The 71,861-nt window shown below is 35.1% G+C and overlaps 5 protein-coding genes and 1 long non-coding RNA gene across 8 annotated transcripts in view; 1 reads left to right on the plus strand and 5 right to left on the minus strand.

Annotated features, from left to right (window-relative positions):
• The first annotated feature begins 8,596 nt into the window (after positions 1-8,596).
• Positions 8,597-9,627, plus strand: LOC136820710 (bublin coiled-coil protein-like). Its single transcript, XM_067076926.1, has 2 exons — positions 8,597-8,720; positions 9,074-9,627. Exons 1-2 carry the CDS (start codon positions 8,639-8,641, stop codon positions 9,349-9,351), a joined length of 360 nt encoding a protein of 119 aa, XP_066933027.1. The 5' UTR covers positions 8,597-8,638; the 3' UTR covers positions 9,352-9,627.
• Positions 9,628-11,549: 1,922 nt separating this feature from the next.
• On the minus strand, positions 11,550-16,186 carry LOC136820743 (glutamate receptor ionotropic, NMDA 1-like). The gene is made up of 5 exons (XM_067076967.1): positions 15,674-16,186; positions 14,431-14,972; positions 13,763-13,989; positions 12,155-12,960; positions 11,550-11,717 (listed from the first exon to the last, which is right to left on the minus strand). Exons 1-5 carry the CDS (start codon positions 16,001-16,003, stop codon positions 11,550-11,552), a joined length of 2,073 nt encoding a protein of 690 aa, XP_066933068.1. The 5' UTR covers positions 16,004-16,186.
• Positions 16,187-19,690: 3,504 nt separating this feature from the next.
• LOC136820742 (glutamate receptor ionotropic, NMDA 2B-like) lies at positions 19,691-25,883 on the minus strand. Its single transcript, XM_067076966.1, has 7 exons — positions 25,582-25,883; positions 24,219-24,769; positions 23,369-23,589; positions 22,216-22,851; positions 21,631-21,809; positions 21,126-21,289; positions 19,691-20,668 (listed from the first exon to the last, which is right to left on the minus strand). The coding sequence occupies exons 1-7, from the start codon at positions 25,873-25,875 to the stop codon at positions 20,221-20,223; spliced, it is 2,493 nt and encodes an 830-aa protein (XP_066933067.1). The 5' UTR covers positions 25,876-25,883; the 3' UTR covers positions 19,691-20,220.
• A 2,615-nt stretch (positions 25,884-28,498) lies between these two features.
• LOC136820716 (EH domain-binding protein 1-like) lies at positions 28,499-53,132 on the minus strand. Of its 3 annotated transcripts, none has more exons than XM_067076933.1 (26): positions 52,944-53,132; positions 52,523-52,679; positions 52,151-52,207; positions 51,504-51,682; positions 49,795-49,925; positions 48,726-48,831; positions 47,915-47,969; positions 47,624-47,660; positions 47,030-47,147; positions 45,319-45,367; positions 40,438-41,040; positions 38,278-38,482; positions 37,463-37,672; positions 37,011-37,102; positions 36,517-36,591; positions 36,096-36,197; positions 34,912-35,221; positions 34,176-34,286; positions 33,543-33,739; positions 33,191-33,226; positions 32,212-32,332; positions 31,720-31,816; positions 31,205-31,278; positions 30,247-30,364; positions 29,860-29,971; positions 28,499-29,010 (listed from the first exon to the last, which is right to left on the minus strand). In XM_067076933.1, the coding sequence occupies exons 1-26, from the start codon at positions 53,051-53,053 to the stop codon at positions 29,002-29,004; spliced, it is 3,471 nt and encodes a 1,156-aa protein (XP_066933034.1). In that variant the 5' UTR covers positions 53,054-53,132; the 3' UTR covers positions 28,499-29,001. The 3 variants fall into 3 exon arrangements, with proteins under 3 accessions (XP_066933034.1, XP_066933035.1, XP_066933036.1); XM_067076934.1 differs by having other exon boundaries at positions 28,964-29,010; positions 37,463-37,669; XM_067076935.1 differs by having other exon boundaries at positions 28,964-29,010; positions 37,011-37,096.
• Positions 53,133-56,116: 2,984 nt separating this feature from the next.
• LOC136820693 (uncharacterized) lies at positions 56,117-58,080 on the minus strand. The gene is made up of 2 exons (XR_010848631.1): positions 57,006-58,080; positions 56,117-56,876 (listed from the first exon to the last, which is right to left on the minus strand). It is a non-coding gene; the product is annotated as an uncharacterized lncRNA (long non-coding RNA).
• A 12,801-nt stretch (positions 58,081-70,881) lies between these two features.
• Positions 70,882-71,861, minus strand: part of LOC136820718 (cysteine and glycine-rich protein 1-like) — a 3,617-nt gene continuing 2,637 nt past the window's right edge. Inside the window, exon 5 of the mRNA XM_067076936.1 lies at positions 70,882-71,861. This exon is cut by the window's right edge and continues 35 nt beyond it. Coding sequence (XP_066933037.1) covers positions 71,811-71,861 — 51 coding nt within the window. The 3' untranslated portion in view covers positions 70,882-71,810.

The raw sequence follows: 71,861 nt of genomic DNA on the forward strand, positions 1-71,861 counted from the left end.
ATGTTTTAGGGGTCACTTTAGGGGTCACTCAAGACGAAGCGATCAAACAGTAACATGCACATCGTGAAAAGTACCGTAAGTTGGTCTAATGTTCAGTTTGGAACATTTGGCGAGTTCCTGTACGCGACCGCGATCTAAAAAATCATAACAACACTCATTAAAAAATGACGTTCGTGTCTTTTCGCACTTTTTTAGCCTAGACGATGTAGCAAACATAGTAAATATAAGCACACTGTGCTTTTAATTGGCTGAATTTTTTTTTTGCGTCAGAAAATTTTTTTCAAACTTTCAGCAATGATTGACCAAACTGTTACAATGGAAATTATCCAGCGCATTTTTTATCTTCTTATCTTCTAATATTAATGAAGCACTCAAAGTTTACTGAATTTAAGCACATAGATATTCTTATAATTATTGATATTCACTAAAACACCGTTCGTTGTGCGCTGCGGTGGAGTGTATGACGTAACTCGCGCGGTAACTAACTCGCTTTTTGTTGGAAGATCATATTGGGCGTTTTGGCGTTACCCACCCTCGAACTAGCGGGCGCCCCTGTCTTTCCGCAACTCTTTCCACCATTTTAGATGGCCATAACAATAGATCCAAAAGGGCGCCAATAATGGAGATAATTTGTTTTGGCTCAGCTTTGGGAGTAAGCAATTGGGTGATTGATGGAATAGGGTGGTCAGAGGAAATTTCAACTACTTGCAGAATACCAAACCAAGTTTAATGGAAAGCCATAACCATCAGAAGAAAAATGAGGGGGTCATTTACCTTCCCAATTCTTAAAGTTCCAAAGCTTCCATTTGGAAGTTCATATTTTCAGCATTTTCGTTGCACGCATCGCCAGCATTTTGTACTTCATCACGGCACCAAAGCGAAAGTGTTTATGAAAAATTCCGCGCGGAGGCTTGGTGGGAGTTTGATTTTCCGTAGATGTAGCTGGAAACGGGGGTAAAAACCATAATCTTTCCCGCGCTTGCCACCCGAAAACAGCTTGATTTTACTTTTTCATTTGGAAGAAAAAACATTGTTCTTCTAAAAAATTCACGTTCGATAAAAAAATTTGATTTTTTCAATGAAAAAAAAAAAAACGCATTTAAGTACATAATTTGACTTCCTGAAAAATATACGTTGCTCCAACCAACGAACGTGGTACGTCTCAAAAGCTAAACTATCGCGGGGAACGATGCAAAAAATTCCAGGTCGATAGCTGTTTCGGGTGGCTAGCGCTTTGGATTTTAGAACCCCCGGATAAAAAATTTTGCCGTGCCGCGAACAAGAAGTTTGAAGAAACTCACCCGCGAGTACACATTTTAAAATTTTGAAGGAAAATGAAGACATGATGTGCTGATTTTTTCTGCAAAAGAAAGCTGAATAAATTCTCTACACTTTGGAAAAAATACTTATGTCAAAAGAGGTTTCCTTCTTTGAGGTATGTAAGCTTGAATATTTTTTTTCGAAAATCTATGTTTTGTTACTGCCGCACGCGTAAGGCCCGACCTCCCTAATCGAAAATGGTAAGAAACTTAAGTTTACAAGTGGCATTTAGTTTTTGCTGGCTTATAGAATGGCAGGATCCTGGATGGTTTCCCTAACTGATGTTGACATCTGTCTTCTAATTTCGACACCCTTCTTTAGAGATAGGAACAATAGAAACTGAGGAAGGTCGGAATCGCTGATAGACCTTTTCGCCTTTCCATCCGCCATATTGAATTGTATGCAAAAATTATGGTGGCCGAATTGCCGTGGTGAAATTCCCTTAGAAAGTATGCAAAACATATGCAAAAAGAAAGTATGAATTTTAAAAACTTACATGCATAATTCGCATTATATTAAAGTGTAATCTTGTAAAAAAAGATTAAATTTGCTTCTCTTGAAAACTAAAAACAATTATATTCACTCATCTCTTAGAACAAGCACTTCAAAAGACCATAACATTAGACAGAAACTCAAACTGAAAAATCACCTGCGAAGGTAAAAAACAATCCTTATTCGGCTGACGGCAAATTATTCTCCTGGGAATAGAGCCGCCAAATGATCAAATGAAAACATTGAGAAAGTGTGACGTCATAATTACTGCTTTCAGTTTGCGTGTTTTGAAAGTTGATGTGTGTACTCCGTCTTCGTGGAATTTTTTTATGGCATGAAAACAGAATATGCAATGTCTTTAAGAACAAATTCCTAAAAGGCTTTTGTTGTTCTGTAAATATTTCCTTTTGGATTAAGAAATTCCATCTTTTATTGTTCTAATGATTATAATATTTATTAATAAGATGCTTTGTTGTCTTTTTAATCTTTGTGTAAACTTGCATATGTTTTGCATACATTCCAACTAAATCCAACCACGGCATTTTCGTTCCTGTATTTTTGCATACAATTCAAGATGGCGGACGGAAAGGCGAAAAGGTCTATTGACTTTGATTATAGCACGATGAGAGGAAAAATCTTTAGTCTATCAGTCATTTCGACCTTCTTATTATTCCTATCTATAAAGAAGGATGTCGAAATTAGAAGACGGATGTCGACATTAGACCAACTTACGGTAACATCAGTGAAGTCAAGTTTGAAGATATTCTTTATTAGAAAAACAGTTAAAAGCAGTCAAAACGCAATTTAACTTACCTCCTGAGTTTGTCTTTGTTATGCTAAAATATAACAAACCTTTGTCATGCTGTCTAATTACAAAAACCTCCAATCACTACTTCTCGCCATCTTGTTTCACTTTAAATGCCGTGTTTTAAAATTCCTTAGCTACATTATATGTACGGAAAAGGTTTTCTCCAGGTTTTTTCAATGAAAGTGTGAATCTTTTTGAAATTCTATGTCAGGATTTTTCTCAATGTCCCGTAACTATGCCCGGGGTACCCGTTGCTAAGACCTTATGTTAAAAACAAAAGCGATTACGGCAAAAAGTAGCAATTTTCGTAATACCTCGAATATTGATACTTGACTGTACTGAATTGTACTCTCCCTATCACGTCACAGCTTGTTGATATAATATGAGAAATGTGAAGTGTTATTACTTATGTATGAAAAGAAAACTTTAACGATGTAGTATCACTAAAAAACTAATTAGCATGCTATCAACGAAGATATCCAAATCAAAACAACATTTTGCACGCAAGGAATTTTTGAGTAAACTTTTTTACAGTGAACCGAAAATAATAAATAGAACCCCGTTTCCTTTCAAATTTAATGTGACCACCATACTGGACATTACGGCGTGCGGCCTCTTAGCGCCTAGAGCGTGTATTTGTGATTAATAAGGAAGGGGAAACCAGACCGACTAAGCGCGAATTAGTTTTATCACGTGACTTGAACGTTGAAGCGTAATAAAGTTGTAAAATTTTAATGATGGGTATGAGAATGATTATTAAAGTTTGCATGCGTTTCATGTTTAATATGCTGTGTGAAATTGCTGATTGCTAATTTGGCTGCATTTTTAATTGAAAGAATTGCAATGTTTCAATTCAATTCAATTCAATTACTGAACTTTTAGTTTGATGGATGAGTTTGTTTTGATTATTTTACAGATCCAGTGTCGACTTTAAAGGAGGGGTGTCGATATTAGACGATTCTACGGTAATTCCCCTTGTCTTAGAAAAACGCCAATTTAGATTATAAAATAAATGTTGTTGATGTTTTTTTTTAAATCCCTAAAACATTGATTGTTCATTCCATGCTAAATGTTCAGTACAGTCAAGTATCAATATTTGAGGTATGTCGAAAATTGCTACTTTTTGCCGTAATCGCTTTCGTTTTTAACATAAGGTCTTAGCAACGAGTACCCCGGGCATAGTTACGAGGCATTGAGAAAAAATCCTGACATAGAATTTCAAAAAGATTCACGCTATCATATTCTACATTACAAAATACACCTGTTCTATGTTGGGTTTATTTCTCGGTGTTTTGTAGGCTTAATTATCGTCATGCAAAGTAAATAAAACCACCTGGGATTCTTTAGGTTTTGATAAGCAAAATACTTACATACTATTGTTTACTTTTCAGGTATTCATCCAATCAGAATTCACGCTCAGAAACTTTCAACCAATCAAAATTCAACCGTGACGCGGGAAATGATCCAATCAGAATCCCGAAGCTAAAGACTTCAGAATTTGTTAGCGAGCGGTATTCATCCAATTGGAATCGCGTAACACGAAAGCGAAAGTGAAAGTAAAGGCGGAAATATATATTCTTTTTTCGACGTGATTTGCATATATTAGAACAGAAAGAAACGCCAATTTGTCAAAGATTTGTTTAAAACCACCTTATTTTTTGTTGAGTATCGCCTAAATTTATCGAAAAAATATGCTTTTCAACATTAATCTTAAAATCTCTTTTATTGTTAAGTATCCCCAGGGCTCAACGCCGAAAGAAAAATAAGCGGGCGGAACCGCCCTCATAGTTTAATCCCGGTATTGAAAAAACCTGGAGAAAACCTTTTCCGTACATATAATAAAGCTAAGGAATTTTAAAACACGGCATTTAAAGTGAAACAAAAAATATTATATAACATTTTGCTTATTATCATGTTTTTTTCAAAGTTCTAATATGACATATCACATAGGAGGGATTTCTGAGAAATAACCCTTGATTTTAGCACCTTTTCGTCGACGTTTTGAGAAAAATTACCGTATCACCGATTGAAAATTTAACATTTTCTGTCACTGAAAAGCATCTCAAACACCGAAATACCGACACATTCTTTGTAAATCACCGAAATACCGACGCAAAAAAGGGTCAATACTGACACACCGACAAACTGGTACGCCCCCCCTTATTAGCGCCATCCAGTCTATCAAAAAGCTATAAATGGCCCTCACCGGGCTATAAGTATAAGTTTTCCTCATCATCACTAATACAGCGTTCAGAGCTTTAGCGTGTCGGATTCGGAAGCACTGACCTTATTATAAAATCTCTTTTATTGTTAAGTATCCCCCCATGGCTCAACGCCGAAAGGAAAATAAGCAGGCGGAACCGCCCTCGTAGTTTAATCCCGGGATTGAAAAAACCTGGAGAAAACCTTTTCCGTACATATAATGTAGCTAAGGAATTTAAAAACACGGCATTTAAAGTGAAACAAGATAGCGGAGAAGTGGTGATTGGAGGATTTTGTAATTAGACAGCATGACAAAGGTTTGTTATATTTTAGCATAACAAAGACAAACTCAGGAGGTAACTTATCTTAAAGGTAAATTGCATTTTGACTGCTTTTAACTGTTTTTCTAATAAAGAATATCTTCAAACTTGACTTCACTGCAATTTAGTGATTGATTGGTAACTTTGGTATGTATTTGTTTATGTTTGATTTTTTATTTCGAAAACCAGCCTACAGCTATGTCGAAATAACAAGACGCATGTCGATATTGGACGATTCTACAGTAATGAACAACATCTGTTTTGTCCAGAGGTTCACTTTCACTCCACATTTTCTAATTTTTAAACGGCAGCTCGAAGGCATGCTGGTGGTCGACGGTTAGGGTAACTGGTTCATCAATTCCCCTTACCTAACCATAATCGATTTGTGAGTGACCCCTTAAAGCAACTGATCGATACTCAAGATTTTAGAATAGACTTAATTCAATTGTCTATTGATCAGTCATTGATAGTCGTTTGGGAGAACGCAATGGTCTATTAGTAACTAACTAGCCGTCACCCAGCGTCACACCTGCCGCTGTGTAGAGTGTTGTTGAACACATCAAAAGCCCTTTGGTGTTTGGATGGTGGTTGGGGAGGGTAATAAGCTTGAATTCTAAGCCCAAAGAACGAAATATTACCACTGATTGAAGCTCAAGAAATCGCATATTTAATGTTTGACGTCGTCGCAAGGGTAATGAACTTTTCACCTCACTGAAATCATTTTGTCATATAGCCAAAAAATTCTCACGATGATTTCCGATCCGATGAGGGGTCAATCATTGCTTGAATCCTTCTCAAACTTCAGATATTGGATTTTCAGGTTTTGATGACGTCATCGGACCCAAAATGCCTCAGTTTGAATATATTTATTTTCGAAAGTCTCTTTATACTGTACCCACTCTTACCCCTCCCAAATTATTCTCCATTAAGTTTTTGATCCAATGAGGGTTCAGAACTATCTCCTAACTCCTTTCCAATCTCGAGATATCACATTTTTCCTGTTCTTCTGACATCATCGACTGAAAACGCCTAAAAATTACTCAAGTACTCAAGCCTCACAACCCTTCCCATCTTATTCCCAATAGAATTCTCGATCCAATGAGGGGTCAACGACCTCCCAACTCCTTTTCAAACTCAAGATATCGCACTTGAAGTTTTTCCTAAATCTGTGACATCTTTGGCTCCCTTTACCCCTAATGTTGTCAATGGTCAATTCGCGAATTTTGAAATTTTGGCGGTCAACGGGTAGCTTATGCCCCAAGGGTCCCAAAAAAACAAAAAACGTCAATTATTTCCAAGGGAAAGTGGGTTTTTAAATTTGCGAAAGATTTGCACTGCAACGACTTCTTCACAAAAACGCTAATTTTTACACTCTTCCCCTGACCACTTTCGCTTTCGTTTTCAACCACCCATCCATCCAGCCAAACAATTGGTCACGTAACTTCTCGAACTCCCATCTCAAAAATCCATTATGGCCCCCCTCACGGCTCACTCACATTAGACTTTTAGTATATAGATTACTCCAGAAATTTTTATTTCACAATATGGCCCTTTTTTATTTTGGTGACTAGGGCTTTCAGTGCTTTGCACAACGAGTGGCTGTAAAATGTCACCCTTCAAAACGTCACATAGTGTGCAGCGGGGTCTGATCCCCCCATTTATATTTCATTATAAGCTGAGTTGTAAGGAAATTGTATTACATTGTCTGTAAGGCAGCTAATTTTCATTGATCTTTCAGTGAGCTTTTACAAAGTACATTAAAAGTTTGGGATTGTAATCATCAATTTTTCTAGGTATTCAAAAGATTTGTAGAAAGATTGATTTTACATCCAATATTGAAATGAACAATGGATATTTATCTAGTTCTTTTTTACCTCATCATTGCATTTGCATTTATCAGTTTTTTGGCTTGTATTGTCTCATGTTGTCGCATGTATGATTGTTTCTGTGGTGTATTTGAACGTGTTGGGATGACATGTGGATGTATTGAGCGTGATTATGCATATGATGAAGACCCTGGGTGTTGCTATAGAAGACATGGGTCAGTAGGTCAAACAATGTTTGATGGCTGTCGTGTAGTACCTTATGAACCTGATAAAGTTGTCGTTCACCTATGTTGTCGTAAAAATGAAGCAGCATGTTTGAATCCCACATGCACAATTTGTTTGGATGATTTCATTATGGGAGAAAATGTTATTTTGTGCCCCTGTGGACATTGCTATCATAAGAAATGTTTGAAAAGTTGGTTACGTGTAAAAAATGTTTGCCCATTGTGTAAGATTTCTATTGGGCGACGAGCACTTCTAACAGAACGATCTTCATTGTTACCACCTGTTTAGAATACTTACTTTTCCCAACTGGCACGAGACGTCAAACAATGTTCATTCAGTGTTATAATATTTTAGTTATTACATTTAGTAACTGTGTTTATTCATGAATAAAATTATTAGAAAGGTTTTTCTTACATTTTGATTGATTTTTGTGAAAATTAAGTGATTAAAATTAAAATTGATGTTTCTAGAATGCAAAAAATTCATTATCAGGAACTTTTTTCCTGCGATGAGTAAACCTTTGATAATTTACAATGCATCATTGTTCATTTCCTTTGAAACACTCAAATAAAGTCAAAGTTAAAGTATTATATTTTGTGTATTAACTTATTTTTTTTATTTTTTTAGAGCATTGAAATTTTATTGATTATGTTTTAGTTCTTTTTTTACCTAACAATAAACTGTACATTAACCAGATTAAAATATTTGTAGATTAGAAAAGATTATTATTTGGTATAAAGTGTAAAATATTAGATGGTAAAGCTGGGTAAAGGGCTTTTTGAAAAATTATGTGCAATTCAAAACGGCCAGAATTTCCAAATCATGATGATTAGCGTTTTAATGAAATTGATCCACCATGTTCTAATAGAGCTATTTGTAAATAATAAATAATTTTGTATTGAATGATAAGATAATTAGCGACTTCGAATCCATATGTGTATGCCATTTTCCGATATTACTTGAAGTTTATAGGCCGTTTATAAAATGTTCTATTTCATACAAAATTTGAAACTGTTATAGATTAATTTCCGTGATATAGAATTTACTCTAAAATGACACTTATGAAATTCCAGGATAGATCATACAACTACTATCACCCTGGTAAATGTCTAGAAGGATGTATACCCATATTTTTCTAACCGGCTTCTAATTGTTAGTACCCGTTATTAAAAAGGGGGTGGTGGTACCTAAGACACACTTTCCTGTAAATCAGGGTTAGCACCCTGTGGTAGTAGTCCCTATGGAGTCAGAGTCTCTTCAGAGAAAGGCTGACCAGGGCTGAATCATCAGGCTGAAATCATATTTTGAGGCGTACGAGAAGGTGAACTTGATTGGCATTGAACACATACTCCTATTTATTTGCCCGATAACTGACCATGTTCATTGACATCTATCTATCTCAATACTTATTATTTTGAATATTTATATTTTTCAGTAAAAATATAATGAATGGTAGACAGGCAGGAAAAATAACAAACGGTGTTCATGCAATGGCTATCCAAGATCCTGATGACCTTGGAGATGATGGTATGTATTTGTCTTGCCTCTAACTCTCGTTTTCTACACACATCACAAATTTTGCAAGGAGCTAAACTAAGGGTTTTCTAACTTTAATTTGAAGTGTCTATTTAGGTTAGAAAAAATTTTGAATGCTCTTATAAAAAAACGTATATTGCTTTATTATAGACTTAATAGATTGGCTAACGGCTTACAGATTTTTAGTGAAAATGAGACAAATTTTAAAGCTGACTTAAAAAAGCTCTTAACTGGATATACTTCTATTATAACGAGGTTTCCGATTCAGTTAAGTAGATCAGTGGTTAGAAAAGGTGTTATCATTTGCGAAAGTATTTTAAATGTAATATATTTCCATTTTTCAGATTTCGAAGCATTAGATCAAGAGATGGATCAGTTAAATTCTGAACTCGATAAAATGGAAAATTGGTCAACTTCTTTACACGATAAAGTCGCTGACCTTTTAAAAGAGACTCAGGAGAAAAACAAAGCTATTGCAAGCGCTTATACCGAAGAAAAATCGTCGGCTAATAACGAGAATTCAACGACCGTAAACGACAATGAAACGAGCGATAAGACAACAAACGATAATGATAAATCAACGACGGATAAAAATGATTCTAAAAAGAAAGATGATAAATAATATACAGAAATTTCGTATTTGGAGAACTGGTTTTCGCGTAATTCATGGATATCGAGTAAAAACATTATATTTTACGAATTAATACACGATAGGGATACTAGAAACGTACATTTAACTTAAATATCTCAAGTATCACTTCTTCTGCTCTATGACTCAGATATTTTATCGAATTAATTTATTATATCAATTTTTATACACATAAGTTTTGTTACTAAGTAATGTTTATCGCAATTTTGAATTATATAGAAAACAATTATGACAATTTACATAACTATACCATCATACTCTCATAAATGCATAAATTCCGAGACAGATGTACGTCAAGGCAAACGGTTCAATCTCAAAATAAGTGTCTAAGAAAAATATTTTACTTTGCTAATGTTAAAACTTAGAGATCGGCACTTTTCTCTTGTAGATGGGATCCTTCTCCACTACAAGAAAAGGGCCAATCTTACAATTTTAAGTTAGGAAAGCAAACTAAAGTCTGTCTCAAAATAATTTGCAGCTGAGACATAAATGGCGTAACTTTTGATGAATTTGAATGAAGTTGCGATTTTGTGCTCGTTGAAAAGATATTTGTGAGTGGAATATTATCAGCAAAGAAAAATTTGGAAATTAAAGAAAAATGAAAATGAAAAATGAAGAAGAAAAAAATCAACTTCTTGTAGAAATGCGGTATGATTACCATTTTCACAGGAGTGATTCTTCAATCTTAGACCATCATCACTGTGAAAAGATTTTTCAAAAATATTCATTCAATCAGAAGATATCACAAAAAGTTTGTTATTGGTTGATTGACAATAGGCTTTTTTTTGTCGTTTTTGTTAGACACTTATTTTGAGATTGGAACTTTTACCTTGTCAGGGGCCTCGTCAGCAGCGATTTGTGCTCTACATGAGTAAACAACTTTCACAACCAACTTCCAATCTAAATTATGGTAGTACGGTAGACTCTCTCCATTTCTATTATCCTCAAGGAAAGAAGAAGCTCCTTCGAATTAGACAATATTTTAGTTCGATATTCGATTTACAAAGAGTATTTTATACAACTTTTCACCTGAGGGGATCAATATTTTAGTTCGAATTAAAGAAAATACGAATAACAGAGGTTCGAACTAGAGAGAGTTTACTGTAAAATCATATTTTTGAGCCTCAGTTCGCCTTGTTCACAATTTTTAAAGAGAAATAATATCCCAAAATGATTTTGCCACACCTTTTGTAACTTTGTAAGAATTGTTACACATTTTATCAACTTTTCCAATTCCATAGGTAGTAGAATTTTTGTTGGAATTACATTTAGATTTTGGTTCAGTGTCACATTGTCGGGCAACAGGGCACATAGGCCTGGTTTCCACAATGTATTTCGAGCAGATAGAACCAATACTCAAGTTTTCTTTCCAACGGATCACAATTTTTACATTCTGAAGTCATTATCACTCAAATTTAGCTAATGCTTCCGCCCTTTTCCTTATAGCATCAATAACAGAAAAAGATCTTTCTCTTTTATCAGCAGGAAGCCCACAACTCAAGGTGGCTCTTAATTTAACGTTTGCTTTTTGTAGATCACTTTGTGTCTTTTCCTTAACGAAAATTCCTTTGATTTGTTGACTCACTTTGTCTTTGAAATATTTGGCGTACCAATGTTCAGGTAAAAGTAAGGGAAAACATGCCGCAATAGTGGTGCATAATAGCAGAAAAAGTCCTCCAAAATGGTTAATTCCTAGTCGAACCATGACGGGAGTACTTTGAGCTGAGCTGCAAGCATTTCTAAACCATTTATTGAAAAGAACATTGAGCTCGTGTGAACCGGTGTATTTGATTATGGCCTGGTTTACATTAGCAGCATGAATAAAATCTTTGTTCATAGCGAATCCATAGCCACCTTTCATGAGAGCATCTTGTACAACACGCAATTCACAACTTTGATCGTTTGAAACATACCAATACAAAAACTTATAGTCGTCGATGAATGCTTCCAATGATCTGAAAATGAAAATTTTCAACCCATTTATTTGTAATCAATAGTTTCAACCAAAGATACAAATTAACACAAAGTGTTTAAATGAAAATGAAATCATAATAGCTCCTTCATTCTATGTGTCTAACTGTTCTAACATATTCATATCATCTCACTGAGACCAAGGCCAGCCTACTGCCCCCCCCCCAATCAGCCTAGCCCCCCCCCCCCCCACCCAACACTTACCCGTTTTTGACTTTCTCTACCCCTTCTCTTGTCGATTCCACGTTATATTTTTCCATGAATTTTCCCATCCAGCGCAGTGTTTCGATTTCACTGTTTCGAAAATATGTCTCGTAATTACTACTCTTCAACAAACCGTAACGAAAATCTGAAGATGGGTTTCGCATCTAAAAACAATCGTTGATTTAGAAATTATAAGACTTAGATTTGAGTCTTTCAAGATTGGATGGTCTGTTTCTTTTTTATATATCTTCCAGTAAAGAAAGCTGGTTCTTAAATTCAAACGGCAAGGAGATTACAAATTCGCTCTCTGCTTCTTAAACTCGGTTATGAAATTTTCTGATAGCGTGATTCTGATAATTTTTTGACCAATCAATTTCACAATAGCAGCAATCGAGTGTTTTGAATAGCTAAGCCATATAATAAAGACAAAAATAGCCTTTTTTGATAACTAATTTGAGAGCATCCTCAATATTACCCAGTCCCCCAGCGCCCCAGGGAACATGCGGCTTTTAGGAAAATACAAGATTATCTGAAAGTGGAAGACAGGGATGTTCTGGCTCTTATTAAATAATCGAAACAGGGATGTGTGAGAGAAACTGACCCTAATATCTTTGGACCCTTCAAAGGGGTTCTCTTCTTGATCTTGTACACTCTGTGCAGCCAAAACGGCTGTGTATGTCGTCACGACAATCACCATACCAAATGCAAATACCAAAGCTGAGAGTCGGGTGCCAGGGCGTTTCGGATTGACACCACCCAAATCACGTTGAAGAAATACGCCACTGATATATGTCATACTTTCAAAAGTCGAATAGTATGCATATTTAGGACGGTTCTCAGTTGTTAAGCTATATACATATAAATTATTCTCAAAAGTATAATTCAAAACCATTATTCCAACTACAACAAACCAAAGAACCAATTGGAGCTCTCCAGACAGGGGTGAAATAAATTCAAAATTAACAAAATCTAATACTCTTTTGATCGGTTTGACAATAATCCCCATTTCTGCTTCTAAAAATGGTAGCGTAAAATTCACGTGCTTCTCACGTGACTCAGTAATGGTTATACCAGCAACAGCTAGATCAGCTTTCCCCGAAATGACGTCACCAATCATTCCATCCCAGACTCCTTTATTATTCATCACACCATATTTTCCATCTTCTACAATATACAAGTCAGGTTTTACTTCAACTTCTTTTAAAACCAAACTGAATAAATCAATAATAAATCCTACACAGCAACTTATTTTTCGGACAGCGGCACCGTTTTGGTTTATTATTTGGACACATTTCATCCCAGACGTACATTTGTTTTGATAGGAATCGTATAAAGAATCATCAATGATGGTGAATGGTTCGTCAACAACTGTCACGCATTTAATTCGACTGATGTCATTCCCCAAAGCTGAAACAAATGAAAAACGAAATTTAACTTCAATTTTTTGCCAAGTCGTAATTTTAAGTTAATATTATTGAAAAAAATTAACAAAAATATTTATTGCAGGATTTTAAGTCAGTATTTTAACTACATAACCACTCTGTCAATCTTAAATATGAGACACCCGGCTATAATATCTTGCTAAACCAGAATTGAATTATGCGTCATCAGTATTTGGACGCATTTAAAGCACAATCATATAGCCAAAAAAGTCAAAAAAGAATATTGGAAAATTTAAAAATGTCAACTTTGACATATATGCGCAGAGTCTACAGCCACCACGGTGGTTTGCGGAAACAAACAGCGGAGGTAGAGATTGGAGCAAACGTTACACTGTAAACACCTCCACCACTGCGTACTCCGCCCTGAGCTAGCCTCTGTTTTCAAATTTATCCCGCCTCTTAAACTATCCCCTTTCTAGTGATCTTGTGTGGACCATTGAGTTTAAAGAGTAGAATCTAACCTTTCTCAAGCAAGAAAAAGTGAAGCCACTTATTTCCCATCCAGATCGCACCTAGAACGCGCAGCATTCATGAAAACGGATTATATCTAGTGGCTCCTTTGTTTTTGAGGGCTACATTTTTTGAAATCTAGCGATAGACTTTACTTTCAATCCGGCGTTTGTGTAAAAACCACGCACAGGTGTTTTGGATGGGATCAAGTGGCTTCATTTCCTATCCAAGGAGTCTTGAGTCTAGGTCTTCGGGCTTGGAAGTCAATGGTGTAGACGATAGGATTGTTTACATCTGAGTCCAAACAATTCACTTACGAACGAGGGGTTGTAAGAAATTCAAATTATTTTTCACCAAATGAAAATGATAATTTTCTATGACAGCTTTTTCTTCAATCCAATTGGTTGATGAAATAGCGATATTTCGGTACCGTAAATTTAACAGCATTCTCTGTTGGTGCTCCAATTCTTCTACTTCTTGTGCTTTGCGATAGATGTCGGTGATGAGTTCTTCTTCTCCTTCTTCTGATTGTAACAATAAAGAGCTGGAGGAAAAAAAGAACATGTATGCATGATATGTACCATTGCAATATCTTCTGACATTACATCACGATCCCAATAGCTGATTGGTTGTAAGTGACGTAAAATCAATCAATGCATCACTTTCAACCAATCAGCTGTTGGATTGCAATGGTGCATAATATGAATACAGTGTGTCCCAAAAAAAGCAGACAAATTTTTATGTAAAGATTTTTATTGAAACTGGGCTTAGAATAATTGAAATTCTCTGTCCAATCAATAATTATTCAATCATCTTGATTGAATAGGTTTTGGAGATTGAAATATTATAAGTATACAAGTTTTAAAATTTCGCATATAGTCAGTCACACAGCTGAAAATCACTCTTTGAATTTAAAACCTGCCATCAAAGAATTCCCCACCTAGTTAATAACGATGTTCTTTTATTGTTAATCTCGAGCTCTTACCTAGTCATTTTGTCTCGAATCAAACCGACAGACGATTTTACAATATCTTCGATTTTTGAATACGGTTGATTTTCATATCTTCGTTCCAAATCAAAAGACAAAATCCTAGCTGGTTGAAATTCAAAACAAATCTCATCTCCAGACGTCTTAAAATTAGGGATCACCCATAGGGGCATGGACCCAAGTAAATTGAAATGATTTGCGTCACTAAACACGTGACTTTGCAAATGTCCAGCAACCAATAAAATAACGAGTTGAAATCCACCTGATTTGATATTATAAAATTCACTTCTTAATATCTCGTGATTTTCATCTTGAGAGAAAATAACACGTTTTAAATTCACCTTGAACCATTTACTATATTGACTTGATTTGACTGATTGTTCAAGATCGTCGAAAAAGTTCATTGCGCATGCGCTAGAATCCATAATAATGGCGACTTGAGGTTTGAGTAAACTGTACATGAGATATGTTAAAGATCGACGCATGGATTGTGTGAACATTAGACACATGTTGTTTGTATGTTTCGTCGCTGATTTCTCCTAAAAAGACAAACTAAAATATAGACTGGAGTCGTTTATAATGCGTGTAATACAGTAGTATAGGCATTGTATGATAATACGATTATTGTTACGGAATTTAATTTGTATAAACTAAAAATGTTCCCTCGATTACCTTTTGCTTTATTTCTACTATGTCTGAATTAGCCCTCTAGCTTGCTAGACTAACAAAAATACCATTTTCTCATTGCCACCTAACATGAGAAAATCGAGACAGGGGTGTGTTTAAAACTCTTATAGAATTAAATATTTTTTATGGAACACGGCAGTGCACAAATCTATCATTTGGAACAGACAAACAAATTGACCCTAAAACATGAATTCTTTCGAATAATTGACCCAGTCATCGTTGTATGACTGCCATATGACGGAGGGGGGGGGGTTGTACGTTTACGGTGTGACTGGATTGGTCCTTTTTTAGTACGGTATTACGGGATTTGACGAAAAAAGAGACGGGAAAACGGAATTTTAAAATCAGACGGTGACGGTATTTAGGCACATTTTTGCCCTGTACAAGCTGGTGTGACGGTGTTATTATTTTTTCAATTTTCGGGATTCCGGGATTCAGCAAAAATTTTGACGGGAAAACGGTATTTCGAACCCCTACAAACCCCCTCCGACGGAGGCAATTCCAGTATTTTCATTGTTTAGTATGCAAGTGGATTAAAATAAAAAGATCATACCATAATTTGGAGTGAGGTTCCAAACTTCAAAATGAGGTCACTGCTTCCATGGTAATATTCAGATACAAACGGTATGTAATTGGTAAAAACAAAAACAACATTATCATCTGTGATTCGGTGATTTATTGTGGATATGTTGTGTAAAGTATCGTTTCCATTAAATCGAATTAGATCCCATGCATCGTTTTGATCGATTGATATCGATTTAAAATTGATCAGATTTATCTGGTCTGTAAAATGTTGATCGTAAAACACGATGTAATTTATTCCAAAAACATAAGTAAATAGATGTATGTGATAGAAAACTGTTAGACTCATTTGTAAGTTCATCCTTGTTGATTATTGAAAGGCTTTCCAATAGGAAAATACGATATTAAGAAAAATATCAAATTTTCATTTATTTTAGAAAAATATCATTTTTTCTGTTTTTTTCTCGATCACATTGACTGGTTGAGAATCATTGACTTTTCATTGGAGCCTTTATGATGCGAACGCGAATAATTAAAACGGTTTATATCTAAAAGAAAATAGAAAGAACATGTAAATTAAAGATTCGAGTTTCAGATTTCTGTACTGTAGGTTTGTAGCCCAAAAATTACTAAAGTATATTTTCAGAGATTGAAAAAACAAGAAGAAAAAATTTAGTCCATTTATTTTTCTTTTCTTTCATTAGCCTGTACTCTTTCTCTCTTATCAATATTATGTTTATAATAAAGAGTAAATTGATAGGCCTTCCCCGTTGGGGGAAATCATCTTCTCTCTATTTGTTTATTTTTGAAGATCTTCAAAAATTCAGTTTTAAAACCACAAAATTTTTTTCAATTTTGAATCTATTAAATTTTCGAAAAACTAACAAAATGGTGTGACAATTTTCAAAAAATCTCACTCTAATATCCTAATATAGAGTAACTTTCACGATAGTTTATATGACTTTGTATTCACCAATTTTTTTAGGTCCCAGACCTTCACTGGGTAGGATGGTCTTGCAAATTAAATAAACAAAATAAATATTAAGAAGTAATAAACCTATGTGAATAAAGTGAAATAGAAAATGAAAAAAAAAATATGGAACAAAAAATTACGAGATGAATAAATTATCCTGAAACATGAAAAATTTCTTGACGGATTCTAATAAATGGAGGTTTCTAAACCGTCGATTCAGTCAATTCGTTTGCTTTCTTTTGATTGAATTTTTTTTCTCATTTTTACAAAGTTCTCAAAAATATTTCTAGCACGAAATAACAAGCGTCAAATTCCAGAGATAACATTTATAGTCCAGAGAGACCAGTCCATAGAGTTTTTAACCAAATTGTTTCCAAAATGAGATATTTGACTTTGAAATCTTTTAAAATGAGTCTTTACACAGTCTTTACGTTGAATTTCTATTGTTTTCAAGTAAAATTTTAAAAATTCAAAGTCGAATATCTCAGCTTTGGAAAATAATTGGTTTCTTAGGACCATAAAAGGTATCTCTAAGCCAAATATAAAAAATCATCTGATGATCCCTTTAACAACTAGCCAATATTTGTTGAATCTGCTCGGGTATTCTTATCTTTTCTTGAATTCTTTCACGATAAACTAATATATTAATGTATTTCAAAAATTCATTGGTAAAATCAAATTATTTACATAGTAAACACGGTTGATGCGATGATTCTAAAATATACGAGAAAAATAATAAAGCCAATGAATTCTTAGTGGGTTGACATTCTAGAATAACCAAGTATAAGAAGTTTGACAAACCTGCTTTCTTCTGTTTCATCCATTACGAACACCATAAATTTCAAAGGTTCATAAATCAGGGCTCTTTGCAATTTATGAGCCTACAATCCTAGCATTTAATGTTTCTCCAGAAATTGCCGTATAATTTCATTGAAAAGGTGCCCCTACTCCGCCAGTTCAATGTTGAGCTCCAGACTATTCAGAAACACTTTTCCGACATTGAGCAAGGGGGTACGGGTGCTCAGGCAAATTAAGGCACGTCCAAATTTACCTAAATTTTTTATCACCGTTTCCACTTGTCATAGCATATCACTTCATACATCGAAAGAAGCCTATTGGAGTGTAGATCACTGGGATAGCTGTGCCATAATTAATTTTTTCACCCAAAAAAAGATATTAGACAAAAACCAAAAAATGCTGACGTCAGCAAAACTTTTTTTTTGAATAACTCCAGTTTGGCTTATGGTATAAACATGAAATTTGGACAAAAGTTGCATATCAATAATAGGAACATTTTTGCATATTTTATTTTTGCAAATTTTGCTGACGTCAGCAGAAATCAGCAAAATACGAAATGTTGCAATAAAGTGCTGACGTCAGAAAAATTTCAAAAAAATTTTTTTTCAAAATGATCCTTTTAATGGTGTGCAACTTTGGTCCAAATTTCATGTTTTTACCATAAGCCAAACTGGAGTTATTCAAAAAACAAGTTTTGCTGACGTCAGCATTTTTTGGTTTTTGCCTAATATCTTTTTTTGGGTGAAAAAATTAATTATGGCACAGCAATTCCAGTAATCTACAGTCCAATACGCTTCTTTCGATGTATGAAGTGATATGCTATGACAAGTGGAAACGGTGATAAAAAAATGAGGTAAGTTTGAAAAATCTGGACAGGCCTTAATTTGCCTGAGTGTGGTAATACTGAACGTTTTCATTTCTGGACAACATTAAATACCAGGATCTCGTATCCTTTAAGTTGAAATATTGTTGAAATATTACAACAAAAAAGCCACACATTTCAAAGTCCAACATACGTGGGAGAGCAATCAATAAAATACAATCTCACAACATATTGTACAAATCGAACCTAATTGAAAAATAAATTCAAACAAAACATTTTGCCCTTTATGATAAAATATTTTTTTGAACTGAATACAGCTGAGTCCAAATATGTAGTTGAATATTTGAATAAAAGCCGGATTTGTAGTTACATTCATGATTCATGTACTACCAAATATCAATCTTGAAAAATGTTTAAAAAACTTCTACGAGAGACGAGTTTTTGTCCTTTAACACTCCTGTGTCACAGACCCATTGGAACCCCAGCCCAGCTGGAAAATTTGACTTAAATTTTGTCCCCTGGTGGACAAAATACCCTACAATTTCGGACCCACTGGAAAATTGACTTTATTTTTATCCCCATTTGAAATTTAATGTAAAAAGTTGCACTCCAAAACCATCCCACTGGATATTCTAAGCTTGTAAACAATAGAATTTCTATCCCAATTGGGATGTAAATCGAAATTGTTATCCCCATTCTGGGAATGTCCCGAACGGGCTTTGTAACAGGGGTGTCCTTTTATGAAGCTCCTGAAGTTATTAGAAATATTTCACCAAGAAAACAAACAAAAAAAACAAGGATAAAAGAATACTCGACCTTCATAAAACTCAAAGTATACTTTTTTGCTCTTTTTTCCAAATTGTTTGTCAAAAAGATTACAAATCTGTGCGCAAAAGAATAAAAATGAATACTCTACCCTGAAACCTGAAATAAAGTGCTACTGTGTTTGTAAAATATACAAATAAAATGTCAGCTCAGACGGGTTTTCGTTATTATCGTTGAAAAAGGCACCTCTGCAGAAAAATGGGTTAAAAAGTTTGTTACATCAATGATTAACGATCGGTAACTGTACGATCGGCGTACAACTACATGTTTTTTTTTTATAAGCAAGTGTATGCCCCTTGGTCAGGCTCGTGTATGCTTAAGTTCTCAAAGCATCCAGGCATAGTTTATGCTTATTATATGCTTAAGAATCATGCTTATGATTCACCCCAAGCCAAGTTTTTAATGAAATTTTGTAAAAAATTTGTTCAGATTTTGGGAGCAGTGGAATGCAGCTAGCCGTGGAATGTCTTATTTTTTACTTGACCTCTACCAAACCTTTTTAAACAGATAAAAATGACCACTTGAAAAATATTTTAGGCTGACATATATGCTCATGTTATGCTTAGGAATTCTGCAAATCTGAGCCTTCATATGCTTATAAGCGTTATGCTTATAAAAAAAAAACATGTAGTCTATCAAGCTAGACGACTAATTAAGACATACACTATATATATGTGAAGAAATTCAAAGAATTTCTGCCCAACTTTCTTCTTTTAGGAGATTTGGGTGGCAGAGCAGCATATGCATTTCGTATCATATAACGCCTATTTACGCCATTATAAACGACTCCAGTCTAGTGTACAACGGTATCACCATCCTCTAATTTAGGTCTGAGAAACATACAAAAACCCCTCCCTCAACAGCTCATGGTAAACGGCCGATGTTCGATGGCAAAAAGTAGAACTTGAATATGGGGAAGGGGTGGAGGATGTAACGTTTTTTAGAAATTTACCCCCGGACAACACATCATACCTCTCGGACAAGCATCAGTTGACCCACGGAAATTCAAAATTACTCCTAAAAAGAGCAAATTTGCCCCCAAAACAAAGGAAAATTTGCAGATTCTTCACTACCTAAATATCCAATAACATCCCCCATGTACAAAGATTTTCTGGAAGAGCCCAATGAATATAAATGGCATTCAAAAGTATGAATTCGTTCACATGTTATCTTGGTCTTTCTTTCTCGGACGGCAGCATATAAAACGGAAAAAGTTTCGAATCCGTTTGTTAAAAGTACCTTTCAAATACCGGAAATAGAGATGTTCCGGTAATAACAGCGGAAAACTGACCACGACACAACCGATAAGAAGTAAGATCAATCCACCAAAATGATTAATACCTAACCGGATTTTGGGCGTTTCCGGACCATCATTATTACACCCACCATTGAAAAACCATTTTGAATGAATATTTTGTAATTCGTCATTTTCACGGTACCGAAGAACTGCTTGATTAAAATTTGACCACCATTTGAAATCTTTTCTGAAAGCGAAACCAAGACCTGATGTAATGAGGGTGTCTTTTCGAACTTTGAGCTCGCATTGACGGTCACGTGATACGTACCATACCAAGAAATCGTAGTCGTAAAGAAAAGCATCGAGTTTCCTGAAGTACAAAACATTCTCGAGTTCAATCTTGAAATGACCGAGAATAATGTTTTCGAATTAGACATACTGATTGTATTCATGATATGCAACACCGGAGAGCCTTCTAATAATTTGCAAAAATTTCCACCCAATTCACTTTTTCTATTGTTTAAGTGACGTATTGGGTGGAAAATTTTAAAAGTAGTCGGAAGACTCTCCAGTGGTGCATATCACGAATTAAAGTTTTAAATTTGTTAAAGTGGCTGGCCATGGAATAATGTTCAGACAGTCGGAAAATTCTCACCCACGAGGCCACTTTTGGGAAGGGGGAAACAACGGTTTAAACAATGACAAGAACAAGAACAGAAAAATGCTTACTCCTTTTCAATCAAGTAATTCTTGTAGTTTTACTGCATTGCCTTGTCTGTTTTAAATCAGATAGGGAAGTTTTAGATTTTAATGCAAAGTTTTCCTACCCTGACTTGATTGCTTTGATTGCGGCCGTTGAATTTGGTGCATTATATTTCTTCATGAAACGCGAAACTTTCTTGAATTCAGAGAGTTCTGATTTCTCAAAGAATGTTTCGTAGTTGCTACTCTGCAATGTTGCAAACTTGTAGTCTATTGAAGGATTTCGCATCTAAGGAGGGGTTTCAAAATATTGGAAATTAGAACTGACATTATTTAAGACAACCAAATAGCTAAAAATTACAGGTGTTCTTCAAGAGTCATAAAGAATTTTATTCGATAGTATCTGATACCTTAAAGGGGGAATCTCTTCGAGAAAGGTAAAATAATTATTTCTAATGGGAATTTCTGTTGTCAATTTCAAAAGGCTAGTCAGAATCTTTGAACCAAGTGACGAAATCTTCCCTATGGATATTTATTTTAGGCTAAAGCATCAGTGGAATGAAAGATGGAGCAAAATTATACCCTATCTCTTGTTTTATGTAAATATTTATGATAGTAAATATATCGTACCCTTGGGTCATCAGATCCCACGAATGGATCTTTTTCTTCCCGCCTTACGCCTTGCTCAACCAATAATGCTGTATAAGTGGTGACAACTACAACCATACCGAAAGCAAAAACAATCGAGGCAACACGTGCGCCAGGTTTCTTTGGATTAATACCACCAAGATCACGTTGTAGAAAGACACCTGGAAAATGAATAATTATGTTGGAAAATAAGTTTCAAGTATATACAACTGACTCTACTTTAAAGGGAGAAACTTTCACGGAAACTTTAGCGATTTTTGCGAACTTTTGTCAAACTTTCGAAAGTTGTTTCTACGAAAAATTCTGAAAAGCTGATTCACAAAAGTTTATTCTCGAGGAAAATTTCCTTCGTATCACCTTAGAAAGAAATTATAGGATAAAATTAATAAAGTAATGATAATAAATTTCCCCAAAAATGTCAATTAATAAAGTAATGATGTAACCTTTCATGCCTTTCATAGAATCTTACATGCTAAAAACCTAGCCTGAGGAGATCAACAATTTGGCTTTGATCACATAAATTTATCATAATTAACAGAAATTTCAAAATGAAAATTCACCACATACCTCCAATATAAGACATGCTTTCATATGGTGAATAATATTTATCCGTCAAAAACCGATCATCAGATAAACTGACCAAGTATCGGTTGTTCTCTATGAAAATCACCACAAACATCACCCCAATGACGGTCACCCAAAGGACCAATTGCAAATCAGTTCCCAAAGGTGCTATAAACTCAAAATTCAAAAAATCCAACTTTGAAATTTTCGGTTTGACCAATAAACCAAGATCAATTTCTAGCCAAGGTGATGTAAAATCAACCACTTTTGATCTTGCACCCGATATTGATAGACTTCCAACTCCGATATCCGCTTTTCCCGATTTTAAATCCCCGATTAATCCATCCCATTCTCCGTTAGGCTGTTCTTTGCCATATTTTCCATCTTCTACAACATACATGTCAACTTCAAGGTTCAAATCTTTCAAAACCATTTGGAAAAGTTCTAAAACATAGCCGGTACAACAGGATATTATCCAAGTTCCGTTTGTTTGTGGACCAGCGGAAGGATCCCGGTATCGACATTTGATACCGGTTATACAGATTTTGTTTATTTTGTCGTAACTTTTATCTTCTTTGACGGAGTATGGTTCGTCGATTATGGTAACCGCAGTGATCTTGTTCTGGTACATGGCTTCGTCTATGGGAAAACAGTATCATTATAAAACAAAGATCAGGTCCAGTTTGAAGGGTCGCTGGTTAAATTCTTAACCAGTTTTCAAAGCTGGTAAAGAATTCAGCCGGAGCTCATTTTACTAGCCAAACTTCCCACTAAAAAATGGCAAAACACTCGTCCCCCAGCTGGTAAAGAATCTGGCCAACTGGTTAAGAATGCCGCCCCAAGCTGGTTAAGAACTCATCCCATACTGGTTAAGAATGCGGCAGATCCAGAAGAAATGTTCTCTGGATCATAGCAACCTTCGTTTTACATTTATTTGATTTTAAAAAGAAGATAATGAAGCTTTGTGGGATCAAGGATAATGGACTTTCACCAAAGTCACAACCACTAACTTTAGGCTATTTTCATCGAGATTACATTCGATACTAACGTGTCTCAGCAACCAAAGTAAAAAATATAGCTTAGAATCATACGTGTAGGAAAAAATCTCAGTTTTCTAGCAATTACTGTATAAAAATAGCTTATTAATTATACTCACTAGTAACAGGTTTCAGTAAAGCAATATTTCGATCATGAACCAAAAATTCATCGCCTCTGATTTCCGATGACACATTTATCCAACCTGTTTGCTTGTCCGCAAGATTTCGGTACCGTATGGTTAAATCAAGATGGTAGTTCGGATAGATTCTGGATTGGACAGTTTGTATTTCATGAAACAATGTTCTTTGGATACAAAAATCTTTCTGATCTTGGTGAAAGCTGAATTGAGATACATGAATTATATAATGCATGCGTCTGTTCTCATAACCTCGACCGTAGCCGCCGATTACCGCGCGAACATTTTTTTTGTCCGTTTTACCACTACAAAACCGTCCGAGCCTTTTTTCACACTTTTTAAAAGACAATAAAAAAGTGTAAAAAAAGGATTGGATCGAGTTTAGGGTGGTAAATTAAATAATGGCACGACCTGACCGCGCGACTACGGTTAAAATACATCTTTAATTAAAGATAATTGTTTATGACAATATTTTGAATTTTTTTACCAAGTCTAGAATGTAGCTTACACTAAACATGCAGTTAACAGATTAGTGATATGTGATCCTGTAGGTAACGGATGGTCACTAAAGAATTGTTATATACATATTGAACGAGCAAAGACTAAAGGTCTAACCCCTCCCCCAAATATTTTATCTTGAGAAAAGTAGGTTCAGGGAGCGTAAGAACAGAAGCTACATTTTAGGCAAAAAACCCTAAAAACAAATTACAAATAATCCTAGAGTTAGAATTTCAGAATCCATTCAGGCATATTAAGAACACTTAAGCCTAAAACTACGAAAAAGCGATAAATAAGCCAAATTTTACTGGTTCTTAGATTCTAAGGCAAATACCTTTGACATTCCTTGTCTGATTCCATGTGAAGTTGCACCAAATCTTGAACGGTGTCACCGAATTTCTTGTATCTCCACATTCCACCTCCATTGCCATTATTAACACGCTCGAAATCAAAAGTTAACATTTTAGCTGGTCTGTGTCTTGAAGTATCCCCCTGGTGGTCAGGAACTATCCATAATTGTGATGGAGTTAATAGAGCAAAATGTTCAGCGTCTTGGTATACTTTATGACTGTGTGTGCTTGGGAATAATAATATAATCAAACTAACTTCGTGTAGCTTTAACTCATAAAATTTATGATGTTGGTTTATCTCTTCGTTAGGGTCATAAGTTACGTGGTATAAAGTAGGGTTTGCTTGATCATACATTTTGTGCGCTTTCAAAGCTGTATCGAAATCTTTGGCGAAATCTATTATACATGGTGAATCGTCTGTAACGATGGCTGCTTCTTTCAAGAAGATGCTGTAGAATAGAGCGATCAATGAACGACGAAGATCTGGTGAATAGCCAAAACATTTCTGATGACCACTTTTTATCAATGATTTTTCCTATGAAAGAAAAATAATACAAAATCACATTGAAAGTAAATATGGGGGACATTGCATTTAATGGAGTCAGCCAGAGCCACTTCTGAATCACTTTTAAATTTTACGTAGGCTCCTTCAAAATCATAAAAAGTGAACTTAGGGAATAGATTCGAGTTTAGGGTACAGTTTATTATGGAAAATCATACAAATTGTGATAGGAGCGTTATATTTTCCTGAATAATGTACTGATGAAAAAGATCACATAGCTTCCTGTCTGTTAGCAACTTAGCATTTTGTTGACAAGCAAATGTCTCATCAAAACCCCATCAACGGTTGTAATACTGTTGGAAATTTTATGCTTATATTGCAATTTGCATGACATCATGAATTTTTCACTAAAATTATGTAACCACACTATTTAGACTTTTCTCGGTTCTTCGGGGGTGAGTTGTTAATTTTTTTCTTTTAGACATGGATTTTTTCGTGTCAAGTTGTCTCTTGATCGTACAATAGGGTATAAAATGAATCTGAATTAAAAATGACTCAACTTTACCTAAAACTTAAGCCATAAACGTCTCCATAGTTTAATTAAAAAAGGAAATGAGAAATTGTAGAGCCAACTTCTTTGACTAAATATAGACAGGCCTATGGTATTCACTAGTACAAAGACCACCTCCTCGGTCCAGATCCCCTCGGACTTTATCAAGAACAAGATCATGGAGCTCAGACCCTTTAAAGTGTCATCATGGGTCACTTTTGTGTTTCAAAAATACAGACCCTATCCTTTCAACATGAGATTTACCTTTCAACCGATACAAACAAATTGAGCTTACCAGGTTATCAAGTGAGTCCTTAAAATTGATATTATTTGCTGTGGACATTGCATTGATTTTTTCACTGAATGTAAAGACTACATTATCAGATGTTCCTGATATCAGTATACTTTGCAGACCAGAATTCGCTTGAATACTTTCCCATTTAACATTGTGTAAATTGCTTTTTGCAGCATCAATCTGGTCTGTGAAAAAGTCATCATACAAAATGGTGTAATTCTTGCTGACGTCGGCACATTGGTAACAAGTGAAGAAAATAACCAATAATATAAATTGATGAAGTAAATTTATCATATCTAGATCTTCTAAAAGAGAAAGAGTTAAGTTACTTAAGATAACAAGTCAACTATAAGCCTCATCAAACGAGACATAAACATTACTTTAAAAGCTTAGCTACCTTAAGGGAAGAAATTTTCGCGGATGAGAGAATTTTTTGCAATATGGCCTATTTTGCCCTAAAATGACCAATTTTAGAAGTGATTTTTGATCCTGAAAGTCTTCATAAGTTTTTTCCGCAAAAAGTTCTTCCTGGGAATATTTCTTCCCTTAAGGTATCTATCTGAAACTATAAGTTGCAAAAAACTTAAACTGCTTCGTGATGAGCCTCACCAAATCAAGTAACTTGCTTCACTTCCACGTTGAAAATGTTTTCAGATGGAAATAAACAGATACCCCTGCGTCACAAACCCAGTGGGACCCCCGACCCACTGGAAAATTTGGCCATAATTCGTCCCGATGGGAAAAATATCCTACAATTTCAGCGCTACTAGGAAATTGACTTTGATTGAAAATAAAACCATCTCCAGCCACTGAATTCTTTTTGATCTGGGAACAACGGAATTTCTATACCCATTAGGATGGATAGACATTTTCGCAACTGTAGGAAAAACAATTAACCAGGTATATGATGAGACAGGGGTGTAAACAGGGGAAGACACCGATTTTACACCTGAGCTTTCATGCCAAAAATTTTCTACATATCCAATAAATATGCCAGTTTGAGTTTCAGGTACGAATCAGCAAGAACATTAATTTTTAAGATAATTAAATTGCAGATTTTAGTTTTAACAAATTCTCAAAAAATAAAATTTTGAGAAAAAAAACTCTAAACAACTAAACAAAAAAAAAAGAGGACAAAAATTGGATCATATTTACACTTCAGTATTAACTATACATTATACAATTATATATCAAGATTTTTTGTAAATTCTGTTTCAGTAAATTTTAAATAAAACTTCGCAGTGTATAAAAAATAATTTTTGTTGTTGTTGGAAATAGAAATTAACAAGTTAACCAGCAAATCTCTAAAAGGTGATATTCATTCCAGAGGAGAAACGAGGGAATTTTTTTTTTAAGTCTATGAATCTCAATAATAACCTTTTGAAAGCTGATGTTGGGGCCAAATATTGGAATAAACTGACGAAGCCATTGACTTAATTAAGTGAAATTTTAGGATCCATTTGGGTTCATTTTCGCTTCATCAGCCAAGTTTAAAGGGCCGTGACCTCAGCCCTCCCTAAGATGAAAATTATTGGTTGAAATGTGATTTTACATTAGTGTTCCTTATTTTCATCACAAAAAGTGTACCGTGAACCCTTTGAAAACATCTGGTACTAAATAGGTTTGAGTTTGACTAATGATGCCTCTACGTAAAAATAATTTGGTCCACTTTTATTGTTGGCTATAGATAACAATAGCTTTGTAAAGCTCTTAACAACACAATGCTAGATATAAAAAACTATAAAAATTAAAATGCATATTTTAATTTAATGAAAACTACGAGACTTTAAGGTTTTATTTTTAAATAAGTGTTCCCGTTTCAGATCAGACATATGTTTCATATTAGGACAGTGTCTGCCTATTTGTTATATTGTGCGGATATAAGCAAAAAAATGTTTTTCTTTCCCTCTTTCTAATCAATCTTGCTCCACATCCGTGTCAATTCAGTATAAAAAACTTGTAAATTAAAATTGATGAGTAAGCAAACGATATCACTCTTATTTAAAAACAAAACCTTTAAAGAAACAAAAGAAAATAAAAAAACATTATCTAGGTACATGTTTTTTCTTTTATAAGCATTGCACTTATAAGCATATCTAGGCTCAGATATGGGGAAAATTAAGCATATGGCCTGCATTACTTGAGCCTACGAAAAATATTTTTTTCCTGATTGGGCTCTTCCAGAAAAAATCCAATCATGGGGGGTGGAGGATATATTATTTTTTTCATGAATTACCCCTGGACATTTTCATTTTTAACCCCCTGGACACGGGTTATACCCCTGGACAAACATCAAATCAACCCCGTGGACACAAAAAATTACCCCTGGACATTGCAATTTACCCCCTGGACATTGCAATTTTTTGGTATTTTTTCAATACCCCTGGACAATTCATCCTCCACCCCCCATGAACGGATTTTTTCTGGAAGAGCCCATTTTGGCTTTTTTTGGCTGGAATTTTACGGATTTTCAGTATTTCCCTAAATTTATGTTTTAGATTTAAGCATCCCCTCAAGCATTTTTCAGCCTTATTAAGCTTTCGACCTAAGCATCTCTGAGCCTGTTTTCGGATTTTTATATGCTTATAAAAAAAAAAACATGTATTTAGATATTTTAAGAAATAAAGAAAACTACATTTTATCCAAAACAACCAATCTTTATCGGCCTTCTTCTATCGTGAAAAGGCCATAAATAAGTCTAAAATGTTCTTTACCAGTTCGCGAAATTAAACTTCGTATTTTCCAAAAATAAACTTGATCTTCAATGATGGTGTATTGCACCCACATCCAAAATGAAACACATCTATTACACAAAGCTTAGCAATATGACAACCACTCAACATGCATTCACTGAGAGGTCATCCATTCTCCCACTTAAAATATTGATTAGGGAGAGACCCGGAGGGGGAGGGGGCACTGACCTTGCCGGCCGACAGGGACGTGCCGCTTGAGTTTGAAAAAATAGACCATGTCAGATATGAATATCTCATAAATTTGGGACCCTGTCAAAAAAAATGAAACATTTTCCCATTTTCACCCTGAAAAGTGGCCAAAATGACTAACAATAGACAAAAAATTGAAAAGTTTCTAATTTCCACCCTGAAATTTGTCAACAATTACCAAAAGTCGACCCTGCCAGATAAACATCTTGAAAATTAGTAAATTTAAGACCAGCTTAATCAAGCTTAGGACCACGAGCCAATAAAAAACCAAGGTCATAACAATAGCTTGCAAATAAGAAGAAAGCCTATTTCAAAAACTCTAGTCATGTTTTTCAATCGGTCACCCGTTGATAAAAGAATGACCTCCATTATATTCAGGGAACACCATTTTCCTCCAATCACCAAGATTGAGGATTTCTTCTCCAACGAAAAACTCATCCAACACTTTCGGTCCATTTATTAAACCATAATCAACAAATCACCAAAACTAAACGTGAAAAAACAAAACAATAGAAAAAATGAAGAGGAAAAAAATCGAAACTCAAACAGAATAAATCAAAAACATATTACATACTTTTTTTAAAGGTACAAAAAAGGAGGTCTACTTAATTTTCCATTTTCACTTTTCTTTTCGGTTCCCAATTTTATTTACCATGAACATCTTGGTCCCAAACTTCAAATTATTCAACAATTTCGACTTAATATACATTTCTTCAGGATTACATATATATGAGATGATAGCGCTCAGTTCTGCGCTCACCATTTTATTAATTTTATTTCATTTCTATTATAGCTTGCCCGTTGAGAAGTTCACAAAATAAGATTCGTTTGATTGTAATATAGTTTTCATCGATCTTCGCAGGTTACTTTCTGGCTCTGTTTGTGAAATTTCAATCCCTTAAAAGGGCTTATTTTAAGGTGACTTTAGAAAGTCTCCTGTGGATTAGCTATAAAAGGTCTACGACTACGGAAGATAAGAGGAGTGAAGTAAAAGAAGGACTTTAGCGGCCGTTTTATGGCCCTGCCGGGTCATACCAAGGATTTCCAAAATGGTACTTGATGCCTCTCTGCTCAATGCTCAGCAATAAATAAGAAGGGTTAGTGGAGCGATTCAGGGAGGAAAAGTGGCGCCATCCCCTACCTTCCGGTAGATAGCTATCGAAAGAAGAAGAGCCTTCGGGACGCCCCCGACTGCGATTGAAAGACTTACTCACTTAAAAGGACTTTCGAGAATGATTGATGATTTTTGTTCTACACATACAGGGAAGGAACAAATAGAGATCACTCTTTACAGCAAAATGTCAGAGGATAAAAAGTACAACCGGGAAATACTAACCTTAGATTTGAATCCTTTGACCCATCCAACAACATTACCAACAGTGGTGTTCTTCTGATTGAAAGATGTTTGTTGTTGGAGCACTGTTTGCACATGCTCTTCGTCGTGAACACTGGAAAATGAGAATAAGAAATTATGACGTCACGATAGCCATATGCGAAGTCAAAAGGTGCAAGAGATTCCTGGTTCGATTCTTAGGTCGTAGATTCTCAGTCAATTCTCTATAATCCGAACTTCAATCATTCGAAACTTTCTGTAATTCAAACTAAGAGATTGAGGGCCCTCAGCTGAAAAGCGATTTAAATTACTATGTAATTCAAATCTTTATCATATTCGAATAACATTTTTGGTCACGGGGTGAATGATACAATTTACAAAGGATAATACCTTTGTTGAAGTTGCGTGTCTTCGATTTGAACAAGTCGATTCCGCTGATTGACCAGTGTCACAAGTTGTGATAATAGATTGTCTTCCCGCAACCGGATCTCCTCTGTTTTCTCCCATTCTAAAAAAAAAATCATCATAGATTCGTTTAAAACCCCTGTTATCATATTGGTAATGTAAGGTGAATATAAGGTAAATTGACTCTACCCCACATTCGAAAGCTGATAAAATTATCTTTCCAACGGTGTAAAGAAACCTTCTATTCGAATTTTTTCTAGGTTGACTCTATTTTCGACAAAGTTCTACAGGACTATAATGTCCAACTATTGTACTCAAATCTACACTCGTGATGAACGACCAAATCACGTCACTCTCACAACTCCCAATAAACTGCAGTACAGATTGTTTTGTTTCGGGATTCAAATTTCCCAACTAAGCGAAAAAGGGACTCTTCTTAAAAATAAAGAAATTACAGAATCAATCATTCAAAAACCCTGCTAATTTTTTTGTCAAACGATAGCCTCAGATCAACAATGTAGAGCACTTTGATACTGTCTATAATATCCACAGCTTTAGAAGATTTATCTAGAAGCATTCTAAAAGAACTGAAGGCTAGGATGTGAGTTTTCCTAGAGTACATTTGCAATACAAGGATCGCAAAATTATAATCAATGCAGTCAAAACATGTAATTACTCGAAAAAGTTCACGTGATTCTATTCCCATGCTTGGGAATTTACACTTTACAGCTGATAACTTTATAAGTGTCAATGAATTCGAACCAATCAGAAATAAATGTCATGTAACAAGCACATAAAAATTTCGAGTAAAAGCGTGATTTGTCTTCAGACTTTAATTTTGCAGCCTGTGTATTGAATTTCTGTCGAAAAAGTAGTGAGCCTTACTGTATTATATTCAAGGACCGAAGTAGTTAAAGTAAAAACATTTCTTATTATAGCGTACCGTTCATTTGACTCAGGACACGGAGTTCTCTGTTTACAATTTCACATCTCCTCTCCAAGTCATCACCTTTTGCTCTACAAAAAAAAATCAGGTATGGTATAAATAAACTATAAGCAAAATGCCTCAAAACGAAATGAATATCGACTGAAAATATATTTAAACCTAATCAATTTCTATCGTTATCAAGCTAAATCAGAAGGATTAACGAGTTAGCAAAAAACACATAATCTTTCTAATGAATATTTCGGCCGCTGGCCTTTTTCAGCACTTTAGAAGTATCGGGCTCTTCGGTCCGGAAAAAAATTGAATATGGGGGGGGGGGTGGAGGTTATTAACATTTGACCTTTAACCCCTGGACAAGCAGCAGTCGATCCTCAGGACATTCATCGTTACCCCTAAACAAAGCATGTTTGCCCCCAAACAAGGCAAATTTTGTAGATTTTTCATTACAAAATATCTAATATATAAACTTATGGACAAAGGTATTCGAAAAAAGTCTTTAGAGAATTCCTTACAGAAGAGCAATTTCGTTTTGCCTTCGAATAATTTCATTCTTCTTGTTGACCAAATTGAACCACTCTTGAAGCAAATCTTCTTCTCCTTCTTGGTCGCCTAGCAACAATTATAAAAATACATTATAATCGACCCAGACGACGGGAGTGTCGAAACCTGAAAACTACATTGGATTGAATAAACCGAGGTATTGAATCGAGTAATATTTCTTCTCGTCTCAAGGCACCGGAAATATGAATTTCTAAATGTAAAGAAAGTCCCGAACATTTTTACCCAAAGAAAAAGAATGAACAATTTCAGCCAGACCCCACTGATTTATTTAAGTCCGGGAAAGAAATTATCAGGAAGGTTATATTATAGGGGTACAAAAGCGGAAAAACAGATAGCCATACATAGCTGAAATGAAGTTGAGAATACCAAACAAGGTGCAGGCAAAAGAAAAGACTGTGATGGACTCAACAGAAGTTTAAAATCAAAGCCCTGGTCAAACTCACCAGCGTCCATGGCTTTACGTAGTTCTAATTCTAATTTCTGAGCCACCAAATCTAATGCTTTGGTTTCTTGTTCAAGTTGTGCTAATTCGTTGTGATAATACTCGTCTGCAGATTTCAAGTTCTAGAAGGATAATATTAGAGACCTTAGGATAAGAATGAAAGCAATCTCTGTCTTTTCACCTTAAATAAGACTACAATCAGCGCAGAAATATTTGGCACAAAAGGGGAATTCCCTCAAAACTTTGAAACCGTAAATGATTTTTAAGTGTTCTGAAGAACAGTTGGAAGTAGAGTTTTAACATTAGGACTAGGACCTTAGAATCTCAGGATCTAAAAGTTCAAAAATTTTCCAATAAAGCTCAGAATATAGCCTGGAAGCCACTTAACCCCTCCCAAATAGAAAAATCCAATGAAGCAAAGTGGAAGTACTGAAACTACAATTCTCGCCCGACTTTTAAATTCTGAAAAACGTTAAAATACCCAAAATTGCCAATATATTTCGGCGCTGATTGTAGTTAGACCTTTTCATAAATTACGTCACGAACATCACTCGTATTCAAACAATTACCACGGTGATTATGTCCCTTGAGACATTGAGTTATTTTTTTATAAATAAAAAGTAATTTTAATAAAAACCGCCGGGAGTTAATCACCTAGGCAATCATTTCGAAACGAGGCAAGTGATATTCGTGATGTAATTTATGAAAAGATCTATTGATAATATTTCATTGAATTTTGTTGAATTTCGAGAGACGGAAACGACGCTTTCGGTACTTCGCAGGGACGGAAGAACACTAGCACAAATTGTGAATTTCAATCTCAGAAAAAGGGTCTTTAACTATTGGGACTATTACATCAAATTTTAAATAGAAATAGGGTTTCGTTTACGGGGGATGTCAATGCAGAGGGTCATTTATTGAAACAAACACTTTGCTTTTAAATACATTATGATAAATACCATCTAATTTAAAATACTCACAAAATTTTCCAATTCGTAGAAATAGTCATCGACGGGCTGTAAGCAGAAAGACATAGACTGGTCAAATAAAAGTTTATAAATCATCAAAATTTCATGTATCATGAGGAGAGTGTATTGATTAAAGATGTTAAAGTTCTTAAAATAAGCTTTAGATTTTTTACTTTATGGAATTTGAGACTAAAGATTGTTCTTTGAATTTGTTTTTGGGTTTCGAAAAATTAACCTCATATTGTGATGAAATTCTTCTTACATTTCGACAAATAAACTTTACATTCTGATGAAATTGTTCTTAATATGTTCTTAGGTTTTTGACAAAAATGTCAGCATAATGTTCTGATGAAATTGTTCTTACCACGTGTCCTTCTTCCACCTCTTCTTCTTCTTCAGATGGAATGCACTCCTCCACATGTCTCTCTCCCTCTTCATCCTGCACTCCACCTTCGTATTGTTGTGCTCCTCCTCTCTTCTCCGCTTGAGTGCGATCAAATTGACGCTGTGCTTCATCTTCCTCTTCTTTTAAGCGTGCAAGCTCGGCCGCTATTTCCGCCGCTAAATAAATAACAGATTGGAAACTGTTTTATACATATCTGCTGATGATCATTTAGTTCATCCTGGATAAGAGCCCTTGGAAATGTTCTTTATTCTGGACTTTGACGAAGTTGGATTCTAACAAGAATTCCAAGAACCATCATTCTCATTCCGCGATAAATTATTTTGTCCGATGTCTTGTAAAAGGCATGATGATGTCATCATTAAAAAGAGATATGCAGTAGTTTTTCAATAGATCTTCATGATCGCCTAAACCACTATCTAAGATGGAAAATTGATTTTATACTAGATTAGCAGATATTCATGAAATTCTGGTGAATTATGCAGAAGTTGGAGACGGGGAAGCCTCTCTATATACTTCACTGAGTCGGAAATCTATCTTAAAGGGAAGAACCTTTAACACTGATTCAAATAAGTAGCTGCGTCGAACACTTACCGACATCTCTTTTAGGTTTGTATTGGAAACCACTTTCGAACGAGTCGAATTCCACTTTACGTGATTCTGCATACGTTATGGCAGCCTTGCTTGGTGAAGTCTTCGTGGGTACTAAAACATGAAAGAATAAAATTGCAACATCTTTTCCTAAACTCATGTCTTGAAACTATAGTTACCATGTTCCACATATGTAAGCAGCAGCGCGAGTTCAACTGTTTTGGATGGCAAAGACAAGGTTGCTTTTTATTAAAACGTGCAGAGAGTTCCTAGAGATTAAGCTTTTACGTCAAGAAAAATTACAAGACCTCCAAGAAACGAAATATTTCCCAATTTTAATTGCTTAATCTTTATAGATAAAAAAAATTCTTGCGGTCCGACAGACAGACACCTCGAGCGGGAAAATTAAGTTGACTGATTTAAAAACCATCAAAGCCACACATAAAAGAAGAATTTCAAATGAATGTTGAAATTAAAAAAAAATAAACGCTTGTCATCAGCCTAGAAGACCAATAACGGCCTTGGTCCATTTGAAGATTCAAACCAGTTCATTACATCACCCGCTGATCTAAGACCAGATGGCATACAAGGTTTTTTCGACGTCCATACAGCAAGGACTTCGAAAGTGACGTCAAAAAATTGAATGTTTGGAACCCGAAAACCTGGATCTGGCGTCTTGTGTAGGCTACGTCAATATGGACCTTTTACTGATTTTAAATCTTATTAATAAATCACTTACATTTTGGTTCAGAATCAACTGGATCAGGTTCTTCTTTCAAATAATTCTTCGGTGTGATCTGTTTCAATTGTTTATTGCTCTTTTTCACCAGTGTAAACGGGTTCTTACGGAAATCATTATTGCGCATGCGCTGTTGAGTTTCAGGTGACATACCGCCCTCTTCCATATCCTCGCCACCAAAGGCGGAGGGTGGGAATTCATTCGAAGGACTGTTTGCGCTACGATCAATGTTATGCAGCGATCCACGCATCTTGGCATCCAAAAGTAACTGATTGGCTTGTGAACGTAAGAGCTGTTTTCGATCTTCTTGCTGGGAATTTGAGGAAAGAAAACAAAAGCGTCGAACACATTGTCAAAAGCTTAAATTTGTTTTCGATGTTTTTTAGACTGGGCTTGGAAAAAGGGGAAAAATAAAGGACGAAAAGGAAAATACCATTCCACCCTGTGCAATCGCATCAACGGATAGAAAACAGGGAAAAAAACACTAAAGTTTTTTCTTCATTTTGAAAGTTTGATTGCATTGGAAAGCTACTAATTGACGAATGATGGAAGGGACGAATGATTGAAGGGCGAGGAGTAAAAAATATTTTTTGTGCTGTGTTCTACGGTTTAAGCCCCACGCGCTTATCCCATTAGGATGTTTTACCATACACAAAAAGAATAAACTCGTTCACTTGAGAATACACAAAAACTACCTAGAACCGCCCGCTAATGGGATTTTCCAGAAATAGTCCGTGATCCCCTGTTGAGGATATCGAATATCTTGGGGGTTAACGATTTTTGTTCAAAAGTGGATATCCAGGGGGTTAAATATCTATAGGGGAGCGGATATCCAGAGGGTAAAGTGTCTTCTCAAGTAAAAAAATACGATATCCAGGGGTAAGCATCTTTATAAGAGAGGATACCCAGGGGGTTGAGCATATTTTTAAAAGTGGATGTCCAGGGATGTCTTTACTAATAAAGTAGGATATTTAAGGAGGTCGATACTTCAAAAAAATCAATATCCTCAACAGTGGGGGTTAAATCTTTTTCTGGAAAAGCCCAATGTTCCCCTTAAAGTTCTAAAACTGAAGTGACTCACATAGGACATATCATGGAATGCAAAATAGTCCCTCTTGGGGGAGTCATCCTGACAATTAAAAAAAATATTTGTCCTTACTTCAATGCTAACATTTGTATCATACCTGATTCAATTTATGTTGGAGAACTTTTTCACGTTGTCTCCTCATCTCGGAGAATTTCTTGGCACGAACATCAGGGTCGTCACCGGCACTTGGTTCAGCGTCCTTCTCAATAAAAGAAATAAGACAATGAAGTTAGTTTGAAGCCCCTTTTTTATCCTTATATTTGAAATGGGAAATGTAATTGATTTTCTTCTAACGCTTATAGACTTAATATGAGAAGATGGTTTATACAAACTTAGTCACAAATAACCCTGGCGGCTGGTTGTGTAGTAGACCTCGTGTATTGATAGACTAACCGAGAGATGACCCAGCAAGATCTTAGGTTTGCCCTCTGTAGACAACACATTTTACAGTTTCTCGTAGATTCTCCCAGGCCAATGATAGTCCTGCTATCAGCAATTTCTTTCTCCTAACAACAAACCTTATTCTGTTCTGCTTTCTTGCGTGCTTCCAAGATGAGTTGACGTGCTCGCTCTTGAATCATATCTTGTTTGTTCTATGGAAACAAAACGTAAATAAAAATTAAAAACATCGAAGAGCAGCAGATTGTTCGTAAATATTTCGATTTTAGTTTCGAATCTGTCAATTTTGTAGGCTGCATCATACCTTCCTTCGTTTCGAGCGCAAAAAATAAAAGCCTGGAGCTGTCTATATTGCGTGGGAAAAAACACTGTCGAGCAATGATAATACCGAGTTTATGTGTGTGTTTTTTGTGCGACGGAGACGGTAAGCATCTAATTTGTCTACATCCTGACTGACTGAGGACGACGGTAAATCATCACTTTTACCGTTTTACCGTATTTTTGAGGGTCAGAACTGCGGGTTATACCAAATCGACTCAGTCACTCTACCATCCTCAAAAGTGCAAATACATAAACTCAATAATGATAAAGACAAGGAATAATTTAAACATACCCTCGTATCATCTTCATCTAAATTCTGTTGGTTTTCAACAACATCGTCACCAGCCTCTTTTTGTTCATCTTGTACTTCTTCAGTTTCTGAAACTTGAACAATAAAACGTTTTACCGGGTTTTAATATGTATGTACTGTACAAAGCTGAACCAAAGCTTGCTTTTTTTGGCAGATGGGGGTGTAAGAAAAAGGGTGAAGTTAAAAACATTTTAAACCCCAAGCGTAACATCCACCCAATAATATAGCCAATAAAACCTCCACAAAAAGTTAGTCGAAGATTTGTACAGTTTTTGAGAAAAGGACACAATCTTCAGTTAAATAAACCTTTTCATCAAAATCTAAAATTTAATTTAATCTACTTTGTAGACCATTACTTTGTAGAGTTTCGTATATATTCGATTAACACGTACACACGCTCATTTACAGTTCGACTACAGTAGTTAGTTTGTTACCTGGCTTAACGGAATCTTGTTTTTCGTCATCAATTTCTTTATCGGCGTCTTCACCAGACAGTTGTCTTGTCAACGGTAATTTTCTTCGGATACGTGGTTGCTGCTGTTGTTGTTCAGCATTGTTTGTTGTTGAAGATTGCGTAGTAGAAGGTGTCTCGTCTTCTTCTTGTTGTTGACTAGTTGTAGATGTTGTTGTTGATGGTGAGTCTGCTGAAAGTTATAATAGAGCTGTGTTAAGAGGATTTTTCTATTCAACTTTAACCTGGTGAGGATCAAGCTCGCGTTAAAATGACTGATGCTTTAAATAACGGAATTATGATCTGGGTTCAATCGACACCAATCCATTCCAAGGTAGCTTGCAGTGCTGCTGATAGAAAACTTTCCAGCGTGGATGCAAAAGAAGATATGTAAAGGATATGATGCATCCAGTAGACAATTGGTCATTTGAAGTAGAAAAAAATGACACGTTCTTTAGAAAAAGTAACAAATTTTTTTATTACTGGTTAACGACCAACCAAATAAAATAAGAGCTTGTATAAACTCCATCTCGTCCCGATCCATGTGAGAAACTATCATCTATGAAATATTTCTATACTTACAGTGACTTTCTGTTTTATTAAAAAAGGAGAGAAACTAATTTGTTCGAACTATACAGAGATTCGAATGATAAATAACTAATAACTCAAAGGCTACTGCACACTGTATTGTACCCAGTCATGATTTTTACTGATGAATGTTGTAACCTATATCTTGAACCTTACGCGCTATCAAAGTAAACTAAGGAACTGGGTACGAATCTTGAACTGAAATTGTACCTGTTGGTTGCGGTTCGTCAGTGTTTGTTGGACTTGCTTCTTCCATCGATGATGGTTTTGGGACAGATGTTTCGACTTGAGATTCACCAATATCATCATCAACGGCATCTATATCGGTTTCACCGAGTCTTAAATGGACGTCATCGGAAGTCGTCACTGTCGTTGTTGACGTTGTCGGTGTCGCTGATGGTGGTTGTTGTTCTTGCTGTTGTTGATAGGAAAAAACAGAAGAAAAAACGCCTTAAGGGCTGCTTACACACGAGGAATTCTTCGCCCAAGGCAACTATAAACAAATATCTGGTCGAAATCATTTTTTTGAGAGATCTTTTTATCCATTGAAATGAGATCTGCTCGGAAAATAGGCCAACAAAAAAATTGACGTGTAAACCCTGAGATCTTAAAGCTATGTCTGTGGACGCCAAAGACGGCAAGGGGAAAAACACTAAAGAAGTGACAGCTAGCCGTGACATTAAAGATGGTCTATCTTATAATAACAGATGATAAAAAAGGAGGCACGGCTCTATACTGTGACAATAATTTGTCCGCATAATGTGCTCACGCGGCACGGTAGAGAGAAAATTGTTCTCTCTTTCTATCTTTTGTTTATTAAACATCAAATGGTAGGAGATAAGTTAAATGATGTCTTTTAGTCAAAAGATGCACCATCGTATACGAATATATAACGATCCCAACGATTTGATTTTTCAAAGTTGAAGTTTAAAAAATAAGCCTTTGACATGAATATCTGTATGGTGATGCTGAAAGATAATCTCTTGATTGTATCCTATCGCATTCCAATTTGAAAACATTCGGAGGAAATTAATGTATGATCTCAAGGGGAATACAGGGATTATCTCTTCTTACTTACTAAACATACTGCATAATTTTGCTTGGATGTTTTCTTATTTTTGTTCAAGATGAAGGCTCAAACACCAACCAAATTATTACAGGTATGTTCTCTTATGTAGGCGATTACTTCTCTCTTGCTATCTGCTTGATTATTGGGAGGAATGAAGCATTTTATCAGAATAATTATAACTTAACGTGTGCAAAATGTCTGTCAGGCATTCAACCGACAAAAAAATTTGATTCAAACATTAAGAGGTTGACTAGTTTAGGCTCTGTTTGTATTGTTGGATATTTGGATACTCTTGTTGGGTAAAATATTGGTGAAATTTAATGTTTGTTGAGCTTCTTTAAGCGGTTTCGATGATCAGTTTTTGGGTTGCATACTTTTTGCAATCAGACTTCAAAAACCTTTCATGAGAACTTTTTAATAGATTTGGAAGATAAACAAATACCAACTCTTAAGTTCTGGAAAGTATTTTTTGGGTTGAAAGGTCTAAAAACTCCAAATTAAATGATACTGTTTCCGGTTTTGTAGCTAAGATATAGAGGTTTTTGCTACTTTAGTTCTTACAAAAAATTGTTTCCTATAAAATGATAAATAAATTTTGAAAACTGCGGACCAATCGGATACCAGTATCTGGTCACATGTCATTGTTTTTCCCAGACCCCGCCGAACGCGGTTTTGTAAATTTCCGCTGGATAAACTTTTCAGATCATCATATGCCTTAGCAATGGTGATCGGTTATGAGATTAGTTTTAAACTGTCCGAAAAAGTGGTTTGCTCTATCCGGATTGATGGGGCTTTTTTTTGGTTACTCAGTATACTCTAAAGAACATCTGTGCCAATCTGTGCCAATTTTCAGTTCGATGGCAATTTTGTCCAGATTTCAGGCTAATTCTACCTGACTATGGGGAATCTTAAGTTATTCGAAATACAATGGATTCAAATTATAAAATTAAGTTCATTCTGAAAAGTTCAACTTGACGTGACCTAAGTTAGTTCGAATTATGCTTACGGATATATCATTGATAGATCATATAGAGTTTGCGAATACGAAATTCCTTAAGCGTTTTACCCGACATTATAGCCTTTCTACAAGCAAGAGACCAAGTAAAAAAGGTATATTTTTTGCATACTTTCTTGGAACTGTAAATCTTGTATGTATCGGCTTTGAGAAACAACAAGCTTGTACTGAAAAGATTTTTTTGAACTCTAGATCGAGCTTATAATATTCTGCGAATGGAAAAAGGCTCTGATTTTCCTAACAGGACCACAAAAAAGTCTTGATAAATTTGTATAACATAACAAACCTCGTCGATGGCGACACTGTCTTTCTCATCGGGCGTCACTTCCGTCGTTGCCGTCTCCTCAACGTTATTCGCTTCAATAATCGAATTCAACATCTCATCCTCATCAATACTATCGTTCTGTTGCGAACGCGCGGCGAACTTAGGCGGGGGAGGTGCTCTATGCACAGGTGGTTTTTTCTCCACTTTTTCTATACTCTCGTTAATCCGTTTCAGTTCGTTTTGTCGTTCGTCCTCACGTAGTTGATTTAATATAGCGTTTATCTCATGTGCGTCCGTTATTGAGTCGATTTCACCGGCTTCTTGACTGGCCGGTGTAGGTTTCTCTTTTTTACGGCGAAAACTTTTCCGTAAGCTTTTAGACTTCTTTTCTGGTTTGGGGCTTGCTTTTTTGACGCTTTTAAGCAAATCATCATCAGTGCCCGTCATAAAATTATATTGAGACATTAATAAATTGATACTGTTCTTCGAATATGAATTTTCGAAATAATGTTTGATTTGGTGTAGATACGTCATTACTGATAACTTGTCAGGTGTGGCAGCGTGTACCATATCATTAGGGTCCAGTATTTTTGTGATCCCAAGATATTCAAACCCATCAAATGCCTGATAAATAAAAAAATATGGAAAATACTTGATAGATTAAAGAGATAACTACCGTCGTTTTGCATAAGTTTCCCTATCCCACGCTAAGATTCATCTGCCATTTTTTTACCGGAAAAAGAAACTTCCCGGGTAGTCGTGAAATAAGCTTTCGTAAAGTTTTTCGTAAGTAAATACAAGATTATCTATATCTTTAGAAACAAACCCTTTCCAATCTCATGCCGGTCATCAGTGGGAAAAATAGCGGAAAAATTCCGGAAAAGTGGCAAAGGAATCCTAGTGCGGGAATCTTATGCAGAACGACGGTACCCTCAGTGAAATTGATGAACTTAAGTTTTCAAGTTTTGATTGAACATGATTGAAAGATATTAATCGGAAAATTACTCACACAACCTGCCCACATACTAAATCGGAGTTTAGAAATACATTTAAATTTGAGACGACCTACATTTTGAAACGAATTGATTGATATTTAACTCCAAAAACACAACGAAACGTAGCTCAATATAAATATTTTCAGATAAAAATCATCAAGGTACTACCACTGAAAAAATTATCGGTTAAAAATGATCTATAGTGATTCATCAACAATATAACAGGAGGTTTTCTTCATAGAATGAATATAAGCTACAACACAATAACACATAAAAGCGTGACGTATTGATTTGACAGATTTGATGTCATGGAAAGTAGGGTTTTCATATTATTGTACACTTATTATAGAAATCGTCATTTTCAACCAAAACAAAAAATAGAGTTTTATAATCTGTAAGAGACGGTTCATGTAAACTATACAATCATTAATCTATGATGTATTTGAGCTGTAAGAATCAATGGTTTTAGAAGAATTGGTAAAATTGAAGTAGTAGTATATTTGCTCTGCTACTTCGAACGAAAAATCAAGCGGTAATTCGTTTTAGAAGCAAAGTTGATTTCTTTGCAGGGTAAGTCTGCCTCACGGAGGAGATTCGTCAATCGCCGTGATTTATATATCCATACTTAACCTTGCTATTAAGACACTCTAAAAGACACGCAAGGCTTGTGCCATACAGAATCCATTCAGGACAGAAATAAGTATTGAGTCTTGTATAAAGATCATGCACGATGATCTTTCAAAAAATGAAAGATTGCATGTTTTTTTATTAGAACGTTATAATTTCGGCTGGTCCTAGATGTACTTATTTTTTGGGTAAGTCGGAGGAAACTGAGTTCTAATTAGCGTTCTTGAAATTAATTCTCTTCAATATAAAAAATCACCTTGGGTTATAAAAATTGGCCCTGCTCTAATTTAAAGTTGGACATTTCCGAAATTTATCTATTTTGCAACGTACAGTTCTTATAACAGATCGAGTTGGCAATGTAACAAAATTGAAAAATCTGTTTTGACGTTTATCTGACAGAACGACTTCTCACGTCTGGGAATTACGTAAGCTGGTGACCACTTCATATAGATTTTAGAGATCGCTAGAGGGCTAATGTTCTTATATAGTTTGTTCTCATAAAAAATATGAATAGAGATGATGCTGACCTGAACTTTTAAATTTTCCAAAATATTCGATTACCGAGTAATTATGTCCAGAGGGCTAATGCAATACAGTAGAGTGTCAATAGCGAGTTCATGCATCTACCCTTTTGAGAACGCTGGGGTGACTGAAATGATTAGGAATAACCCGCAGTAAAAGTGCTTATTCACCGTCGTCCTCGGTCGGTCTTGGTCTAGACAAATCAAAAACTAACCGTCTTAAATGCAGAAAACACTACATGCATAAGGTCGTTTATAACTCACACTATGTTCAGACATTACGGTTCGAAACGAAACGGTTCCCAAGAGTATGTGGAAACCAAAAATTTGAAAAAAGCAAAGCAAAACAGATCGAACCAATTACGCTCCACTATTTTTAACGGAACGGAACTACTCCGTCTTCTTGCTCCGAATCGTTCCAAAACCAATACGAGCACTTCCTATCCGTAACATAAACCACACCGAATCGATGCTAAACCGTAACGTCTGAACATAGTCGAACATACACGCACGTAAGGAGAATCTAAGAGCAGCTAACGTACCAGCAATCGTTAACAAAACAAGATAGCCATGAAATAAGTCTTACTCTAATGAAACGTCTAGCGATTGATCTCCATAGGCGAGTTAATGTAATGAAAAACGAAGTCTCTGATAAAGCAAAAGAATAACGCGATATAGTCAACAGTTTCTTCTTCGGAGACAATCTTCGCCTGATTCTCATGGTCAGTAAAACAAAACTAAATTCTTTATCCAACTCTGCTGGTATAATTTTCAAGGAACAATACCTTAACCAGGACACACAGTATTATCGCAAGATAAAAAAAAGTTGTAGTATCTCGTTTGAAAACATAGGAAAGCCATGAATGAATATACCTACCAATTCTAATAAAGTGGGAAATCACATAAACAAAGAAAGATGTTACAAACAAGAGAAACAGTGTCAACCTTAGATGAAAAGTGTTTTGGTGGTGAGAAAGTAAAAAGGAAATTAATAACAAATAAAATTATGATACCTCTATTCAAGATTTAATAAAAGGCAGATCCGAGTCGGTAATAAAAGAAACAAAGAAAGCGGGAATTGTTATAAAGTGCTTTTAATTTTTGTCGATTTCTTTACTTTTTTAATTTTAATAACCTAACTAATCTAAGTGAGGAAGTAACTTATTTCCCTATTATTGTTTTATCAACTTATTACGTCTCATCACGTAATAGTGTAACATGTTTATAACAGCTATTATCATATTTCTGGTTCTAGAGTTTCATCCTGATATGGTTATTTTAGCTGTTTTACTATCTAAAAATAGTATCATGAAGGAAAGATGGTTCCTTGAGGATCACCTGTTTATGACTCCAAAGGAAAAAGTCACAATTTTGAAAAAAAATTGCTTTCATAGCCACATGTTTTAAAAGGATTCAACAAAGATTATTGAAAATCGATGAAAATTAGCTTAGATTTCTTAGATTTTTAGAATCCTAACATTCAATTACCAATTTTTAAAGTCAGATGTTTTTATAGAGTTGTACTCATGAAACAGCTCTTAAAGGTTTTGTTTTTAAATAAGAGTGAAATCGTTTGCTTACTCATCAATTTTAATTTACAAGCTTTTTGATATTGAATTGACACGGATGTGGAGCAAGATTGGTCAGAAAAAAGGAAAGGAAAAACATATCAGCATAATATAACAATAGACAGACACTGTCCTGAAATGAAATATGTGTCTGATATGAAACGGGAACACTTATGTAAAAATAAAACCTTCAAAATTAAAATCGTAACACAAGTTTAACAGAAACTATTAATTATTATAAACTACACTTATTAGTGTAGTTTATAATATCAGTCATAAGGAGAAGTTCGCAAGTATTTTCGATAAAAGAAGGAAAATTTAAAGAAGGAAAAGTATTTTTCGATATCGACCAGCAAAATCGAAGAAGAAGACACTGTGATCGCTGTTTTGGAATTACTCGATAAATTTGAAGCAAATTGCCTACATCTTCATAGGTGGAATTTGAAAATAAAGTTTTTCCTGCATAACATTAAAATTATACAGCAGTAGAAGAAAGTTACTCACTCGCTCAAATTCTTATTTCAAAACATAGTGAGACCATTCCAAACCAAAATGAAAAGCAATTCGCCATTCGCCAAAAAGCTCCTAATTTCAATCGGCGCAATTTCAGTTCGCATTAATTTCAATAAAGTATCCGAAATGTAACAGTTAGAGTTATCAAATGATAGCAGAGTCATTGAAAAAGTCAGCTACAAAAAAACGATCAACAGAGTTTTTCCAAATCTATAGGAAAAGACAAACAAAGATATATCACCTAATAAAAGTAAGCTAGGGTGCTCTCCATACAGACAAATTTTAAAAATCTGTTATTAAAAAGATAGACAGACAGTTAAATGACCTCGACAAGAGGATATGGCCAAAGAAAACAGAAAAATGATAATGAGAAAATACAACAATTCACAAATCCAATTTTGACAAGTTCCCCCTCTACATAAACAACAAACTTATGTCTGTGAAAACGGTCTGTGTAAATTAACAAAATCAATCGTATGTAGATATGCAAAAAAATATCGTACAGCTCTTTCACACGTAGGGTATCAGTAAATTTTAAGACATCAAAACTTGGGATAAATGATAAAAAGGCTCTAATTTAAACAGCCGAAAAATTAAAGCCATGTCTAAATCTTGAGGGAGAATGGAGTTGTCGAACATTTTGGTACGGATAAAATATGTAATAAGATAGAAACTTACCAATTTATTATTTTGCTTGATGTTGTGAGGTGACAAACTTGGAAAGTCACTGTAAATATACAAAAAAAATTTTTTTATTAAACGACGAAAAGAATTTTACTAAAATGTTAAAAAACCTATACAAAGTACTGTTAAGCCAGCACGAAGTAAGGTTATAAGCTTCCAGCCAAGAACTTGTATATATTCAATAATTAAAGTAAATTATTTTTTAAGGAATTGTACAAAAAGAGGGTCGAGCTTTTAGAGTTGTGTCATCAAGTTATCACAGCTTGTGCAGTTTTAGTTACATCCTTTTGCTGACTGTAACTGTAAGCTTTTTGCCAGCCAATGAGTTGCATAAAGTCCAGTATTTCGCTTATATTAAGAAGTAAACAGGTCTACTAGATGATAATCCATAAAAGGGAATTTTTGCGTTTCCCACATAAGAAAGATAAGTATATACATGCGAAGTTTAGGGTGTCTATTAAACAGGTCATTATTTATGGGAGACTGTTTTTAAAAGATCTTGTATTGAAAAAGTCAAATTGATTGACTGACCACAAGTGCTCAGATAGTTTATTAATTACAGTAACACTTGTAAAAAAAACACAAAATAACTTTTAAGTTGATTGAGTAATTAAATAAATATGGAAGAAAGTGTGAATGCTCCAAAAGAGATGATCAATACGAGAGCAATCCTTACGATTCTGATCTGACGGGGATTTAACGCAGGTTAGAAGACAGTCAAAAAAGAGGGGTAGTAAATATTTTGTAGTTCGATGTCTCCTCAAGCTATATTACTACAAGGGATTTTTCCTAAGTTAATTAGATATGATATCCGAAAACAATACAGTGAACATGATTTTCTCATATGTTCATCATTGTTAATCTGACATAATTGAAGGGAAATGTCTGGATTTTTGATACAGCATCTTTTGTTGTGGGAAAGTAATTAGAAAACTGGTTTAAATTGTTTATGTTAATTAGATTGGCATGCGAATTGTAATTACAAAACTGATGCATTTTTCATCGTCTTTCTCAAGCTGTCAGTATTTTGAGGAAAGCTTCAGAAGAAATACTATCATGAGCCTGCACAGTATTGCTCCTCAAATCGAAAGGAATGTTTAACAAATTCAAGTTCTTTTCTGTGCAGCACTCACTTTTACAAAATCTAAATTTCGAAGCTTTCTAAGGCATGCAGCGCTAAAATCAAATTCTACGATAACGTTTAGATAAAATAACATTTACTAGGAAAAAAAATCCCCTTTTATGGATCATTACCAGTTGACCTATACATCTTATAAGCAAAATACACGTTTTTTATATAAGAACAAACTATGGCTTCCATGGCCAAAATGTTAAGAACATGTTTAGAACATGCTTTGCGGGCTCTAAAATGGCCAATTTCTTAAGAAAATGGGTAAAAATGCTTACAGAATGGTGAAAATAAAAACATGTTAAGAACATTTTTTGGGTTGAAACTCAAAAAGTTAAAAGCATCTTAAGGCTTCAAAAATTTTGGATGTTCTTATAAAAAAACGTCTACTGGACTTTAGGTAAACTCACTGGAAGCGTTTTCAAGCTCATCCCCTCCCCTCCCCTGAAAACTAGCTACACTTCTGCAGGTGCATGAAAGATTCGGTTATCTCAATAGTCGAAAGTTTCCAGTCAGTCTCGAGTGTAGTCAGAACAGAATGTAAAGAAAAGTAAACAATAGATTATTATAGCTTACACTAATTCAGGATGAAAATGGTTAAGGATTGCACAAAAAGCCATTCCATTTCTCCACGAAGTTGTCATATTGGTAACTTTGACACCGCGGTAACTTGAAGTGATCTTCTGACACCATGCTGAAAATAATTTAGAATGAATGAACGAACGAACGAACGAACGAACGGATGAAAATTATCTGATATTCCGATGGCGGATTGGCGGCCGCCCACGCTAAAGCTCTAAAGGAGCGGGCCAATTTCCCATCGGAGAAATAATATTCTATAAATATTTCGGTTGGACCAATGCACCAATCCTAGTTTTCCATGTTGGTTACCAGACCTCTCGCTGCAAAGTCCTTGACGCGGTCTCACAAAATTCCGTGATGTAAACTTTCCAGATGTTGAAAATTGTCCCGACCTTCAGAGCTTTAGCGTGTCGGATAAAAACTTCACCATCTGGGTGCCAGATAAGGATGAAAAAAGAAAGGAACGAATGGGGCTGATAGATAAAAAAACAAAGTTACAATCTCGTATCATTCAGTATGTGAGGTGTGAGTAAACAATATAACTGCAGTGGAGACACACGAAAATAAAGAATAGAGAAAACTAAATACTTAGCAGATCTTCATCAATGCGACTCTTCTTCGAATCCTGTTGAAGAAAATTGCAAACAAAATTAATAAAAATTTTCTCACGTTAAATCTTTGTCTCCTAAAGAAAAGATGGCTGATAATATCAGAAGAAAGTAGATTTTCTTTTGCAAAAACGAATTGAGGAGACAAGACGACTACTTATACTTGAAAAAAATAAAGAAATCTTCAACAAGTTTTGTGTACGATTTCCAAAAAGGAATTATCTTTTTCATAGAAAAAGAAAGAAAGAAAGAAAGAAATAATATACGACACCTTATCAACCGTTTTACTGGAAACCACTTTTTCTTTGGTTGGTTTCTTCATTGCACTAAAAAATGATCAAAAATTTTTCATTACAGTAGAAAAACTAGTCCTTCCTTTGGTAGAAAAAAGTATACTATCAAAAACCAGAGAAAGAATCTCGTCAATAAAAAACTTCTACGTAAAACTTCTTGTAAAACCAAACTGTCGTATGGTGATTTTCGAGCCAATTACGATTGCTATCAAAAGCTGCTAAAAATGACGTCATTCATTCATTAATACAAAAGCTGCTAAAAATGACGTCATTCATTCATTAATAAGTGCTTTGATGCTAATTATGAAGTATGAGTATAAGTCCCTTTTTTCGATGATCTGAAAATCATCCTCAATGCCAAACCCAACCTAGTTGAAGCATATGTGACTGGATTTAGAATATTAAAGTAAGTAGTTGGATAACAAACTCACTATCTGACTTCGCTAATAAACTAATAATAAACTGAAGACTGAGGAGTGAGATTGGCAATCAAATAAAAAAACTCATCAGCTGTGGCAGTTTCTAACGTTATGTTTTGTCAAAATATTGCATTTCTTTCAAACGCTTTTGCAGCAATTATAACGACGTCATAATTTCACAGTTTTTCTCAGCATCAAACATAATGAAAAAATTATAACGACATAAACATTCTAAATATTGCATCAAAAAATCGCTACATGAGAATCAAATAGAAATTCTTGCTTAGCATTATTTTTTCAGCCAAAATTTTGAAAGTAAAAATACTTAGCCCAGTTTATCTTTACGATTTCTTTTGAAATAAATGAATACCTTGGTGATCGATTTGGAGAAGTCCTTGATGATGATGTTTGTGATGCAGGCTCTGGTTCAAGACGTTGTAATGAATTGGTCGATGAACTTATACCCCTGCTTGATCCTATGGAATGGAAAATGATAGACACCAAATAGTTTATAGAAGTGTTTAACGACCCTGCCAACGCACAGGACTGTCTAATGTTTTTGTCCGGTGCCGATAAGTATTATTAAATTACGCCGGGCACAGCTGTCTGGGGTTTGTCCAGTGTTACATTACGGGAATTCTTCACGCACATTTTGTCCAGTGCAAAAAAGCAAAAAAAGGAAAGTAAATACTACGCATTTAGGTTTAATGGGCAGGGCTTTCGTATTCAGCATGGAATAGTTCTTAGGAAGTAGCATGCAGTTGTGTATTTTCAAACTGAATTGCAAAACAAAAGCCTAACTGTGTAGGCGTAATCAAATTCCTTCCACCCCTTCAAAAAGTGTGCTTTAATGTCTTCAACTTGAGCTCAATTTAAGGCCGGTCTCCACTTGCGCGCACTGCGGTTGCACTTTTTGGCTTCAATCCTTTTTGCTTGGAAAAAAGATCACGTCATAAAAATGTAGCGCGCGCTCGAAAAATAAGTTGAACACATTTCAACTTTTTTCAACCATTACGTCAGATCGCGCCAATGGAGTTGCTTCATTTCTCTTTTGACCAATAGCGTGGAAGCATTGCTCGAAACAGTGCGATCGAAGCGCGCACAAGTGGAGACCGGCCTTTAAGTGAAAATACCAGGTGGTTCATTTGTGGAGTGCCAACACGGGAATATAGCCCAACAACCTCAGTTTTTAAGTCAGCGGTTGTTAAAATGATTATTGAGTATAAAACCTGACACTGTTCCCGAATGAACTTCCAGCATGTAGCAAGGCGTAAGTCGTGAAATCTCATTCTAGCCCTGTTTCGACCTTGTTGTTCTCCTTGTTTTATCACTCTACGGTAATACCAGGTGGTTAGGATGATGAGAATTTCGAAATGAAATAATGTAAAATGTAGAAATTTTAAGAAAACATCTATAAACAAAGAAATAAACATACTGACCAAGGTCATTAGTAGATCCAGTGAGGTGAGCAACCCGTTTCATGACAGGGTTGATTGTTTGCGATTCATCATCATAATTATCAATATCACCCAAACTCATCATACTGGCAACACTCAACATATCCTCATCCCTTAAATTGATCAAAGTAGAGAAGAAGTCAAAATGACCAAGTTAAAAGACATTTCATTAACCAATTCATGATATGCACCATTGCAATGTCTTCCACGGAGCCAACAGCTGATTGGTTGAAAGTGACGTATTGACTGATCTTACGTCACTTAGAACCAATCAACTATTGGGTCCGTGATGTAATGTCAGAAGACATTGCAGTGGTGCATATCACGAATTATGTGGCACTGGCATCATATGAGATCGCTCATTTTCTTCCGTTAAGACCTAGAAGCGCCGCAGCTCATGCCATGTGGTTGTGTAGTAAGTGCATTTAAAATAAAAAATAGTTGAAAATTCAAAGTTAATGGGTATATAATGGGTTAATGCGATTTAAAAATTCCGCGGTAATTCTAACCAGGGAAAAATCAAAACAGAATCGTGGTTTATATATTATGGAAAAAGGAAGTTAACCGTGTTTAATTTCATTTTTTGCTAAATACACAATTGAAACATCCTCCCCGTGTATCCCAGGCTTTATTTCCGCAACTGATTGACGCCAGAGAATTATTATTATCTAGCGCTATATCAGTAAGCATCAAAAAGGTGAACGCAGGGAACGAGGTTGCTTGAAAGGTTATTATTGTGAAAAAATAAGTTAAATACTTCTGGTTAATATGTTTCTCGTTATCAGTTCATAGATCCAATACAAAATCAGTTAGATTTAAATTTTGTACATTCGTATTCGAAAGTTTTCTCCACTACTGTATACTTTATCAAAAACTCGATTCTTCCAATAAAACAATTTGGTTATGGTTTACGTTTTAAAACCATTAAAAAATAGTTTAAAACATTTTTCACACTTGATCAATATAAAAAGGGTGATATTAAATTACAAAATATAACTTAGTTTTATCGATCTCCCAGATTACAATTCTACTACTCTCGAGCTGAAAACGAAATGCCTAGATCAAAACACAGATTAGGATGCATGGTACTATTCGGCCATTCCGAAGGAAGCTCAAGCTCATTTTTTGACTGTATACCGCTAGTAGGGACCTAGGAGCGCCGCAACCCATGCACCATTTGAAGACACCCATAGAGGCGGTTCAATCGGATGTAGTTAACAGTTTCTTGGAATGGACTAAAATTTTTTCAATTTCAACAGTTTTTATATTACTGTACATTAGCCTTTAATACGAATTGAAAGTCAAGATTGCTTCGTAACGAAAACATAAAAACAGCTGTAAATAAAGTAAACTGTACTGCTTTACATAAGAGGTTTTTAGTTAGACTTATGAAATATTATTACCCCTGTTTTTAATTACTTGTCAAAATTCAAAATCGTAGACGACAATATACAACACGACACTCTCTAATTCGACCTTCAAGGCACCAAGAATACGACCCCGAGGGGATGATTTTAATTCACATTACTAGAGGTTCGAAATAATAGAACAAATTGACTGTATAAAACTTTGTGAAAAGAAACAGTTTTTATTAACACTATTTTTACAGCCATTTTTTCATTGATTGCAAGAGCTTGATAAATCTTTACCAAAGCCATATTGGAAGGACTATATAATCATAATCGACTTACGTGGCTTTGCCTTCTCTCAGAAAAATACATGATAGTGCGATATCCAATTGAGCTGTTTTGACTTTAGTACTGCCTGGTTTCATTTTGATAGTGATCTGTTTACATGATGGCTCGATACTGAAATACTTTGCCATGTCTATTGTTGCTTGTGCAATAGCTTTCCTTCTTCCTGATGATTCCTTCAAAACAAAGAAGATTGAAGTCAAGAGATTTAAAAACTCCAATCTGAATATATAATCGGTGAAAAGTTATTGCAATTTCTTTTTTACTTTTAAAACACCCTTCTCCTTTCATAGAATGATGGAGAAGGAGGTTCTGTTTTTAGTGAGGAAGTTATTACATATGTGCGGCATTTAAAGTGGAGGGGAAGAGCGTAAAAAATAATAGCCAGAGCTGTTTTAGAAGTATTTGACCCAATATTTAACGTCGAATACTGGGTCAGTATGATTTAAATAATAATAAGCAAAACCTGATTTTTTTGCTCTCTTAATACACATTTTCAGAACAAATGTCTTTGATATTTTACAAAGAAACTGGCTTTAAATTCAAGATACTATAACAAAATTGACAATCGACCTTCATCGTCAAAACGGATCGACTTCAAAACGATATTACCAAATCCGAAATATTCAATACAACAATCTTACATCAAGGACGAGGAAAGTCCACTCTTTGGTCTCAAATTGTGAATCACCCTTTTCATCCTAAGTAAAAGAAGAAAATTTGAGTAGAAATTTGTTGGCACTTTCAAAGGTCCTAAACAAACCAAACAATATCAGACCAATGAAATATTAAACTATTTTAGACTTCAGAATTTTCTTAAACATTACATTATATGATATATTATTGATCTTTTTAAACTGAGATAATTTCTATTTTAGAGAGAGTATCTATATTATATGCAGTTTCAGGTGAATCATTTCAGCTCATTTTGAAAAAAAAGCAGGCACTCATTAACTCCTAGAGATTTCTAGCAGGATAACTATCAATATTATTCTCAAAATGATGAAACTTCAAACCTTATAAAGTGTACAGGTCATGTCTAATTCTTCTGGGTCGGCCCATACCATGACACCTCGATAGGGTTTGGCAATCCCTGGTGCAAAATCAAAAGGTCTGGAATATCTCCTTCGATGAGCTCCACGTTGCCATAAAACAACCAGTTTGCTTGGAACCCTTTAATACAACAAATCAAACATGTTTTAGAAAAACAGAAAATAAGACAATTCAATTTATAACTTTTATTGCTATCTGTATTTTCGTGAAAATATTGTATTTTAAATAATCATGACAGATAAATGTTGCGAGAGCTTGAATAAATCGTAAATGAGGAGGCATGTAATTTTTCAAAGAAAAATAGCCAGGTTTCTTCAATTCACATTTTCAAATAATGCAAGTCCCAAAAATTGACATTGATAAAAAAATAAATGAAATTCTTACCATTTCTTTTCCTTCTTGCATTCTATAGTCACCGACTGAAGCTGTGCAATGAATTCAAATTTAGCAGCTTTCTTCCCAACACGGGAGAATTTCTTCCAAACAGAAGTCATTGCAACTTCCTCGAATTGTAAACTTTACACTTTCATCTCCATTTTGAATTTTCATTCATGTTAATAAGACATTTTTTCTGTAAAAGGAGAGAAATATAAAGTTAAAAACATTTGAAAATCAACAGCTCTTAAATTAACTTACAAGTGCAAGAAAAGAAATAATTATTAGCAATGAGATGTATTTTAATTTTGATAATGAGATCAGTAAATCTCACATCATCTTATATTAACTGACATTGCTACGAGTGACATTAGAAGATGTTCATCGCTTAGAATTAGATGCTAGTTAGAAGCTAAAAATGTTGCTAATACAAACCATTGTATGTTTATTTCAGTCTGGAAATCAAAATTTTTACTAACCAAAACAAAGAGGATCATTTACAAGAAAACACAGTTACATCTTAAAAGGTATTACACAATAAAAGAGCTTCTTTCTGTTAAGGATATGGACAGACAATTATATCATGAATCTGTATGAATGTTTTTACTCACAACATACTCTATAATATTATAAATTGTGGGTTTTGAATAAAAATTTTATATCCGTAAAAGAAGTTGGTAAAACCACATTTATAAAATAAAACAGTTTTGATCAATCTGATGATAAAATACAATGTAAGAAATAAAAATCTAAATATATTTGAAAAAAGTTCATAAAATAGTTTTTTTTAAATGTCATAGTAAAAAGGGGTCTAGAGAACTTATTTTTTCCTCATGAATGGGGTGAGCTAGAAGGTTCTAAGTAGAGCACATCATCATGGGAAAAGAAATCAAAGATGTCACTCTCAGAAGTTAATGAAAAAAATATCATTTAAGTATGAGGGAGATACATGATATACACAAGACTAAAGAGCTTCATTGATAATGCTAAATGAAAGAAATTACCTTGCAGCTGAAGTTGATTACTCTTTTTTTTGACAGCACTGCCTTCAAAATATTATTAATTCTTATCAAAATACCCTAAGCTCATTAGCAGGTCAAACTATTACCTTATTATAGCAATTTCATTGATTGGGTTACAAATATGATATGTCACAGTCACTTATTTTCAAACTATATACAATAAGAACCTTAATTATACTAAATTTAAACAGGTTAAAAACTTTTAAAAACTTTAATAAAAATTTCAATGTCCATTCACAAATGAGGTTGTACCATTGAGGTTTGCCATGGTCACTTGACTGGCATTATTGGTAGTGTCTGACTCAGCCACTGATGGATCTGCAAACATAGTCTGGTACACCAATTGTTGTATTTGCAATTTCAAATATTCTTTCTTTGGCCTACTCTCAAAGTTTTTAAGTTGAGATAAAAGCATTTGACAAAAATAGTCGTCTGTTGTTAGATTATTTGATTTTGAGTCTCCAATTTGTTGATTTGGAATTGCCTCTACTGGGTCTTCAACTTCATATATATCTTTCTCACGTAACCATCTTTTAGATGGCCTTCCCCTTTTGCGACGCACTGGAGATTCCTCAGTAAAGATTACAGGATCATCTGCAGTATTATCAAGAAGAGCTTTGGATGTGAAATTATCCTTGAGAAAGTCGAGGCTTTCAAAATGAGCCCATGTAGGTTGGTACACACCATATTCAGATTCCTGTTTGGATGTTTCAACCTTATTGCTTGTGATTATATAATAGTTTTTCAAGCTATGCAACTTCTTTTCAATCTCTTCATTTGTAATTTTAAGGCCATTTTCAAACATTTTTATTCTCAATCGTTCAATAGCTTCTGTTCTCATGTCTTTGTTCTTAGACTTTTGTGTATCTATGTATAAAGATGGTTCTCCACTCCACAGTTCAATTAGATTCGTTATAAGTTCTGTCGTCCATACTTGCTTTTTCTTTTTGGGTCTTCCTCTTCTTGACTTTTTCACAGGTTCTTCTTCTTCCTCTTCCTCGTAGTCATCATCCTCAATCGGCAAAACTACTATTTCTTCCTCCATTATGTTTTCAAATAATCAATATCTAAACAGCTATTATTTTTAAGTTACTTTGGTTAAATTGATTATTGTTCCTTATTACGTGTAAAAAAAATTGAGAGGTGTGGCCTGGTGAGACCACCTGTTGGCCCATGGAAAGTGATGTTCATGACTACAATAGCAACCAATATAAACATCTGTAAATGTCGAAAAACTTTTCTACGAGTTGAAAGAGCATGAGAAACTGATCAAGAAAAGATCACAGTCTATATCTGAAAATGGTGTTAAATTCACAAGTATGGTATGTTTTTCATAGCCTCCAGAGACCACAAATAAATCTGGTCCCTGATTTAACTAACTGTCATAAATTCAGAGCACTTTGTTCAGATCCTTTTCTAGCTAACCTGATAACAGATAGCCATAGTTTACTTACAGACATGAAGACACCAAAATTTGTTATTCAATTCCCAAAATTTTAATTACACGCTGAAGTAAATACAATTTTAAACGTGTAAATGGGTGAGTGTACAAGGTCTGGCATAATTTCTAGGAAATGGCCTAGCCCGTGGTGCGCAGATCTAGATGGTTGTCTTTTATCAAATGTTTATTTCATTAAAAAGCGCTGGTCATTGATTTCATTGAGAATTATGCAGAACCTATTAAGAAAGTATTAATTAATATAAAATTTACATGCATAATTGGTATTATATGAAAGTGTAATCTTGTAGAAGAAAGATCAAATTTGCTTCTCTTGAAAACTAGAAATAATTAAATTATATTCGCTCATCTCTTAGAACGAGCACTTCAAAAAAACATTAGACATAAACTCGGAGTACACACTATACTTTCAAAACACTCAAATTGAAAGCTGTAAATGTTTATTTTCTGAGCGATACAAATAGTATATTGAATATTATTAACTTATTTATTTAACCTTTCATGCGCGCAACTTTTTAAATTTTCACGCTGTCAGCGCGCAACATTTTTTCAGAAAATAGACATGTTCAGTTATTTGATCATAACTCAAGAACTAGGAATCTTTAGAAAAAAAGTAAGGTATCCCTGAAAAGCTACTTAGATTCTACAACTTTTAGACCAAGTACCAATCCAAATAAAATATTCCTACAAAAATGGTAGCATCACGTAAACCACAGTTTTTTTTCACGTTTTGCGGTAATGTCACTTTTTTTGCATTTTTCACTTCTAGAGCAAAAAAAAGTGGGGGGAAGTTAATCAAAAAATCTGTCTTTGGCTATTTATCAATCTATACATCATTTTGAAGTAATATACCAAAAATCAGCATCCAGAAAAATCTGTATGTGTCACACGAGCCTCCCAAATATCGGTCACTTTTGCCAAAAATCACGATTTTCGGCTAAAAAAATCCAATATATACAATTTGAAGTATTTTGATGATAATGTGTTTCCAGAAGCAGCTACAACATCAAAAATGGTGTAAAAGTATTCCCCAACTATCTAAACAACACTTTCAGTCAGTATTCTTAGCTCCTGAAGCTTTTGAAGGGTATCGGCTACCGTGAAACTAGATGGCATAGTCGGCGACAGTTGCAAATTTTCCAAAAACCGTAAGCCTTTTGAGGCAAACTCATTGCTATCAAATCTGATCTCTTTTGCCCATAAGGAATGCTAAATGTCATCATAATAATTCCATGTGGCTGTTATGTGGTTCCTGCCATCATTTTGATCCATATAAGCTGTAATCAGGACATCGTTATGAGCCAAGAATTTCGGGGATCGATCGACCGTTGCTGGTGGAGCGGAAGAAGTAGTGCAATTCAACATAAATCCAGGCTTTTCAAATTCTTTAGTGCTCCTTTGAAATAAATGAGGTGTAGAAAACACTTTTGCATTGAATTTGTCCACTTTCCATGCTCCAACCTGAATAAAAAGTAAAAAGTACTGTAAGTTTGGGTCGACTCCGATGGTTTGTCGAGAAAAGTGGTCAAAATGACAAATAAATGGATTTTTTATGCTAAAAACAAAACACAAAATATAAGATATACTTACTGGATGTTTTGCCATTATAAAAACAATGTTTCCATGAAGAAAAGTTGCCTAAACCAGTCAAAAAATCCAAGAACTTTAGCAGTAAGTTGGAAAAACCCATTTCTTGGTCGCCATCTTGATTCAGTGTTTTTCTCTACCTTTTCTCCGAAATCTGCTGCATCGCCACGTGATCAAAACATTACATCACCATATATCAAAAGAAAGCTTAGAACCTCTACTTTCCGTTTCTCTTTACTTCTACGGCTAGCAAAGAAGCCAATGGGAGAAATATAGCTTAGAAGATCACTATGTCAAAAAGACGACTATACTCGTCCGCCGGAACGTATGCTCGACGACTATACTCGTCCGCCGGGCTGAAAAGGTTAAGTATTTTTAGCCCAAATTTAAATATGTGGTTAAATAAAAAGCAAATGATAGCATTTCTGTTTTTCCTCAAACCCCCGGGAAAAGTTTTTTTACCGACTTAGCTATTTTACAAATTTCGGAAAAGAACTCCCATAGGAATTCCGATACATAACCTGATTGGTTCATTTCTGAACAGCTTCAAGAAAGTCATAATGGCAGATAATTTTAAAAATGTCTGAGTAAATGTGTGTAATTTATCGATGTTGATGGCTTGTTGATTCTTTAAAGAAAAAAGATAACAGGTATAGCTTTTTCTAATCCTGGAATATCGAGGTTCCAGCTACACTGATATTCAAAGTCGCCACGCATAACGGAAAAAGGCCGTTAGTGGGGGGTTGGTGTAATTTAAGATGCACGATCTAACGATTTACGATTCACGATGCGCGATCCATGCATAAAGTATGCGGATTATTCCTAATAATTATCATAAAACTTAAATTATATAGTATAATTCTAAAACAATGGCATAATCTTTTCTCGCTTTTGTTTACCACGGTAAATTCAAGTAAATTTATGCAACAAAAACGAAATAAGTAAGCAATGAAAGTACGAATAATTACGACCGTAAAATTATGAAAAAACTTACATAATGTTGATAATGAAAACTACCTTGTGAACATAATCTTACAATAGACAGAGAGTGAAAGTAAACAATGCACAAGAAATATTTTTGCTCTCATTTTTAACAATCATAATCGAATATAGGAATTTCTTTCTTAAAAGCAAAGAAAAGAATATATTGGCGAACAATATGTTTTGCGGACCGTAATGTACGAAGCAAAAAACGGGTGCTCTATTATGAGAAAGAATTTTCTTTCGGTAAACAATTCCCCTATATTGATTCAAGTTATGAAAAAGAGAGAGAGGAGAGTACAGAAGGTGAATACACGTGGCTTTCACTTTCTTTTCATCTATGACTGAATTGAAATTGAAAAGAGAAAGGGATTATGACATAGTCAGGAAAACGCACTGAAAGCTTCTTTAAATATAATTTGTATAATTTTACATAAATGATGTTTTTAAAAATAATTGAGTTTCAGCGAATGAAAGTTTGTAAATTGCCTAAATATTTTATCATGATTAGCATAATTACGCATGAATTAACATATTTTATGCACGGATCGCGAATCGTGCATCGTAAATCGTTAGATCGTGCATCTTAAATTACACCAACCCGTTAGTGGGTAGGTATATCGTAATGTTGATAGTTAGCTGTGGCATGAAGACCAAAATGAAATTCCACTAAAAATTCCTAGCAGTTACATCTATATGCCAAAAACATTTTGTTCAACCACCTTCACTTCAAGATAGGCCACCATAGAATGAACTTCCTTTTATTGGATGAACCATATTCATGTGGCTTTCAGCCTTGCACTCCATCGCAGAGGTTCATCAATTTTAATGACTTTTTTGACTAATGACCAAGTTAAAAAATTTTAATTTTTTTATATTTGAGTATTAAAAAGGCATGCACTCAAATAATAAAGGTTTAAAATTTTTCTCTGGGCTAGTTAGTAAAATATCTCAAATAGGCTCTGTGATGGAGTGCAAGGCTGAAAGCCACATGAATATGGTTCATCCTATAAAAGGAAGTTCATTCTATGCTGGCCTATCTTGAAGTGAAGGCAGTTAAATACACTAGCTTCCCGCCAAAATGCGTATCAAAGATTAAAAAATGCTGCGAAAGCGCTATATCGTTTACTTGACTCACAAGCAAAAAACGCGCTGCAAAACTTCTAAAGGGATTTATGAAAAAATAACCCGGCGCTTTTTAATGAAATTAACATTTTTAAAAACTATGAGAAATTGCCTAAAATCTGAGCCATAGATGAAAAAATTTGAGCCAAGCCAACCTTGAAAACTAATTTGAAGATCAACTTCCCAAGAAAAAGATCTACGGGGGAGACGGAACCCACCTAGATCCGCGCACTGCCGGATAGGCTACTTCCCGGAAATTTTGCCTCAAACACTAACCCATTTACATGTGCAGAATTTTTTTTACTTTAGCGTATAAACAAGGCCTTAAAAATCGAAGCGCTGTCTCGGAATTGAATGACAAAATTTGGTTGGTTGATATTCGGGTTACTGCACGTTTGTAATCGGTCATTTTGTCTCATTTTAAGTTTTCAAGTTTTAATTAATTGTCTTGGGAACTTGAACTTGATTCAGGTAACTCTCATCCTTGTTGTTTCAAATACATCCTGTAGATGACTGATGTTGTTTTTTCTGAAAGCTAGATTTCCTAGTGTGACTAACTGGAAGGTGGTTGAACAAAATGTTTTTGGCATATTGATAGAACTGCCAAGGAAAAAATCAAAGATCCCTTATCGTACGCTCACTTCTTCGCTTTTTATTTAGTATGCTATCCAAAATCCTTTCCCTGACCAATTTAGTGGTGGTTTCAGAGTATAACATTCTTGCCTCAGGAGTTTTAAAAACAAAGGTCGTTAAAAAATTGTGATCACAATGGAATTCAGCTGTTGTAAACCTTCGAAAATGGCAACTTTTGTACTGTACAGTAGCAGGCTGTTTGTTTTGATTTTAGCGGGAATGGAAGCTTCGGTGAAACTTTGGACAAATCATGAAGAGGATGTGGGTAGGTATGTTATGAAAGTAACGATCTTTTCCCGTTAAGCGTGGCAACTTTGAATATGGACGATTCCCCTTAAAAATAGGATTGTCGATTGTCAACAGCCCCAAAAATTTTGATTTTGATCTATACCAGACGTAATTAATCGAACCAATCAAACAGTATTTTTAATTAAGTTCGGTTGTCAAACTTTAATCGAATACTTAACAAATTTCTCAAAATACAAAGTTCGATTAAGTTTGATTACTGAAATCAAACTTAATTGAACTTTTTTTAAAGAGACCTCGACAGTTCGATTAGTTCAATCTGGTTCAATCACATTAATCAAACTTAATCGAACTTAATCGAACTAATCGAACTTAATCAAACTTAATCGAACTTTGTCAAGTTTAATCGAACAAAAATTTGAGAAAACCCGAGCAACTGAAGGCTGCTCCACTTGCGCATAATTCGATTGCACTTTTTGCCGGTCTTTGACGACACTTTGAGGAACTTTGAAGCACCCCCGCTGGTGCAGGCGTGTACCCTCACATTCCCCTTGACCAGTGGGCACCGATCAAACTCCACGGAACCCCGGTCAGGAACCCCGGTCAGGACCCCCAGGGGCCGTCCATGGTGGTACCTAAATGAGGTTATTTTTCCCAATTTTCGCCAATTTTCAAGCCTTTCCAAGTCTTTTAAAGGCTTCGGAGCACTGATGGAGGGTACTGGCTTTGAGGGAGAGCAAGGCAGAGGGTATCCGAAGGATTATGGGGGCTGTGGAGGGCTGTAGAGGCCTCAATTGGTTTCACCGACGATTTTTCCTGGCGAGAAAGGGGTGTAGCAGCCTCAATTGAGGAGGTCATTTTTGGCAATTTTTGCCGGCTTTTGACGGCACTTTGAGGAACTTTGAAGGACCCCCAACGGTGCAGATGTGTACTCTCACATCACCCCTGACCAGTGAGCACCGATCGGACCCCCACGGCACACCGGCTGGGATCCCCAGGGGCCGTCCAGTGCAGGGCTGCAAATAAATATTTTTAGTCAATCGGACATCATGTCCGACAGAAATGAAATCCTGTCGGTCAAACTCAAAATCCTGTCGGTCATTCAGTACGTATATATTTTTTTAAAGTTACGAAGAAAGGAGTAGGAAAAATAAAAGTTACCTTTGAACAGTTTGTTACTGTATATAACAGAGAAATTGATTCAATAAAAGTGATCTTAGAAACACCCTTGGAAGTTATGAAGAAAGCAAGTTGATAAAAGTTAACTTAGAAACACCCTTGGAAGTTACGAAGAAAGCGAGTCGATAAAAATGAACTTTGAAACACCCTTGAAAGTTACAAAGAAAGCAAATTGATAAAAGTGATCTTAGAAACACTCTTGAAAGTTACGAAGAAAGCAAGTCGATAAAAGTGATCTTAGAAACACTCTTGGAAGTTACGAAGAAAGCGAGTCGATAAAAGTTAACTTTGAAACACCCTTGAAAGTTACGAAGAAAGCAAATTGATAAAAGTGATCTTAGAAACACTCTTGAAAGTTACGAAGAAAGCGAGTCGATAAAAGTGATCTTACCTTAGAAACACTCTTGGAAGTTACGAAGAAAGCGAGTCGATAAAAGTTAACTTTGAAACACCCTTGAAAGTTACAAAGTAAGTTGATGAAAATGGTCTTAAAAAAACTCTTGAAAGTTACGAAGAAAGCGAGTCCATAAAAGTTTAACTTTGAAACACCCTTGAAATTTACGAAGAAAGCAAATTGATGAAAGTGATCTTAGAAACACTCTTGAAAGTTACGAAGAAAGCGAGTCGATAAAAGTGATCTTACCTTAGAAACACTCTTGGAAGTTACGAAGAAAGCGAGTCGATAAAAGTTAACTTTGAAACACCCTTGAAAGTTACAAAGAAAGCAAATTGATAAAAGTGATCTTAGAAACACTCTTGAAAGTTACGAAGAAAGCGAGTTGATAAAAGTGATCTTAGAAACACTCTTGGAAGTTACGAAGAAAGCGAGTCGATAAAAGTTAACTTTGAAACACCCTTGAAAGTTACGAAGAAAGCAAATTGATAAAAGTGATCTTAGAAACACTCTTGAAAGTTACGAAGAAAGCGAGTCGATAAAAGTGATCTTAGAAACACTCTTGGAAGTTACGAAGAAAGCGAGTCGATAAAAGTTAACTTTGAAACACCCTTGAAAGCTACAAAGGAAGCGAGTATTAAAAGAATAGGCTAAGTAAGAGACAGGGGTGTAAGAGATTTATTTTCAACTCTCAAGTTAATGGTTTATTCCTTTTTTCATTCGGACATCGTGACCGACACAAAAGATTTTCAGTCGGTCAAATAGCTTTTTCAGTCGGACATTGACCGATGACCGACGCTTATTTGCAGCCCTGCCAGTGGTACCCAAAGGAAGTCATTTTTTTTCCAATTTGACCAATTTTCAAACCTTTCCACCTTTCCAAGCCTTTTAAAGGCTTCGGATGACTGATGGAGGGTGCTGGCTTTGAGGGAAAGCAAGGCAGAGGGTATCCGAAGGGGTCCGAAGGGCTGTGGTAGCCATTCCGGGTTTGCTTGTTTTTTATTTGACGCTCATGAAAATCTTCAATTTTAGGTCCGACTTTGACAAGCAATTGTTCTTTGTGTAGCTGAGCTATTAAATTAATTCTTTTTGAGTAATTTAGAGCTTTCTTTTAGCTTTCCAACCATATATAATATGCAGGTGTAATATTCTATACTTTCTAAAAATTCGTTCCAACTAAGGCCATTTTTAGAAAAATTAGATCTGCGGGACACGAAAAATTTTACAACTCATCTTTGATTTCAAACAGCTGCGGAGGAAAAAATGTTCAGACAGTGAAACTTTCCATATTTATCAGAAAATACCTGAGAAATCCAATGGTGCTACTCTCTGAAATTAATTCTTTCATTAAAGTTATTATTTGTTACTTTTCATACTTTGGCAATCATTTTCAGCCTGAAAATGAGGACTAGAATTATAGAGACTGGTACCACTGAAAAATTTGACCCTTTTTTAGCCTAAAACAGTTATTTATATATATGCCATGGGGAATTTTTTCCTCCACAGCGCTTTGATTACAAAGATAGGTAGGTTCAGCAATTTTAATTTCCGCTTTGTAACGTTTTTATTGTTTTTGCAATGCAATGTCTTCTTTTTCAAAAAAATGTCTTTTCATTTCTTCCTTGAACTGAAGTGTTAGCAAGCCATTACAAAAAGAATACGATGAAAGTCTACAGTCAAAATGAAGATATCCGGATTTTTTTTATTGGATTTTTAAATTGGAGAACCATCAAAAAGTGTATACTTCGGCGCCATTTTATATGCCATTTCTGGGCTAAATTTTCAACCTCAAATGTCTAAAAAGGTGCTATTTTAACGGAACCAAAATCTCAATATCTCCGGAACCGCTTATTATTAGGAGGTGTATGAACCCTCATTTTTTTTCTTTTTTGAAGCTCTACAAGATGAACTAGGTTTGATTGCCACCAGAATAGTTTCAATTTGACCCTGGAATGGCTAGCTGTGGTAGGCTGTGGGGGGCTGTAGAGGCCTTGATTGGTCCCACCGAGGCTGGTACCCAAAGGAGGTCATTTTTCGCAATTTTTGCTGGCTTTTGAAAGAACTTTGAGGAACTTTGAAGGACCCCCAACGGCGCAGACGTGTACCCTCACATCCCCCCAACGGTGCAGACGTGTACCCTCACATCCCCCTGACCAGTAGGCACCAATCGGACCCCCGGGACTTCGGCCAAGACACCCAGGGACCGTCCACGGTATTACCCAAAGGAGGTCATTTTTTGTTGTCGAACTTTTTAGAACGGAGTTTTTTGTCGAATTTGTCGAACATTTCTCGTTGTCGAACTTTGTCGAACTTAATACCGTGAGTGGTCCTAAATCCGACAGCCCTGCCTAAATCCGATGGAGTCTTTCAAAGATACAAACTAAAATAAAAACAAGCCTTTCGCTGTGACGCAATGAAGATACCAAGGTGTCAACTAAACTGAGTGATTTGATACATATTGATTCTAAACCAAATTACAATAATTGTGCTTCTTATACAAAACAAATTCTTATTACATAAATTGTTAATGTTTTAAACACAAGCAACAGATTCAGAATAATAGGGGTAATTATTTTTACAACTCATACTTTTTTGATCACATTAAAAATTAGCATCTTGACATTATAGTCATCTTGTTAGATGTTTTGTTCCAGACGTCCGCGCTCGATAGGATCGATCATCGGAACGGCTCGATGACGGATCGATATGTGATCGATGGATTACTTAACGATCCGGATAGGAGATCGATGGAAGATTCAGCCATTAAAAAGTGTTGAGTATCGATCCTTTGTTGATCCATTATCAAGCTAGTATTTCGTCATCGATTGTTAATTGATTCGTCATCGATAGACCTTTTTTCAAAGAGGACGTCCTGTTGAATAAGTATGTAGTATATACAGCAGAAAAACAATGATATAACCATGCATTATTATTACAATATGCACGATACAGTAATTATGCATGGCTCTATCATTGTTTTTATGGCTGGACTACATAATTATTCAACAGGACGTACTCTTGAAAAAGGTCTATTGTTAATCAATTCGTCATCGATCGTTAAACGATTTGTTATCGATCGTAAATTGAGTATGAGTCGATAGGGTCGATAAGATCGATAAAAGATCGATGATAGATCGATAAATAATCAATAACTAATCGTAAGCTTTAAAAAATCTTGAGTATCCAGATCGTTAAGTAATCCATCGATCACATATCGATCCGTCATTTTATCGTTCAACTTGGAGAAGGAATGTTTGTTAACATAGAATGTTTTTCATAACAGTTATTTGGAGTGTCGGAATTAGGCAGGGCTGTCGGTATTAAGGACCACTGACGTATGTTTTGTCAAACTTAATCCAGCTTAATCGTATACTCACAATTTTAGCGACTTTTGAAAAGTTCGATTAAAGAATTTAATCGAACTTTTGTTGTTCGATTAAGTTTGACAAAGTTCGATTAGCTCGGTAATCGAACTGTTCAATTAATTACGTCTGGTCTAAAAAAGGAGGCCCCCCTGTTGAATAAGGCCGATGGAATTTAATGTTATGTTTACCGTAAGCCGTCCACGTGTTCAAAAACCTGCCGCATCAAGTTGTCATTATTTGCCATTTTCTCGAAAAGTTGTCATTATTTTTCCTCCCACTTGAGCAGAGAACAAAAATTTTTGAAGTTGATATCAAAACAAACGGCCCGTGGCTTTTTTAGATTGTTAACAACCCAAACAGCCCTCTAGTAGTCTTTACCGTGTGAATTTAATTTTGTCATATTGTGGAGATAACATTATATAATTCTCTAACGGGAAGAAAAAGATTTATCTCTTTAAGCTCGTACAAAAGGGAACCAAAAGAATCAATAAAAACACGAGAGTTCCGGAGACACAAGAGGAGATTGTGTATCTATAAGGAAAAACGAAAAATCTGGTAAAAATAAATGTTTATGGGAAAATAATGAATAATGAATAATGAAAACTTGGCTGCATCGAATTCTGAAAATCGTCATTACAGTAAACATATCATTAATTTCCATCAGCCTAAGTATGTAGTATATACAGCAGAAAAACAATGATATAACCATGCATTATTATTACAATATGCATGATACAGTAATTGTGCATGGCTCTATCATTGTTTTTATGGCTGGACTACATAATTATTCAACAGGATGTCCTCTTTGACAGTCAGGCACATCCTGGCAAATGAACGGGGTGAGCATTTGCATGGGGTATTCGTCACCCAGTGTAAATGAGATAGGACGTCTCAGGCTAAAAGCGTGAAAATGAATAAAAATGAACTTCAAACTGAAAAAGGGAAAAAAAGAAGAAAACTGGGAACTTTATTTTTTCATTAAAAGTTTCTTCAATCTTCGAAGACAAAATTGACCCATGGAAAAAAATTTCATCTATGCAGTTCTTTGAAATTCGATCATCGGAACGGCTCGATGACGGATCGATATGTGATCGATGGATTACTTAACGATCCGGATAGGAGATCGATGGAAGATTCAGCCATTAAAAAGTCTTGAGTATCGATCCTTTGTTGATCCATTATCGAGCTAGTATTTCGTCATCGATTGTTAATTGATTCGTCATCGATAGACCTTTTTTCAAAGAGGACGTCCTGTTGAATAAGTATGTAGTATATACAGCAGAAAAACAATGATATAACCATGCATTATTATTACAATATGCACGATACAGTAATTATGCATGGCTCTATCATTGTTTTTATGGCTGGACTACATAATTATTCAACAGGACGTACTCTTTGAAAAAAGGTCTATTGTTAATCGATTCGTCATCGATCGTTAAACGATTTGTTATCGATCGTAAATTGAGTATGAGTCGATAGGGTCGATAAGATCGATAAAAGATCGATGATAGATCGATAAATAATCAATAACTAATCGTAAGCTTTAAAAAATCTTGAGTATCCAGATCGTTAAGTAATCCATCGATCACATATCGATCCGTCATTTTATCGTTCAACTTGGAGAAGGAATGTTTGTTAACATAGAATGTTTTTCATAACAGTTATTTGGAGTGTCGGAATTAGGCAGGGCTGTCGGTATTAAGGACCACTGACGGTATGTTTTGTCAAACTTAATCCAGCTTAATCGTATACTCACAATTTTAGCGACTTTTGAAAAGTTCGATTAAAGAATTTAATCGAACTTTTGTTGTTCGATTAAGTTTGACAAAGTTCGATTAGCTCGGTAATCGAACTGTTCAATTAATTACGTCTGGTCTAAAAAAGGAGGCCCCCCTGTTGAATGAGGCCGATGGAATTTAATGTTATGTTTACCGTAAGCCGTCCACGTGTTCAAAAACCTGCCGCATCAAGTTGTCATTATTTGCCATTTTCTCGAAAAGTTGTCATTATTTTTCCTCCACTTGAGCAGAGAACAAAATTTTTGAAGTTGATATCAAACAAACGGCCCGTGGCTTTTTTAGATTGTTAACAACCCAAACAGCCCTCTAGTAGTCTTTACCGTGTGAATTTAATTTTGTCATATTGTGGAGATAACATTATATAATTCTCTAACGGGAAGAAAAAGATTTATCTCTTTAAGCTCGTACAAAAGGGAACCAAAAGAATCAATAAAAACACGAGAGTTCCGGAGACACAAGAGGAGATTGTGTATCTATAAGGAAAAACGAAAAATCTGGTAAAAATAAATGTTTATGGGAAAATAATGAATAATGAATAATGAAAACTTGGCTGCATCGAATTCTGAAAATCGTCATTACGGTAAACATATCATTAATTTCCATCAGCCTAAGTATGTAGTATATACAGCAGAAAAACAATGATATAACCGTGCATTATTACCGTGAGAGGTCCTAAAGCCGACAGCCCAGCCTAATTCCGACCCCCCAAATAACTGTTATGAAAAAAAATTCTATGTTTACAAACATTCCCTCTCCAAGTTGAACGATAAACTATTGCTAGAACTCTCGAAACAAAACATCTAACAAGATAGCTGTAATGTCAAGATGTCAATTAGTGTAATTAAAAAGTGCGATTTGTAAAAATAATTACCTTTTATTCTGGATCAGATTGCTCATGTTTAAAACGATAACAGTTTTGTAATAAAAGTGACTTGTGCGGGAAAAATATGAAACAACTTGGACTGGTTTCCATTAAGAAACAAACAGACTAAATTGTAAAAATGGTGCGAAGTTGAAAAAAGGGCGGATGTGGTAGCACTAATTTGAATAACAAACATCGAATCAATGAGGCGGCAACTATCAACGCCCTTTTTACCACCTATAAGTCTGGATGTTTATTTACGAAAGGCCTGCAATCGGACAGCTCTTCATTTAAGTGTACTCTTTGACGACATATATTATCTTTACTAGAATAGGAGCAAGGTGTCATTTAATACATAATAATTGTAATATACGTAAAATTGTAAAATACGTAAAATACGTTATCGTATTAGTAATGAACAACTCCACAACCTCTGTGGAAGTGTCGATGTGTCTTGTTTTATTCGAAAACAACAACATAATTATATGCAACATGTAATTAGAATGCCCCTTGATCGATCAGTAAAAATGCTTGCCTTCAACTGTGACAATTATACAAAACGTGGAAGGCCTTGTAAGACTTTATTAGACCAAGTTGTTGAATCAAGTGGATTGTCAATTGATGGTCTGTGCAATCGAGCACTAGACAGAAAATAGTTATATGTTTTTTGAAATATTTATGATGATTGGAGTGATTCACTCCCCTATAGTGCTATGATTAGTATTCGGTAAAATTTATATATATTACATTGACGGATTTCTATGTCATCATATTTTCCTTTTCTACTCCAACCTGATTGATTTTCTGTGAATGTTCATTCTAGATTTTTGTTGTATTTGTATTGTCTTTTTGTTTTGTGGGTTTTTGTATTTATTGTTTCCATTTTGAGTAGTTGAAGGTTTTATACTTCTAGACTATATATATATATATTTGTATTCTTATCATGTAATATATAATATAATGTAATATACGTCGTCTATATGTATCCTTACACAAAGTCCCCGCAATCAAGCCAAGTGCCAGTGTAAAGTAATAGAAACCAGGCTTGATTACGTAACGTTTCAAAATGAGCACGCTCGTGCACAGACCTCTTTTATATTTTCGTGTGCTTTGGAAAATCAAAACATCTCGTTACTTTTTATGATGCTGTTACTACTGTTGTCATTTATGACGTTGTGCATATTGCAATAAAAAAATATGTTTTGTTATAAGAAGCAATTATTGTTATTTGGTTCAATTGGTTCAGTGTATCAAATCTCTCAGTTTAGTTGACACTTTGGTATCTTCGTTGTGTCACAGCGAAAGGTTTGTTTTTATTTTAGTTTGTATCTTTGAAATACCCCATCGGCTTTAGGCTGGGCTGTCGGCTTTAGGACCTCTCACGGTATTACAATATGCATGATACAGTAATTGTGCATGGCTCTATCATTGTTTTTATGGCTGGACTACATAATTATTCAACAGGATGTCCTCTTTGACAGTCAGGCACATCCTGGCAAATGAACGGGGTGAGCATTTGCATGGGGTATTCGTCACCCAGTGTAAATGAGATAGGACGTCTCAGGCTAAAAGCGTGAAAATGAATAAAAATGAACTTCAAACTGAAAAAGGGAAAAAAAGAAGAAAACTGGGAACTTTATTTTTTCATTAAAAGTTTCTTCAATCTTCGAAGACAAAATTGACCCATGGAAAAAAATTTCATCTATGCAGTTCTTTGAAATGAAGCTAAATATGTCCAGCCCGGTTCAATTAAACTGGGTATTCGGCGCTATTACGTCACTTTCGTTTTCGACCCCGTTCATTTACCAATGGTCGCAAGTGAAAAATACCCCGTTCATTTGCCAGGATGTGCCTGACTGTTTGAAAAAAGGTCTATTACGGGACGGAAAGGTGTATTGCCTTGGAAATTCATACATTTTCTTCTCTCGCCTTGAAATTTTGAATTTAGGTGAAAAACTTTTACCCTCAGAAATCCCATGTCGTCCGCCTCCCTGTTACAGACAAATTCTGGAACGGCCCATTTGTATCAAAGGCAGAACACACGGATTTTATCAAGTTACGAACGGAACGGAGGAGAATACACATCATCATGTCTGACACTCTGCTGGGCTGGCTACGAGAGGCATGAATTCTGGAACCAAAATAGGAAATCAAAACAAAATTGACCTGGAAGTTAAAGCAACAAATCAAACCTTTTATCAAAAAAACAAACTTAGAGAGCAAACAATCCAAGAGTGCCATAGCATAATAAGTGTACAAGCGTTTTTTTCTTCACTTTTTGCGGGTAAAAATGAAATGCAAAATGTTTTGATCTCGACGAAACAACTCCCCCATTATGGGTAATCCGTGAACACACTTATTTACTGTAATTACCCTGAAAAATTTGGTAGAGTGTGTGACCACTACCTGCATTAATTTCTTGGAAAAAAAGAAAAAGAACAAAAGATGAGAAAAAGAGGATATGCTGGGGTATGGGAAGGAGAGCACAAATTCGTTTAGAATTAGAAGGATGTCAACTACAGCCGAGACCCCGCCAAGACACACCCTCCACTGCTGATAAATCGATCATCATCCATTTTTTTGGCATAGAGCCACAGAGAAGTTGAGTCTACACTTTGATATTTGAGTCTACACCTACTTTTGTGCTTTCCATTTATCAGCGTCTTAGAACATCTTGCGCTAATGTTTTTAACTTTTTATTTTATTTTATCCTTTATGTTTAAAATCACGAAAATGTACGTAATGTATTATGTGATAATTCAATAGAACTAGAAGTTTATGGAAATGTTCTCAAAATCTTGTTTGATTTTCACGGGATCTTATCTCAACTTTGGTCCATACCTAATCTTACGAAAATTTGGTCAGTCAGTCAGTCAGTCAGTGTGGTACATATGTGTACTAAGCACCAAAACCTGAAGGAGACTGGTAGAAAATATTTTTCGCAAGCATAAAACATTCACTAATCATCGGTTGACGCTCTCTAATTCGATCTTCAAGGGGAATTGGATTTTCATCATTTTTATCGAATAAGGGAGCATCGTTTATGAGAGTTTCTTGTTGGCGGGGACTCCAAATTTCATGGAGCCTATCGAATAGTAGAACGTCGAAATTAGAGAGCGTCAACTGTAGTTTGTGCAGCGTCCCGACTGTACTGTAAATGAAGATTACGATATTTTTATCAGATTAATTCGATTCGGAGTGTCATCTTTCCTCCGTTTGAGTTAGACCGATGCGACAAAAAGAATAATAGGAATCTCAAAGATTAGGACGACAAGATTATGATATCCATTCGTAAAATAAATATGTATATTTTTATATTTCTCTAAAAAAATTAAAATTTGGTCTGAAAAACAGTTAATTCTATCAACAAAATCTTACAAAATACTGTAGCAATAAAAAAGAGGAAAAAAACGTTTGGAAAGATAATTTTTCTAAATAAACCCCCGGGGGGGCACTCGATTTCGAAATGACGGTATGTGCCGCGCAAAATCTGCTTTTCAAAATCGTACACTAACAGCGCAATTCAAAAGGCTGAAATATTACCCTTTCAGTGCATTTTCTCTTGATTTACCCAACCCTTATTATAGTGCATTATATTTCTCAGCTGTCAATCTTCGTGAAAGAAGAAGTTTTACTGTTTCAAAGAAAAACTGAGAAAATTATTCTTGTCAGCTGTAATTATCAGACAATAGAAACTTTTTCAAACAAACGAGAAGTAAAAACCTTATTTTGAATTTGTTTTAAAATTAAACCTTGCAGTGCAATCTCACAGAAACACACGCTTACAGTGCATTTTGGGATGCTGAAAAACCCCACCCTTAAGCACGGCACATGACGTAGGCCAGACCATATGAGTGGCCTCATTATGTGGGAAAATACCCTGGAATTTCAGCCCTCCTTGGAGGTTGACTTTGATTTCATCCCCATTTGAAATTCAATGTTGAAAAATTGCGCACTCCAAAACCATCCCTACTGGATTTTTAACCTTGGAACAATAGAATTTCCATTCCCATTGAGATTTCAATAGGAGTTTTTATCCCACTGAGGAAAAAAGTTCCACCGGGGCTGTGAGACAGGGGTGTAAAAGTGGTGCAGGTGGCTCTGGGAACGAGAGATTGTAAGTATAAGCGTTGATCAGCATCTTGTGAAAATTTATGAATATGAAAAGTGTTTGTTTTGGTATTCAGAGTGTTCTTTGAACAGAAAATTGTTGTTGATTTCTTAATCATAAGCTCCAGTGTTGGTCAATGCGCCAGCACCACCTCCAAATCC

Source organism: Clytia hemisphaerica, unplaced genomic scaffold, assembly GCF_902728285.1.
Source record: "Clytia hemisphaerica strain Z4C2 unplaced genomic scaffold, Clytia hemisphaerica genome assembly, whole genome shotgun sequence".
NCBI lineage: Eukaryota > Metazoa > Cnidaria > Hydrozoa > Leptothecata > Clytiidae > Clytia > Clytia hemisphaerica.

Coding starts and splice junctions, on each gene's coding strand:
- LOC136820742 (XM_067076966.1), bottom strand. CDS start 25,875: ATGATAAATTTACTTCATCAATTTATATTATTGGTTATTTTCTTCACT. Junction 21,810..22,215: donor AAGCATGTCTTATATTGGAG/GTATGTGGTGAA, acceptor TTCATTTTCCAG/GTGTCTTTCTACAACGTGAT. Junction 21,290..21,630: donor TGGGATCTGATGACCCAAGG/GTACGATATATT, acceptor ACCCCTCCTTAG/ATGCGAAATCCTTCAATAGA.
- LOC136820710 (XM_067076926.1), top strand. CDS start 8,639: ATGAATGGTAGACAGGCAGGAAAAATAACAAACGGTGTTCATGCAATG. Junction 8,721..9,073: donor TGATGACCTTGGAGATGATG/GTATGTATTTGT, acceptor TCCATTTTTCAG/ATTTCGAAGCATTAGATCAA.
- LOC136820716 (XM_067076933.1), bottom strand. CDS start 53,053: ATGACTTCTGTTTGGAAGAAATTCTCCCGTGTTGGGAAGAAAGCTGCT. Junction 51,683..52,150: donor GGACTTTCCTCGTCCTTGAT/GTAAGATTGTTG, acceptor TTTGTTTTGAAG/GAATCATCAGGAAGAAGGAA. Junction 34,287..34,911: donor AGTTGATTCTGAACCAAAAT/GTAAGTGATTTA, acceptor TTCATGTTTTAG/TACCCACGAAGACTTCACCA.
- LOC136820743 (XM_067076967.1), bottom strand. CDS start 16,003: ATGAACTTACAAATGAGTCTAACAGTTTTCTATCACATACATCTATTT. Junction 12,961..13,762: donor TTTCTTACAACCCCTCGTTC/GTAAGTGAATTG, acceptor CATTTGTTTCAG/CTTTGGGGAATGACATCAGT. Junction 11,718..12,154: donor AAGGGTCCAAAGATATTAGG/GTCAGTTTCTCT, acceptor GATTGTTTTTAG/ATGCGAAACCCATCTTCAGA.